The 67672-nt window shown below is 49.5% G+C and overlaps 2 protein-coding genes across 4 annotated transcripts in view; one reads left to right on the top strand and one right to left on the bottom strand.

Annotated features, from left to right (window-relative positions):
- Positions 1–7060: 7060 nt before the first annotated feature.
- Positions 7061–25451, top strand: ETV4 (ETS variant transcription factor 4). 3 transcript variants are annotated; one of them, XM_075580321.1, is made up of 8 exons: positions 7061–7181; positions 8059–8214; positions 9453–9703; positions 21791–21847; positions 22620–22688; positions 22987–23156; positions 23940–24041; positions 24694–25451. In XM_075580321.1, exons 2-8 carry the CDS (start codon positions 8114–8116, stop codon positions 24913–24915), a joined length of 972 nt encoding a protein of 323 aa, XP_075436436.1. In that variant the 5' UTR covers positions 7061–7181; positions 8059–8113; the 3' UTR covers positions 24916–25451. The 3 variants fall into 3 exon arrangements, with proteins under 3 accessions (XP_075436436.1, XP_075436435.1, XP_075436437.1); XM_075580320.1 differs by having other exon boundaries at positions 22984–23156; XM_075580322.1 differs by lacking the exons at positions 7061–7181; positions 8059–8214; positions 9453–9703 and adding an exon at positions 20342–20447 and having other exon boundaries at positions 22984–23156.
- A 36171-nt stretch (positions 25452–61622) lies between these two features.
- DHX8 (DEAH-box helicase 8) overlaps positions 61623–67672 on the bottom strand; it is a 17047-nt gene continuing 10997 nt past the window's right edge. The window contains exons 6-9 of the mRNA XM_075580423.1: positions 66608–66736; positions 65714–65910; positions 64906–65085; positions 61623–63374 (exon numbers count right to left, since the gene is read on the bottom strand). Of these exons, the coding sequence (XP_075436538.1) occupies positions 63155–63374; positions 64906–65085; positions 65714–65910; positions 66608–66736 (726 nt within the window). The 3' untranslated portion in view covers positions 61623–63154. The remainder of the gene's footprint in view (positions 63375–64905; positions 65086–65713; positions 65911–66607; positions 66737–67672) is intronic.

Raw genomic sequence — 67672 nt, 5'->3', positions numbered from 1 at the left:
TAATTCACCCAAATTTGGGCGTGACTTAAAGACCTTCAAAGCCGATTTTTTTTAATTTATTTTTTTGGCCGCAGTGACGTGACCTGCAAAAAACAAACAAAAAATAAAATAAAAACCCCACCTTTTTCTTAGAAATGTTTATATTTCCTCATTCTTCTTTAAACTATGTCTCTACTTGGGAGTCTTTAAATAGAAGCTGTAGTATAAGCTTTAAAGTGTATTTATAGGCTGTACCACCACCGCGTCTCTTAAGCTTTTATAGAGGTTGCCTCGGAGGTATGTAAGTGGATATTTTGGGCTTGTGGCCTTCTGGGTAATTATTACACTGTGTGTGTGTGTGTGTGTGTGTGTGTGTGTGTGTGTGTGTGTGTGTGTGTGTGTGTGTGTGTGCGCCAGCACACCTCGGCCTAGCTGTTGTACCTATGTTGCAACTCCTTGTGGGTTTCTTGGCTTCAGCCAGTTGCCTTGGCAACCCCTCTGCTTTTTTTTTTTTACCAGGCTGGATTGCACCAGCGTGCTGTCTCTTAGTACCAGCAGCCATCTTGAGCAGTCATGTCTCCTAGCCTGTTTTTTTACCTATCCCTATATCCTGCATTTAGCCCACTTCCCTCATAGCTCCCCCTCCCCCTCCATTGCTCTCGTGTTCCCTCAGTACTTCCCCCCCCCCACCCAACCCCTATTTTTATTTGTGTTGTTGCCCCAAATAAACACTTCGGCGAGTAAGGCCGTGCTTACAGTGCTGGCGACGGCGATGCAAATTCGCCCCAAAACAAAAGCGTTGCCGCCGCCGCCGCCGCGTGCGCTTATAGTGCAAGCGACGGAGCGATGTCGCGAAAACCCGCCGCCGGCAAAATTTAGATTTTTCAAGGGCCGTCACGTGACGAAATCAAATCAAATTGCGGGAATCCCGCGATGCGGCCGACCGGCGAAACATAACTTTCGCCGGTGGCGACGGGTGACGTCACCCATCGTGTCGCCGTCGTGCGGCACTATAGGCAAAGCCCAAGAAGGTTCCCTTGCTTGATTTATAAGGTTCTCGGTTTTCTAAAGGAACTCGTGATCTGGAGTGGCTCATTTGTAGTTCAAACTACTACTTAAGGCTCTGGCCAATGGTCCCATGTCATCACGAGACTTTGGTCCAGCCCTTGTCCTGCCAAGTCCGACCCCAATGCATTTTTTGGGGGGGTTAGTACCAGTTCTGTATGCCTACGGATATTTGGGGAAAACCATAACTGGCCGCCGGTCTCGGGATGACCCAACCAGTTTGACGATACAGCTCAACCCCGCTGTAACGCGATCCGCTACAACGCGAATCCGCTTATAACGCGATGTCCGCGTGGCTCCCAATTTATCGTATTTATGAATACTTTATGAATGCTTTACAACACGGTTATTGGTTTCATAAATACTTTACTGTACAATGCACACAACGGTACATTATTTCTAACGCGACCCGCTTATAACGCGGTGTGTGATTCTTTGGACCCCCAAGCACAGGCGTTATAAGGGGGTTGAGCTGTACCAAGGGGGCGAATGCATATACAGCCATTGTCGTACGTCAAGGAGCAACATGGCGGGTTCTCCAAAATCGGTTCTCCAAAACCTCATTTGCTGAGCTCCAATGGTCGATCAGTTTGTCCACATGTATGGTCAACTAGGACTTCAGCTAGCATTGAGTTGGTGCACTGGTAACTAGCAGCTGTGTAGAATGAAACTTCTAGCTGTCACTGTGTGTGTGTGTGTGTGTGTGTGTGTGTGTGTGTGTGTGTGTGTGTTCTATTATCTAATGGCTTCGGCAGCTGTTTTACATAGCGGCTTTAAAATCCCTTAAGAGTTGTAGATACAAGACTCTGGAGGGGATGTCCAGCTGTGGGTCGCCGGTCCTAGTAGGGATTGAGCCCTCAAGGAAGGACTTGCTAATGGCAGTGACCCCGTTTTTAAGGGTCACATCTGGGCGATTTTGCCTTTCTCAATAACTACAATCTAGCACCAACAAGTTAAAAAAAAAATCGCTTAAAGTTAGTTTATAAAACAAGATGGGTTTGAGTTTGATCCCCACCCCACGCCCCCCTTTTGTTGAACACTTCGACGCGCGTTCGCCTAGGCAACACCCCCTCCAGGTCTACTGGGTAAACACACAAAAATAGCTCTTCCCCCACCAGATGGCAAAGATGTGGAGGGTTTGACAGCGTAGCATGAAATCGGAAAGTGAAGGCTCGATTATGCTCACGCCACAAACCTATTTCTCCGTGTAATGTCCTAACGTGGTTAGACTCTGCGCCCTCCGAACATTAAACGTGTCTCTTTCCCCCCCACCCCCCACGGCCTTCCAGCGACGCTGCAGTCGTGGGTAGACTGGACCCTTTGGGAATGGGGGTGTCCCCCAGTGAGCATCCAACTGTTGCAGCTCTGTTACACCGTGAACCTGCCCCGGCGTCACAGGGCCTCGCGGGGACTGCTTAATGCGCGAGGGGGGGGGGTGCAGATGGGCCGTTGAAAGACGTCAGTGCCCTTATCTGTGTCTAATTAGTGTAAACACGCAGCACAAGGTAAAGGGCACAAACGCGCCCCATAAAACGTGTCGCAGGCTGGCGTTCAGTGGCTTAAGTGCCGGGTTTTCCATTTACAGGTTGTTTTGTGTGTGTGTGTGTGTGTGTGTGTCTGTGTGTCTGTGTGTGTCTGTGTGTCTGTGTGTCTGTGTGTCTGTGTGTCTGTGTGTGTGTCTGTGTGTGTCTGTGTGTGTCTGTGTGTGTCTGTGTGTGTCTGTGTGTTTATACACATATATATATATATATATATATATATATATATAAAATTTCATATATATATATCACACAGCAAATGGAAATATTACTGTATGCTCATCTGCATGTCTTAGGCTGAGTCCATGGTGACTCAGTCCGTGCGGAGGCGCGCTGTGGCTGAGGCAAAGCGGGTTCTTTCCCTGGCCTTTGTTAGCGCGCCGTCGGGGGGGGGGGAGGGGCGGGCCAGTGACGTCACGGAGCTGGTTCGCCCTCATTGGGCGAACCGCTCACGTGACCGGCCCTGCGCTCCCGTGAGCGCGCAAATTTCAAATTTTCCTAAGACCTAGGCGAGCCCCTACTAAAGCCGCTCTCATTGCGGCTGCAGTCGCTCACTGGTAAGTGAGAGCGCGCCTCAGCACGGGTCAGCGCACAAGGGCTGACCATGCCCGACGCCTTACAGGTGTGCAACCCCCGCCTTTCACCATTATTATCCAGCACTTCCACTGCAACAAGGGATTCTGGGAAATGACATGCAAATGAGCACACTGTCACCTTTTGCTTCAAAACCATTCAACATGGTCCCCTATAGGCTTAAGCTTGCTGCATGGTCACAGCTTTTGAGCACAGCCAGGGTTACGATGCAGAGCCAGCAAACCCACCCACAGACAGACCCATTAAGGTCGAAACAGCTGTGCTCAAAGCTGTGACCATGCAGCAAGCTTAAGCCTGTAGGGAACCATGTTAATGGTTTTGAAGCAAAAGGTGGCATGTCATTTCCCAGAATCCCTTGCTGCAGTGGAAGTGCTGTGTGCTTAGTGATAATGGTGAAATATTTCCATTTGGGGTGTATATTACACACACACACACACACACACACACACACACACACACTCTTGCACAAATACACTAAATGGTTTGGAGGATTTCATTATTGCAGTCGGCTTAAAATATTTTGGCTAAAGGATTGAACTAAGGGAGCCAGATTTACGAGGAAAGAAAATAGATCAAATACATAGCAATGTACTAACGAATTAGTCACGTTGCCTGTAGCACTGGAACTTGTCTTTTGTTGAATACATTAGGTCACTCTCCCAGTAGCACTCCTATTGCGAGAGATGTAGATACAGCTCAACCCCCTTATAACGCGGTGCTTGGGGTCCAAAGAATCACACCGCGTTATAAGCGGATGGCGTCAGAAATAATGTTCCAGTGTACGCATTGTACAACAAAGTATTTAAGACGCCAATAACCGTGTTGTGAAGTAGTCATACACGCGAAAAATTGGGAGCCACGCGTGCACCTCGATATAAGCGGATTCGCGTTGTAACGGATCGCGCTATAACGGGGTTGAGCTGTATACGTGTGCTAGTCCAACAGACTACATATAATTGTAATTACCCCCCAAAAAAACGACAAATCTGGCTTCCGCGGTCATCAGCCAATGACGTAGCGGGTTTCTACTGGTAACAGGTGGCCGCGTTGTTGTCTTGTACGTAACTACAAAGCATCCCTTCTTGGCGCCCCGAGGCACATCATGGTCACGTGACCGCTGCACGGTCGTGATCCTGACATCAACGTCTTCCCTAGAAAAAGGAGCAAGCCCACCCATGACATGGCTACTAGATCATGGAGGGGGGGGCCCTGGCGCGTGGTGCCTACCTCATGGGTGACCCAACGGGTGATCAGCAGCTAGGGCGTCCCTGCAGCTGGATGTGCCACTGGTGAGCTCCTCTGAACCTCCCAGGTCCTTTGGGGGGGGGGGGGTGGAGTTCTTGCTATTGGTTCTGGAGCAAAATTGGATTTCATTCTTCCCAAACATGTCAATCACAACCAAGCTCTGAAACAGTGGTCTTTTACACATCAATTTGAGCGTACCTTGCGTTGTCCTAAGGGCATCTGTGCTGTCAGGTGCAGGGTGCGGACTTCTAAGGATTCTCCCACAGGTAATTAGGGGTAATTATAGGAGACTTATATGAACTTGTCTCCTCTGAAAGGCAAGACTCCGGTTCCTCTAAGGTGACAACTAGAGTGCGAGAAACGGTCTAAAAGGCATTTGGCTACATATTTTTTAAGAGGTTCCTTTCCCCAAACTCTCTCTCCCTGCGAGATGATGATGGTTTCGCCGAGCCTCAAAGGGTTAATAATGTTGGCCACCCAGCAAAGCTTCCGGCGACCGTATCTCCACGGACGTTATGATTTTTAACGTTCGGCGAATCGTTTTTTATGAAGGTCGCTCTTGCTTGGTCGGGAACCTCGCGCAGAAAGGCTGGTCTCGTCTCCTTTGTTGCGGTAGGAAAACGCTTGGGTGGAAGAGGAGACATCTCTCTCTCTCTTACCGGCTTTGGACCCGTGTGACATGTTTAATAGGGTCAAGGGTCAGTCGGTCCTAGGACCAAAGTGACCTAACGGCATTGACCTGTTTAATTGGCCCGGGCAAGGGACTGATGACCCTTTAAACCATTACATGGGTCAATACCACTGGGTCACTTAGGAAGGGCTGACCCTTTAACCTAGGACCAAAGTGACCCAGTAGTATTGACACACTTAATGGGTTAAAGGGGTCCGTCTTTGCCAGGACCAATTAAACAGGTCAATGCCGTTAGGTCACTTAGGTTAAAGGGTCAGCCCTTCCTAGGACCAAAGTGACCTAACGGCCGTAGAGTGTAGCTAATTGCCACCTCCTTTTCTTGAAGGATTTGACCATTTTATTTTTTTTAAATTATTATTTATTTTTTAAGGTTGTAGCGAACAAATGTTTTGGAGCGTTTTTTTTAAATTAATTTAATCTCTTGATCGGAATACCCGGTCAGCACTTGTATACCGTAGTTCCAGGGCTGGTTTGTACCATGGCGGGGGGGGGGGGGGGGTGGGGGGCCGGTGCAGTGTACGTGTGGGGGCCTCTTATCCGCCCCTTGCGTCAGGTTCCTGGAGATGCCGGCTCAGGTGACTTGTAACCACCACCACATTTAAGGTGTGGTTACAGAAGTTGGGCCCGGGAGAGAGAGAGCTGGGCCCAGGGCAAACCCACCGCCAGCACCACCATTAAGCCCACCCGTAGTAGTTCCCAACTTTTTTGGGGGTTACATGTGAACCCCCTGCTAGAAAATGATTGTTCCACACGGACCCCTAACACAGCTTATTGCCTACTCACCCGGCTATCTCTAACAACCCTTCGACTTGTCCCAAGCAGTGTAGTGTCCTAAGCTCGTGGAGGTTGGCCCGTACTTCGGTGAACACCCAACCCACACCTTGGCGTGGTCATCACCACAGGAGCTTCCAAAATCTCACCCCACAATACCTTCCAGCGGCAGACACCAGGCATCATGGGACGCGACTTTGGAAGGTCACGGGCAAATTGTCCTCTGCACCAACCCACGCCAGGAAGGAACCCAGTATATACCGCCTTGGAACCGCCGATTTACCTAGACATTGGACATTGCTTTGTGGGCCAAGTCGTATTCATTTACGTTGACCGTTATTTTTAATCTGAAACTCGTGCTCGTGACGTTTGTTTGGCTAATTATACGTTGTACCGTGCATGGATTTTGGTTTCCCCCTGTGGGACTAGCTATGAAAAGACCTCGGGACTCCTTGGAACCCCCTTTTTTAGAATGAATTCGTACAATCAGTTGTGGAACCACCGACCACTGTACATGTTTGTAAATATACTAGTGTGTGGGTCGGGCTTGTATAATTTAAGGTCTCTTTCACTACTCTACGCCGCTCTACAACTCCCCCTCCTGTGTGTGTGTGTGTTTAATGTATGTGTACACATTTCTTTCTACTGGAACGTTGCTGTAGAGCATTCCTGAACATGTTGATTTAACCATTTTACAACAATCTAACAACGCTGTGCTTGGGGGTCCAAAGAATCACAACGCGTTATAAACGGATCGCGTTAGAAATACCATTGTGTGCATTGTACAACAAAGTATTTAAGACGCCAATAACCGTGTCGTAAAGTATTCAAACATACGATAAATTGGGAGCCACGTGCACATCGCGCTATAAGCGGATCCGCGTTGTAGCGGATCACGTTATAACGGGGTTGAGCTGTATATAGGTAACATTAAGTGAACAGGGCTATACATTATATATAAAGATGTTGCATGAACAGCAATGTTATTGGTGTAGAGGAACAGTTACAGAGTGAGACCTCTTTGGTCTTGAAAGAACTTGGAGGCATTGGAGAGTCTCCGGTAGACTGTTCCAGTTGGGCGGTGCACGGTAAGAGGAGCGGCCGGAAAGAGGGGGATTAGATGGGATCTTGATCTTTTTCATAGCCCATTCTGCTTCTTTTTTTTTCACAGTTGCCTTCCACAGCCCTCCAGTGAAAATCAAAAAGGAGCAGCACAGTTCTTGTTCCGACCCGTCCCTCTCCTGCAGCCAGAAGCGGCAGTTTCAGTACCACAATGGGGAACAGTGCCTTTATGCCAGGTGAGCGTCGGGTACCGTCCTACCCCCCCCGACTGTGCCGATTTTTAACCGGTACTGTTCCTGCTGGAACTTCAGCTAATTTAAAGCATTTGATGACTTCTCGTGTGTGTGTGTGTGTGTCTTTCCCCCCCGTTATCTCTTAGCATACGATACAGGCAAGGGATTCTGGGTAATGACATGCAAATGAGCACTGTGTCTCACTTTTTGCCCCTTACCATGGACCCTATATGGGGCAGGCGAAAGCTTTACAAGGGGGGGTCCATGTTAAAATGAACAAGAAGCAAAAGGTGTGTGTGCTCATTTCCATGTCATTACCCAGAATCCCTGGCTGCAGTGGAAGCCTTGTATGCCAAGAGATAACGGGGTAGGGCAGGGTGGCAGACCTGGCTGAGACATGTGACTGTGCTCACACCGTGGGGGATTCTTATTGGCTGTAGAAGAATACACAAATACATCCATAAATACACATTTTGTAGGTAGTAGATTCGCCTATAGTAAATTGTCCCTGTGGGGGTCCCCTGCCTAGAAGCTCCTCTCTCTCTCTCACATCGACAAACTGTAGCAAATACACTGCACCCATCTTTGTGCCAAATGTTCTAGAGTGTGGACAGTCCATCAGGATAGTTGCATTGGCCGTACGTCGATATTATTGCCCTTCCATAGAGACCGGTGAGCTGGCCAAGCTTCTGCTGACTTTTGTGGCAGACAAAGGGTTAGAGCATCAGTTACTTCGTTTTAACCTATTAAACATGTCCTATTTGTTCAATTTTGGTCCAACAATGGACCTTTTGCAATGTCTTGTAGGTCCACCCTCGCCGTGACGGGTTTATCTGGTGGTGGTACGAATTGTCTCATGTGTTTCCCCCCATCTTTTTAGTGCCTATGACCAAACGAGACAGGTTGGCATCAAGTCCCCGAATCAAGGTGCGCAGATGTCGCCAATCCAACACTTCTCCAGACAGGACAGGGGCTTTGTCAACCCGCAGAGCTCGTCCCAGTCTGTGTCAACCGGAGGATATCTCGTGGAACACGGGTAAGGCGATTTCGAACAAGCCAACTCAAGGACTCGTTGACCGAATATGCAACAGCTGCTGTATAGCTCCCCATTCAGTCTGTTGTAAACACCGCAGATAAAATCCTCATGCCCAAATTGCCCTTATGCTGGTTCCCTGTAAAAGAGTAGCGTGATCTAGAACCGTAAATTGTATGAAATTTTGCATTTTAATGTATCAATGTTTTGGTCTAGCGTGAAGCTCGGACATAAGACCACACCGTCGATGCATCGGCACTCCGGACTTGTACCCGTCTTGTATACTTGCCGTTAGTCCGATCTGTAGCCGATCAGATGCCACTGCTTTCAGTTTCCGATGTTCTGTATCAATTGGCACATTTTCCTTATTTACATGTTTGGATCTGCTCCCCAGTCCTGAGGAAAGCTCGTATGGATGGGACTAAAATATCTTCTAGCACAGGGAAACTGTAGCGCATGTTGACTTATGGACAGATTTCCCCAAGTGGGATTATGCTACAAGACACCTTCCAACAGGGAAGACCCCTTACTGCTATCTCAACCTTAAGGGTCATAAGTGGTCTTCCAGCATCTCATGGAGTAGAACAGTGTAGTACATTTGGGCCATAATATTTTAACCCTTTCTCCATGTACCCTCTGCTATACCCCAACCTGCCTCTTCTCCATTGCTCCTGTCTCTACACCACTGAGCCAACTTATGACATTCTCCCATGCTGCACTTTACCTTTTTGGAGGGGGGTGCTCCTTATCAACCTCTGATTCGTACCCACTTTCCCTGTGTTCAAAACGAAACTATCACTTCCTAGAGAAACTCTTTCAGTAGTCCACCCACTCTCGTATGTGTTCTATGTATACTGCACTGTGTCTCCTTTCATTCCAACGTATGAGTTGACCAGTGGACTTCCATCTTCTGGACTCCTTTGTTCTTAATATTGTCCCCTGACCATTGCCCATGAGCTAATCTTCCTGGCATGGGCCGAAAGGAACACTCCTTACAGTAAGGCATCCAGTATCAAGTCTTTCTGCCGTTGATTGGAAGTTCTCATCTGGTAATTTCGAGGGCATCATTATATTGGTATAAGACTAGTGAGATCCTACATAACCAGACGCTAGTTAGAGCAGTGTTCTCGTTTTGATCAGTGGAAGTGGTGGGAACGTACCTGGAGGCACGTACAGATGTTTTTTGCCTTAAAGCATATGGTTCGTGGTTACCCCTAAACTTGGTCTCCTCATCCTCTCAGCTCCCGGTACCAGCAACCCGTAGAGATGTGCCACTCCTTCCCATCGTCTCAGAACATGAACAGAGAGTCTCCTGCCACTTACCAGCGTCAGATGTCTGACCCATGTCTCCAGTACCCCCAGCAAGGCTTCAAACAGGAGTATCATGACCCGATGTACGAGCAAGCAAACCGCGCGGGTACCAGCAGGGCTCACAGATACCCATCCAATGTGGTCATCAAGCAGGAGCAGACCGACTATGCATATGACTCAGGTAGGACAACTGGGACCTCTAACCTGTTTACAGTACGTCCACCAGTGCATATGACGATGGCAAAACTCGAGTGGCCGGTGGATTGTATGAGGCCGAGATTAGCGGAGTAGAGTGTAAGGCCTAGGAGTTTCAAGGCGTAGTGCCCTGTAGGACCAATGTGAACAAATGGCGATTTTTATATTTATTGATTAAATATTGGCGATTTCGTACCGGTAAATGTCTCCTTGCTTTTGGAGGATCTTGTTGAGTCTTTTGTTGAATGTTCGCACGGTTTGTCAAAAGTCGAGATCGTTTTAGGAAGGGCTAACCCAGAGTGCTGTCTCCAGCTCTGGAGACCAGATCCCCCCCCCCCCCCAGTAGGAGTTGGCTTCCTTAAACTAATCCAACCACGATAAAAGCAAAGAATGTGTCGTTTTCAGAGAAACAGAAGGCAAAATGCATTTTTTATGGGCCTTTGAATGAAGGGGGAGAGGGATGGGATGTTAGTCAATAGTGTTTGTTTCTTTATTAGCCACCCTGTACTCCGAACTGAAGATGAGGGGGGGGGGGGTTGCTTGTGCAAACTCTTGTTGAACACTGTGACATCACCTCTCGCATTTGTTGGCTCCGTAACAAAACACGTGGTTGGTTGACAACCACGCCCCCCATTCAGAGGAAGAAACCCCCACTGTCCGACCAGAGGGGGAGGGGGGGGAGGCGTGCATGACAACCGGCCAGTTGTTGCACAGCGCTGGACGCGTGCCTGCTTATCAGCTGTTTGTGTAGTCGCCCTAGTCCAGCTCAGCGTGTTTGCTTTAAGTTGTAGCTGTTCCCACAATAGCTCCATTCATCGATAAGCGATCGTTTCCAGCGACCTTCTGACTCCGGTGGAACAATGGCATTCCGCACCCGACTGTGCCGTGGAAAGCTAGGGTGGTGCGTTCGCCAGGGTTGGTTCGTGCTCTGGCATCGGGCGGGCCTCTGCACCCAAGAACTGCTGCGTTCTCGGCTTAGAAAGCAGGGGGTCTCTGGAGCTGAACCCCAATCATTTCGGCTTCGGGACCCTCTGCTTCCGGAGATACAGACTAGACTAGCCGCTCGACTAGACTTTGGAAGCTGCCCGCAGTGAGGGACAGGGATCTCTTCCCAACCCTCCCCCCCCCCCCCCATGTTTGGGGGATTATTAAGCGTGTGTTCCCCCCACGCGCTCAGGACACTATATACTGCCTGGGATCGGGCACACAGTTTGGGGGATTATTAAGCGTGTGTTCCCCCCACGCGCTCAGGACACTATATACTGCCTGGGATCGGTCACACAGTTTGGGGGATTATTAATCGTGTGTACCCCCCACGTGCTCAGGACACTATATACTGCCTGGGATCGGTCACACAGTTTGGGGGATTATTAAGTGTGTGTTCCCCCCACGCGCTCAGGACACTATATACTGCCTGGGATCGGGCACACAGTTTGGGGGATTATTAAGCGTGTGTTCCCCCCACGTGCTCAGGACACTATATACTGCCTGGGATCGGTCACACAGTTTGGGGGATTATTAAGCGTGTGTTCCCTCCACGCGCTCAGGACACTGTATACTGCCTGGGATCGGTCACACAGTTTGGGGGATTATTAAGCGTGTGTTCCCCCCCACGCGCTCAGGACACTATATACAGCCTGGGATTGGGCACACAGTTTGGGGGATTATTAAGCGTGTGTTCCCCCCACGCGCTCAGGACACTATATACAGCCTGGGATTGGGCACACAGTTTGGGGGATTATTAAGCGTGTGTTCCCCCCACGTGCTCAGGACACTATTTACTGCCTGGGATCGGGCACACAGTTTGGGGGATTATTAAGCGTGTGTTCCCCCCACGCGCTCAGGACACTATATACTGCCTGGGATCGGTCACACAGTTTGGGGGATTATTAAGCGTGTGTTCCCCCCACGCGCTCAGGACACTATATACAGCCTGGGATTGGGCACACAGTTTGGGGGATTATTAAGCGTGTGTTTCCCCCACGCGGTCAGGACACTATATACTGCCAGGGATCGGTCACACAGTTTGGGGGATTATTAAGCGTGTGTTCCCCCCCCACGCGTTCAGGACACTATATACTGCCTGGGATCACTCACACAGTTTGGGGGATTATTAAGCGTGTGTTCCCCCCCCACACGCTCAGGACACTATATACTGCCTGGGATCGGTCACACAGTTTGGGGGATTATTAAGTGTGTGTTTCCCCCACGCGCTCAGGACACTATATACTGCCTGGGATCAGCACACAGTTTGGGGGATTATTAAGCGTGTGTTCCCCCCACGTTCTTAGGATACTATATACTGCCTGGGATCGGTCACACAGTTTGGGGGATTATTAAGCGTGTGTCCCCTTCACGAGCTCAGGACACTATATACTGCCTGGGATCGGTCACACAGTTTGGGGGATTATTAAGCGTGTGTTCCCCCCACGCGCTCAGGACACTATATACTGCCTGGGATCAGTCACACAGTTTGGGGGATTAGTAAGCGTGTGTTTCCCACACGCGCTCAGGACACTATATACTGCCTGGGATCGGTCACACAGTTTGGGGGATTATTAAGCGTGTGTTCCCCCCCACGCGCTCAGGACACTATATACTGCCTGGGATCGGTCACACAGTTTGGGGGGTTATTAAGCGTGTTACCCCCACGTGCTCAGGACACTATATACTGCCTGGGATCGGGCACACAGTTTGGGGGATTATTAAGCGTGTGTTCCCCCCACGCGCTGAGGACACTATATACTGCCTGGGATCGGGCACACAGTTTGGGGGATTATTAAGCGTGTGTCCCCCCCCACAAGCTCAGGACACTATATACTGCCTGGGATCAGGCACACAGTTTGGGGGATTATTAAGCGTGTGTTCCCCCCACGCGCTCAGGACACTATATACTGCCTGGGATCGGTCACACAGTTTGGGGGATTATTAAGCGTGTGTTCCCCCCACGCGCTGAGGACACTATATACTGCCTGGGATCGGGCACACAGTTTGGGGGATTATTAAGCGTGTGTCCCCCCCCACAAGCTCAGGACACTATATACTGCCTGGGATCAGGCACACAGTTTGGGGGATTATTAAGCGTGTGTTCCCCCCACGCGCTCAGGACACTATATACTGCCTGGGATCGGGCACACAGTTTGGTTAGCGATAGTCTGAGGAGTCGGAACAAGATTGACTCATTAGGGGCTCAAATATTGTCTAGCAGGGGGAGCACAGTGTGATTAAAGCTGGGAACCGCTGATCTAGATAGATGAATCGCATGTCTGCGGCTTCGAAATCAGGTGTTTGATTCGAACCTCCAGGAACATATTTTGAAATCGGATCAAAATAAGCGTCTCCAGCCCAAGAAACGGTTCCTCTCCGTATTTATTTCTTTTATTTACAAATGGTCAAATTTTATTATTCCACTTTTTTTTTTTTTTACATTTTTGGGATGGTTTTCGTGTTTTTTTTTTTTTTAAATTATTATTATTATTATTATTATTATGAAATGAATAACACAAAAAACAAAAAACCATGGAAAACGTGGGACCACAATGGCGAGTGAAAATGCATTCGCACGTATATACATTTGCGCGCAGCGGGAGAGATTTCCTGTGCCGCCGGCAGAGGCGTGACGTCGCGGAGCTGCTTCGCCCTCCTTGGGCGAAACCGCTCGCGTGACCCGGCGTCGCGCGGGAAAAGTACAAACTTGCGCCAAGCACCGGACTCCCCGTCGCGCTCGTGCCCGCGCGCTCTACATCGACACGTTGGCGTCCTAGTGCTTGCGTTCGCCGCTCGCGCCGTCTCCTGCACTGCGGACGCAGCCTTTTAAACCCAGCCGCGCCTACGTTCTCGCCGTTAAGAGGAGAAGCTAAACGGGCCCTTTTTAGAAGCTTTTACGTGGTAATGTCCCCGTGGGAATTGGATTGAGGAAGAAGGGTTGTTATGGTCATTTCTAAGTGTCTTGCCCACTTAGTCAATGACAGACTTGTGTATACTTGTGTATACGTGTGTGTAAGAGACGTGTGCAGAGGTACATATGATGGAGGCCGATTCGAGTGAAATTATATCTTGGCTTTATTGAGGCTGTTCCTTTATCCGGGCAAAACTTACAAAAAATAACAAACCCCCTGTCCCTGTGTAAGGGGTAACTTACTTCCCCAGACCCTATCTGCAGGACTGGAGGGATAGTCCCATTACCAGCCTATCACCCCAAAATCTCAGGAGGAACCTTAAAGCAGGTGGCCCTCCATGTCAGTCTCTGGCAGGTTTCTGCGTCCGGGAAATGTAGGTCTCTGGATCTCGGCCTTTGTGCTCAAGACAGTTGTCTGTGTGCAGGCTTCTCTGCTCTCCTTCTGTCAGCACAAATGTGAGCTAAAAAAAATAATCTCTCTCCTGTTTCTCACGTCAGGCTTTTTTTTTTTACAGAGCGCTCATTAGTCCAGGTGGAGGCCGGTTAATTGAGTGGCTGCAATTAACGCTCTCTCTCTGCTGGATGCTCCGAGGCTGCTTTATTTAGCCAGGGATATGTCCCTCTTATAGCGTGTATACGTATATATATATCTGTTCCTTTTCTGGCTTCCCTTAAGACTTAAAAAAACCTGATTTTAAACCGGCGAGGGAAATGTTTTAAAGCAGGAAAACATGTGAAATTTTGTATGGTTTTTTTATTATTATTATTATTTATTTTTAAACCGTTCTATAGTATTGGGACTGGTTTTATTTTTTATTTTTCCGTTTATTTTTATACTTCTTTTGATGGCATCATTGATGAGGTTTTAAAAGCATCTTTTGATGATTTCTGTAGAAGGCTTTAACCCACCTCCCCCAGCAGTGCCAGATCTTTGCCACACTTCTCTCCTTGTGATTAATTTGTTGCCAACGTTTCCCAGCAGTTTGAGCTGCAACCTGCAACAATAGATAATGTTCCCTTTTTGTAACGCGGCAGCTGCAATGTATCCTAATGCTACTCTGGCTACAGGATTGATAGAAAACTGAAAGGCGGCCATTATGTTGGGCATGTAGAAGAGCTGCATTAATTGGGGGTCAGTCCCTCCTAGGACCAAAGTGAATGAAGGTTTGTGGGGTCATATACAGGTTAATCCTTGGGGTTCCCCATGACCTAGCTGCCACGTCAAGAGGTCAAGTCGTCCACGGGCCTCCAGCCAATTTTGTAGGGTGAGGTGGCGTTCTCTGGAGCCAGCAGGGGAAGGGGGAAGGGGGAGGGAAGGTCTGACTTCCGAGGAGAGGCTAGCTAATTTAGATGTGTTTACATTCGAGAAGAGGAGCCTTAAGAGGGGATATGATCACTGTATACAAGGAAACGTCAAAGGAACTGTCCATCCCAAGGGCGCTACAAAGGACACGGGGTCATCCCTGAAGGTCGGAGGAAAGGAGATTTCACCATCAACGAAGGAGAGGGGTTCTTTGCAGTAAGGGTCAGTTACAGTGTGGGGATTCATTGCCCATGGAGAGACTGTGATGGCAGATACAGCGGATATGTTTAAGAAAAGGTTGGACATCTTGTTAGAAAGGAAAGGTACACAGGGATATACCAAATAAGTAAACACGGGAAGGACGCTGCTCCAGGGAGTAATCTGATTACTGGGGGGCAGGCAGGAATTAATTTTTCTCCTTATGAGATATCATTGGATGATATGACACTGAGGTTGTGCGTTTGCCTTCCTCTGAGATCAATTTACTGTAAGTATAGATGTAGGATAAAGTATCTGGCGTCTACATTTAGCATAGGGTGAACTCGATGGACTTGCTCTTTAAAAAAAAATTTAACGCTCGTCTACTATGTAATAGAATTTCTCTGCTGCGCACACTGTCGCCGATATCCCGATCACGTGACCGCGCGAAGCACGAGCTGCGTAACTGCTCTGGTGGCGTTGCTTTCAAAGGGTTCTAAAAAAAAAATGGAGTACGTAACCCTTCGAGTGCCCTAGCACGTAGCGACTACGCCATACTCTGACCCCTGCCCCCATCCCCCCCTGCGCTCACAGGGTCACAAGCAATATCCTACATGTGTTTTTTTTTAATACATCAGTTCTGTACTGTGAGAAAACACTTGTAGCATTTAAAAAATGAAGAAAATAAATGTTTTAAAGACATTTTTAATGTTTCTAATGTAGGAAGCATTTTCAAAGTCACACCCCCTTCCCCTTCTGACAGGCTCTGGCTCCTGAGCCCCGCCCCCTCTCTCTAGCAGTGCACCAATTGTATCTAGTAACTGCCCAGTCACTTATATTCCAGGACTACATTGCCCACAATGCTGTGCAAGAACTGACTTAAATAACCCTGTAGCAAGCGATCGATTTACAGGAGAACGGATCGATCTGCAGCTTGGCTAATCGCTTGTCAGTGTGCAGATTGTATTGATGCACATATTGAATAGGGGAAAATATATATATATATATTTTATTTTTTAAACGGCAGCTTTAATCAAACTGAATATTGGCATAATTGGCAGTGGTGGACGTTGGCTTAAAATTAGCTCTGCTGTGAGTGGGGGAGGAAAATCCGAATACAGCTCAACCCTGTTATAGCGCGATCCGTTACAACGCGGATCCGCTTATATCGCGATGTGCACGTGGCTCCCAATTTATCGTGTGTATGAATACTGTACAACAGGGGGGCGCAAACTTTTTTCCCTGCGCCCCCCTGACGGCTGTCCCCTCGCTCCCGCGCCCCCCCCAACCCCAACTTACCCGCGCTCCGGCGTAATGACGTGACGTTGCCATAGCAACGTGACGTCACATGACCTCGCAGCGTCATTTTGACGCCGCGTTGCCATGGCGCCGCAGGGAGGAAGCCACCGGAGCCACGGTAAGTTAGGTTTACAGAGGCCCTGCAGCTCCCCCGGCACTTAATTTAAGTGCCTTCGGGAAGCGCGCGGGGCCTCTGTAAACCCCGCGCCCCCCGTCGGCAGTGTCGCGCCCCCCCTGTGGGTCGCGACCCACAGTTTGCGCACCGCTGCTGTACAACACGGTTATCGGTGTCTTAAATACTTTATTGTACAACGCACACAATGGTACATTATTTCTAACGCCATCCGCTTATAACGCGGTGTGATTCTCTGGACCCCAAGCGCAGCGTTACAAGGGGGTTGGGCTGTATATTTATTATCGTTGGGTGGGTTGGGAGAAGCGATTTGGAACTAGAGATGGAAACAATATTTCTACTTTGAAGCTTCTTTACGGATCAATTTTTCTTTGACCATTAAGTGCAGCCATTATAGTGAACGCGATACCAAAATTAAAAGTAGCAGTACTGTGGGGGGGGGGGAATATTCACGATTGAAGCAGGGGGTCTCCGGAGCTGATCCGTGTTTGTTTTTTAGCTGCGGGTGAACCCCCTTCCCGAGACCACAGACCTCCGTAGGGGGTTTGCCGGTAGCAGCCCCGGCTGGGCGGAGTGTGTGTGTGGGGCTATCAAAATGGCGGATTCAAAGCTCCCAAATCGCATGGGCCAGTAGGACGCCGTGACGTCATCCCTCGCGGCTTCCTATTGGCCGGCGTGACCTGGGCATTTAAATCTGCAGGGCTGCTGTATCTCGGGGAGAGGGGAGGGGGGGGGGCGGGATCCATCTGCTACTTTTCGAGTAGGGCGCACTTTAACCCCTGCTGGTACGCAGTGAGCAAGTTTAAGGGGGGCTTAAAATGTAAGGAAGGCGATTACACCGACATCGTACTTTTATATAGTGCTGAACGCGTACGCCGCGCTGTACCTAGAATTTACCCCGCAGAGCTTGCAATCTAATTGTTTTAGTGCCTGCAGCACAGGATGATTTGGCAGCTTGTCAAAGGTCACAAGGTGGTTTGAAACAAGTTCACCCACTTCAAAGGCAGTGGCATTACCACGGTGTGGTATGTGGTAATGTCACTGTCTTGCAAGAGGGTAGATTGGTTTTAGACCTGCTCTGTGCAGCGGTCACTTTAAGGGGTCAGTCCCTCCTACGGTCAAAGTGTACTAATGGCAGTGACATGGTTAAGGGGTCAGTCCCTCCTAGGGGCAAAGTGTACTAATGGCAGTGACATGGTTAAGGGGTCAGTCCCTCCTAGAGCAAAGTGTACTAATGGCAGTGACATGGTTAAGGGGTCAGTCCCTCCTAGGGGCAAAGTGTACTAATGGCAGTGACATGGTTAAGGGGTCAGTCCCTCAGTGGGGCAAAGTGTACTAATGGCAGTGACATGGTTAAGGGGTCAGTCCCTCCTGGGGGCAAAGTGTACTAATGGCAGTGACATGGTTAAGGGGTCAGTCCCTCCTAGGGGCAAAGTGTACTAATGGCAGTGACATGGTTAAGGGGTCAGTCCCTCCTAGGGGCAAAGTGTACTAATGGCAGTGACATGGTTAAGGGGTCAGTCCCTCCTAGGGGCAAAGTGTACTAATGGCAGTGACATGGTTAAGGGGTCAGTCCCTCCTAGGGGCAAAGTGTACTAATGGCAGTGACATGGTTAAGGGGTCAGTCTCTCCTAGGGGCAAAGTGTACTAATGGTAGTGACATGGTTAAGGGGTCAGTCCCTCCTAGGGGCAAAGTGTACTAATGGCAGTGACATGGTTAAGGGGTCAGTCTCTCCTAGGGGCAAAGTGTACTAATGGCAGTGACATGGTTAAGGGATCAGTCTCTCCTAGGGACAAAGTGTACTAATGGCAGTGACATGGTTAAGGGGTCAGTCTCTCCTACGGTCAAAGTGTACTAATGGCAGTGACATGGTTAAGGGGTCAGTCCCTCTTAGGGACAAAGTGTACTAATGGCAGTGACATGGTTAAGGGGTCAGTCTCTCCTAGGGGCACAGTGTATAATGGCAGTGACATGGTTAATGGGTCAGTCTCACCTAGGGGCAAAGTGTACTAATGGCAGTGACATGGTTAAGGGGTCAGTCTCACCTAGGGACAAAGTGTACTAATGGCAGTGACATGGTTAAGGGGTCAGTCTCACCTAGGGGCAAAGTGTACTAATGGCAGTGACATGGTTAAGGGGTCAGTCTCACCTAGGGGCAAAGTGTACTAATGGCAGTGACATGGTTAAGGGGCCCGTCCCTCCTAGGGGCAAAGTGTACTAATGGCAGTGACATGGTTAAGGGGTCAGTCCCTCCTAGGGGCAAAGTGTACTAATGGCAGTGACATGGTTAAAGGGTCAGTCTCTCCTACGGTCAAAGTGTACTAATGGCAGTGACATGGTTAAGGGGTCAGTCCCTCTTAGGGACAAAGTGTACTAATGGCAGTGACATGGTTAAGGGGTCAGTCTCTCCTAGGGGCAAAGTGTACTAATGGCAGTGACATGGTTAAGGGGTCAGTCCCTCCTAGGGGCAAAGTGTACTAATGGCAGTGACATGGTTAAGGGGTCAGTCCCTCCTAGGGGCAAAGTGTACTAATGGCAGTGACATGGTTAAGGGGTCAGTCCCTCCTAGGGGCAAAGTGTACTAATGGCAGTGACATGGTTAAGGGGTCAGTCTCACATAGGGGCAAAGTGTACTAATGGCAGTGACATGGTTAAGGGGTCAGTCCCTCCTAGGAGCAAAGTGTACTAATGGCAGTGACAGGGTTAAGGGGTCAGTCTCTCCTAGGGGCACAGTGTATAATGGCAGTGACATGGTTAATGGGTCAGTCTCACCTAGGGGCAAAGTGTACTAATGGCAGTGACATGGTTAAGGGGTCAGTCTCACCATGGGGCAAAGTGTACTAATGGCAGTGACATGGTTAAGGGGTCAGTCTCACCTAGGGGCAAAGTGTACTAATGGCAGTGACATTGTTAAGGGGTCAGTCCCTCCTAGGGGCAAAGTGTACTAATGGCAGTGACATGGTTAAGGGGTCAGTCTCACCTAGGGGCAAAGTGTACTAATGGCAGTGACATGGTTAAGGGGTCAGTCCCTCCTAGTGGCAAAGTGTACTAATGGCAGTGACATGGTTAAGGGGTCAGTCTCTCCTAGGGGCAAAGTGTACTAATGGCAGTGACATGGTTAAGGGGTCAGTCCCTCCTAGTGGCAAAGTGTACTAATGGCAGTGACATGGTTAAGGGGTCAGTCTCTCCTAGGGGCAAAGTGTACTAATGGCAGTGACATGGTTAAGGGGTCAGCCCCTCCTGAGACTTGGCAGGCGTTTTTAATTCCTCGGTCTGCTCCCTTTTATCCAATTTCACTCTGTTGAACAAGAGTTTGCACAGACAAAGCCCCCTCCTCTCTTCCCCCCACCCCCCCCCCCGGCTCTCTGATGAGAACAGGGTGAACTAAAGAAGGAATGCAACCTGTAACAAATTTCAGAAAACCAAAAATGACAGCAGCCGGATCTTTGCTATTAGCGCGGTTAGGTTTAGGGGGAGGAAAAAAACACACACCAATAGCCGGTCACCTACACAATGTAGGAAAAACGGCGAAACGGATCTCTCTCCGGCCTTTTCCTCTCCGTGACCTTGGGGCCAGAGAGGCAGCGTTCTCTGCATCCTACCAAGCGATTGAGTTACAACCTTGAACTGCATATCCCCCCTCTGCCCCCCCCCCCCCCCCGCCTTCCAAGCTGCCTGGCAGTCTCTCTCGCGTGTGCGTGTGCGTGTGCGTGTGCGCGCTCACACACCGCCCCCCCCCCCCCCCTTTTTTTTTTTTTTTCTTTGAATGGAGTCAAAAGGAATTTCATTCACAAAATGGAGGGCGGGCGGAAGCGCTGCAGCTCCCTGTAGGGCCGGGGCTGTGGTGCCGGCTTACACGGGCGTCTGACATCATGCCCCAGAAATGGGCTGGCTGGCGGTAACATGATATGTTCCCTGGGATTCTGCCGCAGGCTGCTGGGGCACTGACTGAAACGCACACACGCTGTAAACACACACACACACATACTGTACACGCACACAGTTGCATAGTGTGTGAACACATACGCACACACAAACACACTGTGTGTGTGTGTGTGTGTGTGTGTATATATCTCTACACACACTCAAGCTTTTGTGTTTTTAACATCTGCATCATTTAAACAGTAGTTTAAAAGCAGTTCCCAGTAGCTGTGTGTGTGCGGTAACTTATGGATTGCAAGTTCCTTGGTTCAGCCTCCGCCTGTTTCTGTTTTTCTTAAGATGTATGTACTCAGTACTCTTGTCCTCCCTCCCACAGGGTACGACCGTTGTATATGTTGGCACCATACAAATAGTGTAATCATTAAAAATGTGTGTCTAACACACACACACACACACACACACACACACACACATATAGATCTATCCCACCCCACCACACATGCATACATACATATCTAGCTATATCCACACACCATACACACACCACACATACACACACATACTCACATACTCACACATGCATACACATACATACACACACACACCGTGCATACACACCACACCACAAATGCATACATACATATCTAGCTATATCCACACACCATACACACACACCACACATACACACATGCATACACATACACACACACACACACACACCGTGCATACACACCACACCACAAATGCATACATAAACATGACACATGCATTCACACCACGCATGCGTACATACACACACCACACATGCATACACACATACAGTCATACACACATACATACATACACACCACACATGCAGGCATACATGCATACACCCACACCACACATACATGCATACACCCACACCACACATACATGCATACACCCACACCACACATACATGCATACACCCACACCACACATTCATGCATACACCCACACCACACATACATGCATACACCCACACCACACATTCATGCATACACCCACACCACACATACATGCATACACCCACACCACACATACATGCATACACCCACACCACACATTCATGCATACACCCACACCACACATTCATGCATACACCCACACCACACATTCATGCATACACCCACACACACACACACACACACACACACACACATACAGACACACGTATTAGAAAATGACGTGTCTCCCACTCACAAGATGTAGCGCGTTGCTCTGTCCCGTTTTTCCAGGCTCTGTGTGTTTATCGCCCAGCGTCATTGTTGAAGGGAGATGTATTCATCAATAGCACTAAACCTATTAATGGCTCCACTTCCTCCTCTCACCAAACAGATGTTCCTGGCTGCCAATCAATGTACAGAAATGTTGAAGGTTACCCAAACGTTGACGGTAAGTCTCCGACATTCACGAAAAGCTTTTTGATCTAATTCTGATTATTTACCTTCTTGAATGGCGTTGTCATCCGAAACGAATAATGTATGTAGGCCTCGTTAACACCCCTCCCCCCCCCCCCCCACACCCTCCCTTGCCCCAACGTTGTGTGCGTGCATGGTCTCCGGAGCTGAACCGCTCCTCAATGCCGCTCAAGATGCACAAGTGTAAAGGCAGCGCCGGTACCATCCCTTCCAGGGGAAACAAAATGGCGGTTTAACCCCTCTAATCGGCCCCATCCTCGTGTTTTTGCGTCATCTGTCGCAGCTTACTGTTGTCCCACGTGACCGGGGGGGGGGGAATTTAAAACGTGCGCCCGTACCGGCGCTACCTTTAACCGGTATGTTTCTCGGGAACCAGGGCGGGCGCCAAATCTGAAAACTTAATATGGTTCCGGTGGGGTGGAGGGGGGGGGGGGGAGACTCCCTGCTTCCGGTCGTCGGTAAGGTGTGGGCGATTAAATTTTTTTTTTTAATATACTTGTTTAAATACCCTCAGAATTCAGAGATTGGCGGTAGATTGGCTCTGTAAGGGCTCATTTGCATGTCATTACCCAGAATCCCTGGCTGCAGTGGTAGTATTGTGCCTGAGACGTGAATGGGCTCACAAGTGGTGTTTTTATGTGCTGGGTTTTTGTCACCGTTTTACTCGCTGTAACTTACTTTTTGTGTGTAGTTTTTTTTTAATATATATTTTTGGACGTTGAATTTTTGTTTTTTTCTTCTGGCAGGCTACGGCTACGAGAAACCGTTGCGTGCCTTCCCCGACGACGCCTGCGTCGTACCAGAAAAGTTTGAAGGTCAGCGAGAACTGATTAAAACCATCTTTGTAACGGCCAACTATAAATGTGTGTTTAGTTCTACGGGGGGGGGGGGGTGGAAAAAAGCTTCCAACCCCAATTTCACAGCCACTTCACGCAATGTCAACAGGCGTGACCGATGCAGCCAAGCGCGTTCCAGAAGGGCCAGCGTCCTTGCTCTGCATATTATATTGCTCTGCAACATGATGACCCCCACCCACCCCAATCCCCCCCCCCCCCAAAATGGGTTACGTTTTGGAACGTCCTGAATATGGTGTTTTTGTTCCGTTCACAGCAGGAGACATCAAGCAGGAAGTCGGGACGTACAGAGATGGACCACCTTACCAGCGACGGGGGTCCCTGCAGCTGTGGCAGTTCCTGGTAGCTTTGCTCGACGACCCTACCAACGCCCACTTCATTGCGTGGACGGGCAGGGGCATGGAGTTCAAACTGATTGAGCCGGAAGAGGTAAGAATGACTTGGTTGACGTGTTGCATCCCGGATACTCCGTCACCGGTCAGATCCCAAATACAGCTCAAACCCCCTTTATAACGCTGAGCTTGGGGGTTCAAAGAATCACATTGCGCGGATGGCGTTAGAAATAATGTACCCTCAATAGCCGTGTTGTAAAGTATTCATAATTACGAAAAATTGGGAGCCACGCGTTCACCGCGTTATAAGCGGATCCGCGTTGTAACGGATTCGCGCTATAACGGGGTTGAGCTGTATTGGCATTTGGCATATAAACGTCTAAAACGTTGACTTGGAAACAGAGTTTGACAGCCCCATCGGAACCACTTGGCCCAACTTGCCTGACCCCGTTCCTGTTCTGCGGTTAAACCGTAAACCCTAGTTAATATTTGGCTTTCTTTCGTGTTTTGAGTAGCCTTATCTCTATCCCAAGCATTTTGTGAATTAATTTACGGTATTGGGCTCTGTTGCAAATATTGTCGAAAAAGTTTCGGAGGGGGGGGGGGGGGGATATGCCATTTTGGCGACCATGTTGGCTCATCTCTGGTCCGGATTTAATTGCTAGCTGTTGGGTTTACGCCAGCCTATGTTCCTGTTCTATATTTATTTCCTTTTCCAGCCCCCTCCCATTACCAATCCCTAGCTGGGCTGTAGCAAGAGTCTCCGTCCCCCCTCGGTACGCCGTAGCCCGGGATGCAGACTGGCCCATAAGGGTTTGTGTCATGGACCAGTTGGAACCCACGTGGACGGTCTTGACATTGGCGTCTTCTCTCTTTTCAGGTTGCCCGACTCTGGGGCATGCAGAAAAACCGGCCGGCCATGAACTACGACAAGTTGAGCCGGTCTCTCCGCTACTACTACGAGAAGGGCATCATGCAGAAGGTAACGTTGTCTCGTTTGGCAAATGCCGATTTGCCGTTGACCCAATTGGGGTTGGGTGGGGGGTGAAGAGGGACTTTTGCCCACGGCCGGCTTTAGGGCAGAACGATTGGCGTGGTCGATCAGCGCACCAAGCAATTGAGGGATCACTGAAGGACCGCGCCCATCTAAAAAAAAAAGTATCTCACCGGGCGCCGACATGTTTAAAGGCGGCCTTGCTTGTGCCTTGAGATGTCACGGGCACACCATGGTGTGTGTATATGTAGATCGTTGGGACACTCTTCATCCAACAGTGGATCGACGAGTGTGGAAGATGTGTATGCGCATATAATAGGAATGCATGTATGTTGGCGCGTCATGTTTGACTCGTTACTCGTGTAGACCAGGACCGGGGACAAAAATAATTGTAGGAGATGGCCACTTGCGAACGATGTAGATGTTACCTAGTTCTTCATCTACATATTAGTACAGGGGTTCTCCACTCCAGTCCACCATCCTTAAAAAATGACCTGCTAAGGGGATCTTGAGGACTGGAGTTGAGAACCACTGGATTAGCAGATGAACCTCTTTTTGGAATGGTCTGGAAAGCTTCCACCACCACCCATCGATCAGTGGCCCGAACAACGTTCACCGTGACTCTGCGTTCTTTTCCTAGGTTGCCGGAGAGCGCTACGTCTACAAGTTCGTGTGTGAACCCGAAGCCCTCTTCTCTCTCGCCTTCCCCGACAATCAGCGCCCGGCCTTGAAGTCGGAGTTCGACCGCCAGATCAGCGAAGAAGACACCGTCCCGTTGTCCCACCTGGACGAAGCCGGCGTCTACCTCCCGGACGCCGGGACGGTTCCGTCCCAAAGCTACAAAGGCGGCTACAATTACTAGCACCTTTTTTTTCCGACCGTGTAATCGTGTATATATTGGGTACATTTTTTTGTTAGCAATCATATGAATGTAGATGCTTTTCTTGGCGAGAGCCCGGTGTTTAAAACAAAGTGGACTTTTTAGCGTGTAGTTGGCGGTTGGAAAAGATCGAGGGCTTGTTTTTACCGACCCCCCCCCCCGAGGTTGTAATATGATCTTTTTCACGGTGCGCCGCTCGGCTGAAATGTATTTGGATACCAGATTATAGATTCTCCTATAATGGCAAAAGCTTAAAGAACGACGATTTCAGGGACATGCATGTGTGATATTCAACAGCACCCAGGAACAACGGCCAACCCTTTCCTTCCAGAATTTTTTTTTATTTTTTATTTTTTAAACCTTTACAACGGCGTACGTTTTTATTTTATTTTTTTAGGAAAGGATTGTATGGATTTCAACTGATGCAGCATATCATCCCAGTGCAATAATCTTTGAAGCTACCAATGCAATTGTTTCATTGCCTTTTTAAAATTAAAACTCCTTTTTGAAGGAACCTTTTTTTTTTTTTTTGCCTTTTTTTCTTTTTGCACTTTCTCAACCCGAAAGTCCATAAGGATTACCGTGTGTGTGTGTGTGTGTGTGTGTGTGTGTGTGTGTGTGTGTGTGTGTGTGTGTGTGTGTGTGTGTGATCGATCCCGTTGGCAGAACATCCCAACGATTTATCAAAGTACATTAGAGGCCTTCTACAACTGTCAGTAAGGGCAGTTACAAGGTGGGATTTAATCACCCATGGAGACTGGGATGGCAGATACAATAGATTTGTTCAAAAAAAGGTTGGGTCTACTTTTTTTTTTTTTTAGAAAGGGAAAGTATACAGGGATATACCAAATAAGTAAACATGGGAAGGATGTTGATCCATGGAGTAATCTGATTACTGGGGTCAGGAAGGAATTTATTTTTCCTATTATGAGATATCATTGGATGATGTGTCACTGGGGTTTTTTTTTGTTTTGCATTCCTCTGGATCAACATACAAATATAGGATAAGTATCTGTCGTCTAAATTTGAACATAAATTGAACTTGATGGACGGTATGTCTTTTCAACCTCATCAACTATGTAACTGTGTGTAACTGACTTACATTCGCCAGGTGACAAATGCAGGCCGACCAGAAGACCCGATTTAACCAATAACTGACATGTTTAGGGGTTCCTGTTTTGTCAATTAACTGTGTGTGTGTGTGTGTGTGTGTGTGTGTGTGTATACACACACACACATACTCTGCACTTACACTGGGACTGAAATACAATCCGCAATATATTGATATCAAAGGGTAATGAGGATTATGCTTGGAAGAGCTTACAATTCTCGAGGGAGAGAATAGGAGCACAGAATGAAAGCGGGATTGAGGAGGGAAAATGAAGACTTGAGGATAGTGGTCAACCATGTCTGGTTTCTTTCATTAGGATTTTTTTTTCAAGCCTATAGAAGCCTACTTTTGAAACAAGCCACCTTAATTGGCTTACTTTTTTTTTTCAGTATTTGACACCTTTTCAGAGGACCAACATTTGGGGATTTCCACGAATTAGTGTATAGAGCTTTCGAAACATAAGGAACTATGTAGGCATCACACCCACCACCCACATTTTTCTTCAGGACCAATCCAGCTACTAGAACTTTGAATTGTAGGGGGGCGGGGGGTTTAAAAGGGTCTCGGAGAGCGGACAAGAGCATTTATTTGGTAATGTGCGTCAGACCGTGAAAGTATGAATGGTAGTTCCAGGTTAAGAGATGGTTTGGGGGCAGATGGGGGCATCGTGAAATAAGGAAGAATGAAAAATATCGTTTCTCTGTCCAACTAGAAAGTGCAGATCTACTGGAAGGAGGTGTTTGGAGAAAAAAATTCCCACCATGAACCCCCAACTTGTTCCGATTTGATTTATTAACAGAATTCCCACAACGCTTTGTCGGCATCTCTTTAACATGAGAAATACATATGCAAACTTCTGCAAATAAATCCATCCTAGAAGGACCAGTCCATTGCTGGTAAAAAAAAAAAAATTATAATAATAATAAAATTAAGTAGTGTAATTGGATTTCTTAGAAATAGTTTCAGGATGATGGAAATCTTTCAACCTTAATTTTAACTCATTTGTGTCCTGTGATAAATGTAGGTTGTCCTTCATTAGGTCTGCTGAAATCCATGCTAATGATGTTTGTTTGACTAACGAAGGCCTAATTACTTTACAAAAATTACTTATACTACTGTAATAATATATATATATGTATAATATATTTGTTTCGTGCCGTCCTCTACCATTGGGGAAGAGAAGAAAACATATTGTAGTTAAGAACATAAAATAAAACTAGAACAGGATGTGATCTTGCAAAAATAAGGTGGTCATGTGTGGTACATGAAGTTCCAGGTACTATAAAGGAGTGCTTCCCAACTCCAGAAATCAAGAACCCCCTCCCAACCGGTCCGGCTTGAAGGATATCCCTGTTTAAGGCGCAGGAACAACTGCTGTAGACGGGATCATTTCACGGAACGTTCCTCTCTCCATGGATGATAAGATACAACGTAACCAAACGAGGAGATACTTCTAACGAAATTCTGGAATGAAGACTTCGTTAACATCTCACTCTTCTCTTCAGCCCGCCCTCTCGCGGTCGCCACATGGTCCCTGAGCCATACAGTTGGGCAGATGTATCCCAATGTCCCTGTCCACACCCATGTAATTTGCTCCCTCCCAGGGCACCATCTCGCCCTAACCCCCCACCCCCCCCAGGTCACGTTAGATGGTGACCTGGGAGGGAGTTACATGGGTGGGGAGAGTGACATTGGGTGCTGTACCTTGGCGCGCTCACCCTTGTACGCACTCACCTTGGAGCAACGAGTAGGAGCACTTCTCTGGTCTGTTGCTTGATGCGCTAATGCTCCTCTTGCCCTCGGTAGTAATGTTGAGCAGAGAAGATGAGGAGGACAGCATTCATGAGCGGGTTGTCCTACTTAGGGTTGCCAGATGTCCAATATTGAACTGTCCTGTATTTGGACACTGTCCAGTAAAAAAAAAATGAGAGGTAATACTGGACATGTATGTGTATACCGGTATTACCTCTCTGGGCGTGTATGTGTATACCGGTATTATCTCCCTGGGCGTGTATGTGTATACCGGTATTACCTCTCTGGGCGTGTATGTGTATACCGGTATTACCTCTGGGCGTGTATACCGGTATTACCTCTCTGCACATGTATGTGTATACCGGTATTACCTCTCTGGGCGTGTATGTGTATACCGGTATTACCTCTCTGGGCGTGTATGTGTATACCGGTATTACCTCTCTGGGCGTGTATGTGTATACCGGTATTACCTCTCTGGGCGTGTATGTGTATACCGGTATTACCTCTCTGGGCGTGTATGTGTATACCGGTATTACCTCTCTGGGCGTGTATGTGTATACCGGTATTACCTCTCTGATCGTGTATGTGTATACCGGTATTACCTCTCTGGTCGTGTATGTGTATACCGGTATTACCTCTCTGGGCGTGTATGTGTATACCGGTATTACCTCTCTGGGCGTGTATGTGTATACCGGTATTACCTCTCTGGGCGTGTATGTGTATACCGGTATTACCTCTCTGGGCGTGTATGTGTATACCGGTATTACCTCTCTGGGCGTGTATGTGTATACCGGTATTACCTCTCTGGGCGTGTATGTGTATACCGGTATTACCTCTCTGGGCGTGTATGTGTATACAGGTATTACCTCTCTGGGCGTGTATGTGTATACAGGTATTACCTCTCTGGGCGTGTATGTGTATACCGGTATTACCTCTCTGGGCGTGTATGTGTATACCGGTATTACCTCTCTGGTCGTGTATGTGTATACCGGTATTACCTCTCTGGTCGTGTATGTGTATACCGGTATTACCTCTCTGGGCGTGTATGTGTATACCGGTATTACCTCTCTGGGCGTGTATGTGTATACCGGTATTACCTCTCTGGGCGTGTATGTGTATATCGGTATTACCTCTCTGGGCGTGTATGTGTATACAGGTATTACCTCTCTGGGCGTGTATGTGTATACCGGTATTACCTCTCTGGGCGTGTATGTGTATACCGGTATTACCTCTCTGGGCGTGTATGTGTATACCGGTATTACCTCTCTGGGCGTGTATGTGTATACCGGTATTACCTCTCTGGGCGTGTATGTGTATACCGGTATTACCTCTCTGGGCGTGTATGTGTATACCGGTATTACCTCTCTGGGCGTGTATGTGTATACCGGTATTACCTCTCTGGGCGTGTTTGTGTATACCGGTATTACCTCTCTGGGCGTGTATGTGTATACCGGTATTACCTCTCTGGGCGTGTGTGTGTATACCGGTATTACCTCTCTGGGCGTGTGTGTGTATACCGGTATTACCTCTCTAGGCGTGTATGTGTATACCGGTATTACCTCTCTGGGCGTGTATGTGTATACCGGTATTACCTCTCTGGGCGTGTATGTGTATACCGGTATTGCCTCTCTGGGCGTGTATGTGTATACCGGTATTACCTCTCTGGGCGTGTATGTGTATACCGGTATTACCTCTCTGGGCGTGTATGTGTATACCGGTATTACCTCTCTGGGCGTGTATGTGTATACCGGTATTACCTCTCTGGGCGTGTTTGTGTATACCGGTATTACCTCTCTGGGCGTGTATGTGTATACCGGTATTACCTCTCTGGGCGTGTATGTGTATACCGGTATTACCTCTCTGGGCGTGTATGTGTATACCGGTATTACCTCTCTGGGCGTGTATGTGTATACCGGTATTACCTCTCTGGGCGTGTATGTGTATACCGGTATTACCTCTCTGGGCGTGTATGTGTATACCGGTATTACCTCTCTGGGCGTGTATGTGTATACCGGTATTACCTCTCTGGGCGTGTATGTGTATACCGGTATTACCTCTCTGGGCGTGTATGTGTATACCGGTATTACCTCTCTGGGCGTGTATGTGTATACCGGTATTACCTCTCTGGTCGTGTATGTGTATACCGGTATTACCTCTCTGGGCGTGTATGTGTATACCGGTATTACCTCTCTGGGCGTGTATGTGTATACCGGTATTACCTCTCTGGGCGTGTATGTGTATACCGGTATTACCTCTCTGGGCGTGTATGTGTATACAGGTATTACCTCTCTGGGCGTGTATGTGTATACCGGTATTACCTCTCTGGGCGTGTATGTGTATACCGGTATTACCTCTCTGGTCGTGTATGTGTATACCGGTATTACCTCTCTGGTCGTGTATGTGTATACCGGTATTACCTCTCTGGGCGTGTAAGTGTATACCGGTATTACCTCTCTGGGCGTGTATGTGTATACCGGTGTTACCTCTCTGGGCGTGTATGTGTATACCGGTATTACCTCTCTGGGCGTGTATGTGTATACCGCTATTACCTCTCTGAGTGTGTATGTGTATACCGCTATTACCTCTCTGAGTGTGTATGTGTATACCGTTACCTCTCTGGGCGTGTATGTGTATACCGGTATTACCGCTCTGGGCGTGTATGTGTATACCGGTATTACCTCTCTGGTCGTGTATGTGTATACCGGTATTACCTCTCTGGGCGTGTATGTGTATACCGGTATTACCTCTCTGGGCGTGTATGTGTATACCGGTATTACCTCTCTGGGCGTGTATGTGTATACCGGTATTACCTCTCTGGGCGTGTATGTGTATACAGGTATTACCTCTCTGGGCGTGTATGTGTATACAGGTATTACCTCTCTGGGCGTGTATGTGTATACCGGTATTACCTCTCTGGGCGTGTATGTGTATACCGGTATTACCTCTCTGGTCGTGTATGTGTATACCGGTATTACCTCTCTGGTCGTGTATGTGTATACCGGTATTACCTCTCTGGGTGTGTAAGTGTATACCGGTATTACCTCTCTGGGCGTGTATGTGTATACCGGTGTTACCTCTCTGGGCGTGTATGTGTATACCGGTATTACCTCTCTGGGCGTGTATGTGTATACCGGTATTACCTCTCTGGGCGTGTATGTGTATACCGGTGTTACCTCTCTGGGCGTGTATGTGTATACCGGTATTACCTCTCTGGGTGTGTAAGTGTATACCGGTATTACCTCTCTGGGCGTGTATGTGTATACCGGTGTTACCTCTCTGGGCGTGTATGTGTATACCGGTATTACCTCTCTGGGCGTGTATGTGTATACCGGTATTACCTCTCTGGGCGTGTATGTGTATACCGGTATTGCCTCTCTGGACGTGTATGTGTATACCGGTATTACCTCTCTGGGCGTGTATGTGTATACCGGTATTACCTCTCTGGTCGTGTATGTGTATACCGGTATTACCTCTCTGGTCGTGTATGTGTATACCGGTATTACCTCTCTGGGTGTGTAAGTGTATACCGGTATTACCTCTCTGGGCGTGTATGTGTATACCGGTGTTACCTCTCTGGGCGTGTATGTGTATACCGGTGTTACCTCTCTGGGCGTGTATGTGTATACCGGTATTACCTCTCTGGGCGTGTATGTGTATACCGGTATTGCCTCTCTGGGCGTGTATGTGTATACCGGTATTACCTCTCTGGGCGTGTATGTGTATACCGGTATTACCTCTCTGGGCGTGTCTGTGTATACCGGTATTACCTCTCTGGTCATAGAGACCTGACCGGCTAGAGGGGGGCTGCAGGATTTCCCCAAGCAGGGCTGCTGCTTGGAGGCTGAGCAGCTTCTTCCACCCTGATTGCCTGTATTACTCATCAGCAGCCAATGTCAAGAGCCTGGGGGTGGGGCCAAGGAGAGGAGGAAACCGCATAGTGAGGTGTGTGTCTCCCTCTCAAGCACGTCACAAGAGGAGAGCGGACGGACGGACGGCCCCATAGGATGTCCCTGGTGGGTGCCACCTCAACCCTGCGAAGGATGATTGTGTTGACATTCCGTTCATTCTTCATATTAGACAATGTACTTTATTATGACAGCATGCAGGTTGTTTTATTTCTCTTTAATAGGGGTATTTGTACCTGGCGTTAAAGAGGCGGTCTTGCGTAGCCCACCTTCAAACCGCATCATTTGGCTTTTCCGTGTACCGTGTTTTAGAGCGATTATCGGCTTGCGTTGGTTTCTTTTGGAAATTCAGGACAAATGTTATTTTCCTGAAGGTCCTCTACCTGGGGAAGTGTTTGGCAATCCATGTTTCCTTTACACTGCCCGGGTCAGCGCGCCAATAAAGGCAAGGCGAGGAGGAGTCTGCCGGAGCACTCTTTGTTGAGAGAGCGTGGGTTATCTTACCAGACATCCGGTGTCAACCTAGATCAGGGGCGGGCCACCTGAGGACCACAAGGGACACCAACAGGTCAGGTTTGAAGGATCTGCCAGGTGGCTCAATCGGTAGCTCAGCAGAAGCAAGGACTGATTGAGATACCAGTGTTGAAGCATGGATATCCCTTATACCTTGCTCCTTGGTGGCCCTTGAAGAGTTGGCCACCCCTGACTTAGATTGGTCAACATCTGTGGCACTATTGGGGTCCGAGTCTTTACACCGTGTTTGTCATTATCTCGGCAGTGACGAAATCGCCACCGGCGCTCTGCCACCAGGACAACTGGCCACCGGTAACCTCGCCACAGTCCGCCATTTTTAAAGGTCCTCTTGCTCGGGGGGATCTCCCCAGCCGCCATTGGCCTTGGCGGGCGCGCCCATGCGTGCCCCCCCAGGCCAGGACACATTGTAACATTTCCCGTGTGCGCTTGGGAAGATCCCCCCCGTGTCTGTGGACATTTAAATATGGCGGATGGTGGCGTGGCAACCCGGAGGCGAGTTGTCCTGGTGGCGAAGCGCCGGTGACGATTTTGTCATGGCCAAGTCACCGGGGCCCAAATGTCCCCAAGTTTCCGTATCTGTGTGTCAATATGTATTTATTTGTGTGTTGGGGTCTGTCCGTGTCTGTGTATCTGTGTGTTTCTGCCACTGATTGACTTGTCATGACATCAGTATGTGTATCAGTGTGTGTTGGTCATTGTGTCTATATCCCTGTGTTGGTCATTGACTGTGTATCACTGTGTCTTAGTGATACAGTGTCAAACACTGATGCACAGCGAGAGACAGATGTGGACCCTATGACAATCGCAGCCACACAGGGATGATACAACATGACACTATGGCAAACCATGAGAGATAGATACACAATGAGACAGATACGGACACCATGACAATCACACAGTGTAGATACACAATGACAAACACACTGGTTCACATATACAGTGACACAAATACAGACACAATGACAAACATACACAGATTGATAGACTGATACAGACGCAATGAGTGTCTGTGTGTGTTGTTATTGTGTCTGTATCTGTCTATCACTGTGTGTCTTGTTTCATGGTGTGTCTGCGTTCGTCATCATGTCTGTATCACGGTGTTTGTCATTGTATCTGTATATCTTTCTATTGTCCCTATCTGTGTGTATCATTGTGTCTAGATCGGTCCATCATTCTGTTGCTGTGTTTGTCATTGTATATGTCTGTATCACTGTGTGTCTGTTTCGTTGTGTGTCTGCGTTTGTCATCATGTCTCTATCACGGTGTTTGTCATTGTATCTGTGTATCATTGTGTCTAGATCTGGCCATCACTGTGTTGTTGTGTTTGTTGTCGTATATGTCTGTATCACTGTGTGACTGTTTATCATTGTGTCTGTGTATCTGTTTCACACAATGACGAACAGAGACACCGTAAGACAGATACACAGACACAATTACAGACACACACAGTAACTATCTATATCATTGTTTCTGTGACCAAGCACAAGGTGGCAGAGTGGGTGGCAGAGTGAGATGAGGTGAACGAGTGTGCAACCGGTTTCACACGCCCGTGATTAGGCATTCACAAAATTGTGTGGTTGTGAGGTGACAGGTGACATCGTTTCGTCCATGTGGCTCGGTGCCCACCCCCCTTCATATATGGGGTAAAATATGATGACGCAAGTGACCGCATTCAACTGGGGAGCATCTAGAAGTCAACCCCACCCCAAGTCTCGGCTGCACAGCTCCAGAAAAACCACCAGTTTCAATACTATTAAAAAAAAAAATCAAGTTCAAAATGGCGGCCATCTTTTTTTTTTTTTTTTTTTAAAGACCACTCATTACTTAAAATAATACAATATAATTTTCATTCACAAAATGTAGAGGGAAGGGAAGGGACCATGGCTTTTCCGCCCCAGTATATATCCTTAGTAAGATCACATCCTAAATATATGGAGTACCGTTTTGCAGAGAAGAGACACCAAATTAATAAAGGGGATGCAAGGTCTGACTTAAAAGAAAAGACCATTCAAATTAGGATGGTTGAAATTAGGTGCCCAAGGGGAGGTGGGGGGGGGGGGAGGGGTGGGGTGGAGGAGATATGATACTGTTTACAAGTATATTCAAGGTCTGTGCTTGGAACCGTGGAGGGAACATTCCGTCCCAATGACAGGGCGCACGTCACAGGGGGGGGGGGGGGGGGGGGTCATCTCTTGAAAATTAGATTTCACCAGCACCAAAGGAAAGGGATATATTTACAGCAAGGGCGGTGACGACGTCGGATGAACTACCCATGGAGACTGTGATGGCTGATACAGTAGATATGTTTAAGAAAAAGTTGGACCTCTTTCAGAAAGGGAGCTTATACAGGGATATACCTATAAGTTAAACATAGAGAGAAATCTGATGATTTTTTTTTTTGCTTCTTCTGGATCAATAGAACCATGAATGTACGATGAGTATCTCACCCAGTTAGACCTTCGCCATGGTGGAACTCCATGGACCGATGTCTTAGTTTCAATGTAATCTACCTGTGGAGACCCTTTTCCAACGCTTTAATTCCTCTGTCAATATGGGACACGGGAGATTACACTCAGGTGAGCACCGTCTATGAAGGCTCCATAACACCAACAGTGTATTATATAGGTGAAGATCGTGTTACAAACGATAACACTTGTATTTCTGGGGGGGGGGGGGGGGGGAATTGTATACACCAATATATACATAAAATAAAAGTAGTGATGAATACCACCTATAAACCACTGATCGTTTATCAAATCAGTCATTGATCTTCGAGCTGTAATTTATTTATTTATCAAACATGTTACCAGGAAGTAATACACTGAGAGTTACCTCTCGTTTTCACGTGTGTCCTGGGCACAGAGTGATGATGACAAATACAGGTTTACAAATACAGTTACATTACGTGAGGCAGGTTATACATTATATACAAGACATTGCATGGACAGTTACAGATAATATATGTTATAGGCGTATGTAACGGTTACAGATAATATATATTATAGGCGTATGTAACAGTTACAGATAATATATATTATAGGCGTATGTAACAGTTACAGATAATATATGTTATAGGCGTATGTAACAGTTACAGATAATATATGTTATAGGCGTATGTAACGGTTACAGATAATATATGTTATAGGCGTATGCAACGGTTACAGATAATATATATTATAGGCGTATGTAACGGTTACAGATAATATATATTATAGGCGTATGTAACGGTTAGAGATAATATATGTTATAGGCGTATGTAACAGTTACAGATAATATATGTTATAGGCGTATGTAACAGTTACAGATAATATATATTATAGGCGTATGTAACAGTTACAGATAATATATATTATAGGCGTATGTAACAGTTACAGATAATATATATTATAGGCGTATGTAACAGTTACAGATAACATATATTATAGGCGTATGTAACAGTTACAGATAATATATATTATAGGTGTATGTAACAGTTACAGATAATATATATTATAGGCGTATGTAACAGTTACAGATAATATATATTATAGGCGTATGTAACAGTTACAGATAATATATGTTATAGGCGTATGTAACAGTTACAGATAATATATATTATAGGCGTATGTAACAGTTACAGATAATATATGTTATAGGCGTATGTAACAGTTACAGATAATATATATTATAGGCGTATGTAACAGTTACAGATAATATATGTTATAGGCGTATGTAACAGTTATAGATAATATATATTATAGGCGTATGTAACAGTTACAGATAATATATATTATAGGCGTATGTAACAGTTACAGATAATATATGTTATAGGCGTATGTAACAGTTACAGATAATATATATTATAGGCGTATGTAACAGTTACAGATAATATATGTTATCGGCGTATGTAACAGTTATAGATAATATATATTATAGGCGTATGTAACAGTTACAGATAATATATGTTATAGGCGTATGTAACAGTTACAGGTAATATATGCTATAGGCGTATGTAACAGTTACAGATAATATATGTTATAGGCGTATGTAACAGTTACAGATGATATATATTATAGGCGTATGTAACAGTTACAGATAATATATATTATAGGCGTATGTAACAGTTACAGATAATATATATTATAGGCGTATGTAACAGTTACAGATAATATATATTATAGGCGTATGTAACAGTTACAGATAATATATATTATAGGCGTATGTAACAGTTACAGATAATATATATTATAGGCGTATGTAACAGTGACAGACCAGGTTAAAATATGAGACAGCTTTAGTTATGAAAGAACGTAGCCTGGTGGCGGCTGTGAGAGTCTCCGGCAGACTGTTCCAGTTGTGGGGTGCCCGGTAAGAGACGGAGGAGCGGCCGGATACTTTGTTGAACCTTGGGACCATGAACAGTAATGAGCTGAAGGCTCCGAGCATCAACCAATGGGGGCCCAGTAGTGTACGTTTCTTTGGTCTGACACTCAGACAGAAATGGGTACACCTGGTTTTAACCAGTACAAGACATACAAAATGGGTAGAGTACCGCCAGGGTGAAAAAAAAGGCAGAAATTGCCCTATTTTAACGTGGGGGGAAATTAAAATATTTTCAGCTGTGTAAAAGGGATAATGGGACGTGATCCTGGGTAGATCTGGTGATCACAAGGATAAGGGACATAGCCAGATCCTTCGTATAAATGGCACCATGTCGATGTCCAGCGTTCGCTTGGTTAAATGACCAACAAGTAAACACTGAGGCTTGCGCGCAGATGATGGCGCCTGCCTGGAATATTGCCAACAATCAGGAATATTGCCAATAATCAATATTGTCACATTTCATCAATAACTATACATGCGGGTCCACTTATGACCTGAGCGAAGATATCCAGGTACCTAATATTTAGAACCTTGTTCCTGGTCCATGTTGCTGGGCAGGGAAAGAGAAGGTCTTACTACTAAGTCATCTCCCAAAAGGGCTGACCTTTCCAGTGCCTTCTGGAAACAAACAAACTAGCCAATCACCGTCCTACGTGACTTACAACGTGAAATAAGTTACGTCCCATGGCTTACTAGGAATTGGTTACAAACTAGAGCCTGTAAGAGGAAGTATAACCCCTTACCTCCCCGTAGGGACCAGGACGTACTAAGAAAAATCCAGCATACCCCCCCCCCCCCCAAGGGTGCTACATGAGAAACGGTACCCTCGCATGCACGGGAATCTTGTCGCCCGCGCTGTGCGTCATAGGGAAGACTGCGGTGTGCTATTACAGGAACAGGAAGACAGGTTGGAAAGTGTGGCGCGCTGCTACAAAGGAGAAAAATACTACGAGAGGTGAGCTCTGGTCCAAAAGAAAATGAAGCTTTATTGAGTCGTGGTAAAAAAAAAAACGGAGCTAAAGCAAACACCTACGCATTTTGCGCCATAGCACTCATCACCTTTAGTATCTTGATAAAGAGCGCCGTTTTTTTTTACCACGACTCAAATCTAACTCCTACGCGTTTCACGCCGTAGTGCTCAGCACCTTGATAAAGTGCTATGTGCGAAACGCGTAGGTGTTTTCTTTACCTCCGTATTTTTTTTACCATGACTCAAATCTAACACTAATGCGTTTCACACCGTAGCGCTTGCCACCTTTGATAAAGTGATACCTCGTTAAAGTGCTATGGTGCGAAATGCGTAGGTGTTTTCTTTGCCACCGTATTTTTTTTTTACCATGACTTAATAAATCTTAATTTTTTTACTGGAGTTCAACTCATAGCATTTTTTTTCTTTCTAGTAGCCGACCGCACACTTAAGACTTTCTTCCTGAGAGGGATTATGGTTTTAATCTTCTCGTTAAAGACTAATCAGGCAGTTAATCTCTAATTAACATAATCATCTTATCGCAATGAACTTATTTATTTTTCATGTTGGACAAACGAGAATTATTCATTTGTTCTTTATTTCTGAGTCTTACACCAAAAGCAGAGAACCAAAAAAATAAAGGGTCAAAATGAACCATAGAGTTTAAAAGGCAAGTTAACCCCAAAAGGGGCAGGTCTTTATAGTGGGCAAATATATATATATATATATATATATATTTTTTTTTTAAACATTTTATCAAAGAAAGATTGTCACCCATAAAGTGAAAATATGACTTATTTGTCCCTCAAAAAATAAGAATACTTTTATTTTTTAGCTACGCTACAAAAAAATATATTGAAAATATGTGTTTGCCAAAGAGTGCCCCTTTACTTGTATTTAACCTGGCGAATATCGGTGTGATTATTAAAAAAAAAAATAAATACTTTCTACTTTTCTGAGTTAAGAAAAAGTGTCAGCTGCCTACATACCTTTCTGAGCATCCCACGGCCGTCTTATCATAGAGGAAAGACCCCTTTATGCAGAACGTCACCAATAAAGCTGCCGTTTAAAGCTGCAGTTCAGTCAATATCCTGCATGTGTGTTTTTTTTTAATAAATCAGTTCTGTAGTAAGAAAAAATACTTTTAGCATTTTCTGTTTTTAAAAAAACAACTTTGAAAGACCAATTTTCTTGTATTCTATTTTAACAGCCATTTGCCCCTTCATGTCCTGTCACAAGCCCTGGCACACCCCTTTGTCAGCCCTGCCCTCCCTCTAGCACATGTCAGTGCAGGAGTGCTCATGAATATTCATGAGCTTCCACTGACTGACAGAAGCAGAAGAAAAACAGATCCCTTCACCAATTATGTCACCAAATTTCGCCGATCAATACATGGAGAACGAATTGACCTGCAGCTATACAGTTCTTTAGGTAATTAGAGATTGCACACATGAAACTATTGAAGTAAAAAAATAAATGAAAAAAAAAAGACTGAACTGCAGCTTTAAGAAAATAAAATTAAAAATTCCATTCAATATGAGCATCAACACATTCTGCACACTGACGATCGATTAGCTCAGCTGCCGATCGATCCGTTCTTCTGTAATCGATCGCTGAAGATTCGGCTCCGGGAGGGGGGTGGGGGGGAGGGGTTGTTCTTAATATCACTGTTAGGGCTGCAGAAGATTACCCAAGATGCAAAGTTCTGCGGTGGAAGATCATGTGACCAGGCAGGCACTAGATACAGTTGGTGCGCTGCTGGAGAGAGGGCGGGGCTCAAAAAAAAAAAAGGGGCGTGTGCCAGAGCCTGTTTCAGAAGGGGAAGGGGGATGTGACCTTGTAAATGGTTGCTATAGAAACAGAAATGCTTGTTACATTAGAATACATTAAGCTATTAGTTTAACTTTTTTACGATGTGCTGCTTTGTTCCTCTTGACTCCGCCTACGTTGAACGCCATGTTTAGCGTTCCTCGCTTTTCGGTTCTGCTTTAGTGTGTGGCCGTTCAAGGTAAAAAGACAAGATGTGAATATATATATATATATATATATGAAAAAGTTTGTAGCCACTTCCGGCTTCGCACTGCAAGGCCAGTAACTGCTGTCTGTTAGTTGGTTGGCGGGCTCTGCACTTCTGCAACCCCCGGGCTGTGCTGAAAAAACCTGTGTCGTGCGGCAGGCAGAAGCTTACAGGGGGGATCCCATGTTACAATGGGCAAGAAGTCAAGTGATGCACTGTGTGAGCTAATTTGCATGCTATTACCCAGAATCCCTGGCTGCGCCGGAAACAGTATACGCTCAGATATAACGGGGAAGGGCAGGGACGCTGACCTGGCTGAGACATGTGAAAGTGCTTCACGGTGCAGGGTTTTTATTGGCTATATATCCTGATTTCACCCGCTTTATTGCTTTACGTCCCCGACATAAGTTCTGAGGAAGGCGTAGCATGCCCCCCGAAACATTGACCCTCGAGGGACCCTAACGATGTGCACTGTCCGTCATTTTCCCCCCCCCCCCATGCTCTTTTTGTACTGGGGGGCTGCAGAAGTCTCGCCGTGTCGTCGCTAAACAAAGCCTTCCCGCGACGCGGAAACGCTCTTGGGTCCCCCCCAGATTCGGAGGTGGCATAACCCTTCCGGCACTGATGGGGTTAAATAAAGTCACGCTTTAATATGAATGAGACCCAGTGTGACGCTCACCATTGGCGAATTCAATAACGTTCAGGGAACAACACCACCGCAAAATTCCTGCCACTCGCCCCCTACCTTCCCCCCCCCTCCCCCACACACATTCACACAGTCACACATCTCAGACTGGCCTGCGACCCTGCCCTTCCCCATTATCTCTTAGTATCCACTGCTTCCAGTGCAGCCAGGGATTCTGGGTAACGTCATGCAAATGAGGCCCTCACAGCGCGCGACCCTTTTTTCCTTCAAATCCATTTCAACGCGGGAATCCCCCTACAAGCTTACGCCTGCACTATTACGCGGCCTCTCGGCACGGCCTTGGGGTTACAGAAGCGCCGAGCGGGCCAACCTACTCAGAGACAGACGTTTCAACCTTTTTTTGCGTCTCGTCAGCGGGAGGCAGGTGGTATTCATTCAACGTAGTGACACGTTTTGGGACCGACCCACTGCTTCCCGATACAGCCCTCCATAAGGGGACGCCGGTAGCAGGGATGACATAACGGGCGCTTTACAAAGCTCCCGCGCCCTGTCACCAGCGCCTCTTGTATCTCCGGAAGCAGGGTGTGTCCCCAGAGCTGAAATGAACGGGGGTTCTGTTTTTCGGGGGGACCCCCTCTCTGCTTCAATCTTGTGTTAAAAAATGAAACGGGGGGAAAAAAAATAAATAAATAAAACGTCCTGAATTATTCCTTAACTTGTACTTTAACCACTTTCAGTCCCGAAGAAGCCAACGGTTTGGGCTTAAAAAACCCGAGTCTGAGTATCCCATTAAATGCGTCCCCAAGAACATCACAATATTTTATATCCTGCAATAAAAATGAAGTTTGATAAGCTCTGGATCGTTTCCAAGTTCCGAAAAGAGCTCGGCCCTGCAGACTATTCAATCAAGAATGAAATGGACGTTAATGTTAGGGGGACTTTCTCAGGTCAATGAGAATAGCCCTTTATTTTATTTTTTTAGTGTTCCTTAATATAAAGCTCTCATAAAGATCATTAACTAGTTCCTTAATGATGAGCAGTTAAAATCTGGCAGGTGTGAGATCAGAACTGAGGCTGCCTCCAACATCTGAGACGCTCACAACACGGAAAAGAAAGTTACATCGTGAAAAAAAGATGGTTACGCCTGTCGAAGGCGTAGGGTGGTAAGTGATGCATCTGGACCCCCATGAATTTCAGCTCTGGGGATCCCCTGCTTCCGGAGATACAAGTGAAAGGATGGAGGTGGGGTTGGGTAAGGATGGCGGGACCACCTCGGTTTTCTCCAGTTGAAGGTTTGAGGATGTCCCCAGTTTGGGGGGTAGCGCCCCAAAAAAGGAGGGGGATCATTTTGACTCATTCGTGACTTTCTGGAAGGAAGGTCGGGGAATGACGAAATCGAGAAGGATTTCTGTAGACCCATCGGGAGTTTGATCAGGGACGCAGAGGGTGGAGGCATCGTTAGCGAAAGCAGGCACAGAGTCGGCTTTCTGGTTGCTTCCTGTGCACCCGGAGGACTTCCTGTGGATTGCAGGATAGAGGGTCAGATTTTCATGGGTTGGTGTCTCCTGATGGGGTGTGCAATTTCGATTTCGAGACTTTCAGTTCATTTTTGGTGTGGGCTTAGCATGATGTGACTAGGTTGCATAGTTATCTGCACTATTTGAACGATATTTTGGGTTGGTAGGAAAGGTCGGTTCAGGAGGTTTGTGCAAGGTCGTTGCTCGAGTTTCAGGAGTTGATGGCGTATTTTGGGGTGCCGTTGGCTTGGGGGGGAAAAACAGAGGGTTCCGTCACCTGTCTATCTTTCTTGGGCATTGGGGTGGAGATGATGGAAACGGTGTTCAGGCTGCCACAGAAGAAGCTGAGGGAGAACGGTGTGGAATTTTGTAGGACCAGAGGAAGGCGTAGCATGACCCCGAAACATTGACCATGTTTGGCGCCCCTCCAGGGACCCTTGCGCTGTACATTGTCCGTCAGTTCCCCCCACGCTCGTGGGGCTGTACGCGACCACGTACAACACTCAAGGGGTCCCCGTCACACCCAGCCCGACGGCCGGAGCAGAAGTCACGTCGTGTCGTCGCTAACAAAGCGTTCGTGCGTTCGTGCGACGCAGAAACGCTGTTGGGTGCCCCCGATTCGGAGGTGGCATAACCCTCTGGCTGATGGGGTTAAATAAAGTCATGTTTTAATATGAACGAGACCCCAGTGTGCCGCTCTCCATTGGCGAATTCAATGACATTTTGTGGAACTAAAGAAGGCCACACTGGGGCATTTAAATGTTGCCACACGGTGTTACCCATGGGGCTGTTTTGTTTGCAGGCAGCTGGCACTCGCCATGGCATGGGTGAAAGCGAATGACCATTTCATTAAGGTTTTGGAAGGGATTAGGAAGGACTTAATGGTGTGGGATGAGTTTTTGGAGGGGAGAACATTAGCACTCAGGGAGCTGGTGGACAGTCATCAGATAGACTTCTTCATGGATGCGGCATGGCCACTCAGCTTTGGGCCTTCTTTGGCGGGGCGGTGGTGTGCTGGGAAATGGACGGTAGAATGGGGAGAGCTCGGTTTCCTGTGAAACCTGACGTTCCTGGAGCTGTTCCCCTTGTTCTCCTGGAGTCGGCGGGTTTAGCTTTGCTCTTTAGGTTGTTGGGGCTTCACGATGGGTCCAAGGATTTTCTAGTATGTAAGGTGGTTGTGGAATGGAGGCGGAAGAGGCTAACAAGGTGCCAATATCGGCAGAGATGTTGCAGGGTTGGTGGCAGAAACGGGGGGTTGGCTTGCACCAATGGGTTTTAGGCGACGTAATCTTCTGCTGCTTCTGGCTTTCTTGGGGGGCATTGAGGGTGAGTGAATTGGTCAGTGCTTCCGGACGAGGGGAAAGGGGCTTAAGGTAGGAGGATATCGGTGTGGGTGTGGGGTGTGCACGTTTTTTTTTTTTAAAAGGCGGTCCAAGATGGAGCAGCAAACCAGCAAGGTAAAGGTTGGAGGGTCTTGCTATGTCAGCAGAGTGGGTGTCTCTTGATGGTTGGATAAAGATGGGTCTGCTCTATCACAACTTCAATTCCCCTAGGAGGGACTGACCACTTAAACATGTCCCTGCCATTAGTACACTTTGTCCCTAGGAGGGACTGACCCCTTAACCATGTAACTGCCATTAGTACACTTTGCTCCTAGGAGGGACTGACCCCTTAACCATGTCACTGCCATTAGTACACTTTACCCCTAGGAGACTGACCCCTTAACCATGTCACTGCCATTAGTACACTTTGCTCCTAGGAGGGACTGACCCCTTAACCATGTCACTGCCATTAGTACACTTTACCCCTAGGAGACTGACCCCTTAACCATGTCACTGCCATTAGTACACTTTGCCCCTAGGAGGGACTGACCCCTTAACCATGTAACTGCCATTAGTACACTTTGCTCCTAGGAGGGACTGACCCCTTAACCATGTCACTGCCATTAGTACACTTTACCCCTAGGAGACTGACCCCTTAACCATGTCACTGCCATTAGTACACTTTGCTCCTAGGAGGGACTGACCCCTTAACCATGTCACTGCCATTAGTACACTTTGCTCCTAGGAGGGACTGACCCCTTAACCATGTCACTGCCATTAGTACACTTTGCTCCTAGGAGGAACTGACCCCTTAACCCTGTCACTGCCATTAGTACACTTTGCCCCTAGGAGAGACTGACCCCTTAACCATGTCACTGCCATTAGTACACTTTACCCCTAGGAGAGACTGACCCCTTAACCATGTCACTGCCATTAGTACACTTTGCCCCTAGGAGAGACTGACCCCTTAAACATGTCACTGCCATTAGTACACTTTGCCCCTAGGAGGGACTGACCCCTTAACCCTGTCACTGCCATTAGTGCGTTTTGCCCCTAGCAGAGACTGACCCCTTAACCACGTCACTGCCATTAGTACACTTTGCTCCTAGGTGGGACTGACCCCTTATCCACGTCACTGCCATTAGTACACTTTGCTCCTAGGTGGGACTGACCCCTTAACCACGTCACTGCCATTAGTACACTTTGCCCCTAGGAGAGACTGACCCCTTAACCACGTCACTGCCATTAGTACACTTTGCCCCTAGGAGAGACTGACCCCTTAACCATGTCACTGACATTATCACACTTTGCCCCTAGGAGAGACTGACCCCTTAACCATGTCACTGACATTAGTACACTTTGCCCCTAGGAGAGACTGACCCCTTAACCATGTCACTGACATTAGTACATTTTGCCCCTAGGAGAGACTGACCCCTTAACCATGTCACTGACATTAGTACACTTTGCCCCTAGGAGAGATTGACCCCTTAACCATGTCACTGCCATTAGTACACTTTGCCCCTAGGAGAGACTGACCCCTTAACCATGTCAAAGCCATTAGTACACTTTGCCCCTAGGAGGGACTGACCCCTTAACCATGTCACTGCCATTAGTACACTTTGTCCCTAGGAGGGACTGACCCCTTAACCATGTCACTGCCATTAATACACTTTGCCCCTAGGAGAGACTGACCCCTTAACCATGTCACTGCCATTAGTACACTTTGCCCCTAGGAGGGACTGACCCCTTAACCATGTCACTGCCATTAGTGCACTTTGCCCCTAGGAGGGACTGACCCCTTAACCATGTCACTGCCATTAGTACACTTTGCCCCTAGGAGGGACTGACCCCTTAACCATGTCACTGCCATTAGTACACTTTGTCCCTAGGAGGGACTGACCCCTTAACCATGTCACTGCCATTAGTACACTTTGCCCCTAGGAGGGACTGACCCCTTAACCATGTCACTGCCATTAGTACACTTTGCCCCTAGGAGAGACTGACCCCTTAACCATGTCACTGCCATTAGTACACTTTGCCCCTAGGAGGGACTGACCCCTTAACCATGTCACTGCCATTAGTACACTTTGCCCCTAGGAGAGACTGACCCCTTAACCCTGTCACTGCCATTAGAACACTTTGCCCCTAGGAGGGACTGACCCCTTAACCCTGTCACTGTCATTAGTACACTTTGTCCCTAGGAGAGACTGATCCCTTAACCATGTCACTGCCATTAGTACACTTTGCCCCTAGGAGAGACTGATCCCTTAACCATGTCACTGGAATTAGTACACTTTGCCCCTAGGAGAGACTGACCCCTTAACCATGTCACTGCCATTAGCACACTTTGCCCCTAGGAGAGACTGACCCCTTAACCATGTCACTGCCATTAGTACACTTTGCCCCCAGGAGAGACTGACCCCTTAACCATGTCACTGCCATTAGTACACTTTGCCCCTAGGAGGGACTGACCCCTTAACCATGTCACTGCCATTAATACACTTTGCCCCTAGGAGAGACTGACCCCTTAACCATGTCACTGCCATTAGTACACTTTGCCCCTAGGAGAGACTGAGCCCTTTAAGCTGCATTTAAACTGAAGCACAGCTTTTCACGCCTGCACAGAGTCAGGAGGCTGTCAGCCAGTTACATCCTATTATTGACCAGGGCAATACTGCGTAATCCTTCAGAAGCCGCAAAGGAATCCGATGCCACAGCGCCCCCCCCCCCCCCCCAGGGGGGACACCTTTTGCCCAATGGACGGGCGTTAATGACAGATACGCGCAGTTACCCCCTCCCCCCCCCCACCCCCTCTCTCTCTCCCAATCACTCTTATAAAGAGATGTATTATACGTCCCGGTCATCTCTCGATAGAATTAACATTGATTTCTTTATACCTCGCCTTCGCTGCGTTGACGGGAGGTGAGTGATATCAATCACATTAAAAATTAATAGACGAGGAGATAAACTGTAAAAATGTAGGGAAAAAAAAAAGATCTCGTCGACTTTGAAACGTAAAGTGAATTATTTCCTCAAGGTTATGGTAAAAAAAAAAGTAGATATTTTTTTTTTTTTTAGAATAAGGTTGAATTATTAAAGGTGATTATTTTTAAAGGTAAACCAGCCCAGCTATAAGAGAAAATGTGATTTGCCGTTCAGAGACATTGCTTTGTGGGATCTTTACAAGACAATTCCTGCTGATGGGATAGTGTGTGTGTGTGTCTGTGTGTGTGTGTGTCTGTGTAAGAATATGAGTGTGGGGTGTGTGAGTGTATGTGTGTTTGTGTGTGTGTTTGTGTGTGTGTGTGTGGTTGTGTGAGTGAGTGTGTGTGAGAGTGTGAGTATAAGGGTGTGTGGGGGTGTGTGAGAGTGTGTGAGTTAGGTAGGTAGCTGTGCTTTAGGTAGGTTGTGGAGTATGTCTGACTGCAGATAGGGGTGTGTGTGTTGTGTGTTTGTGTGAGTGTGTGAGAGTGTGTGGGTTAGGTAGGTAGCTGTGCTTTAGGTAGGTTGAGGAGTGTGTCTGACTGCAGATATGGGTGAGTGTGTTGTGTGTTTGTGTGTGTGTGAGCGTGTGTGGGTTAGGTAGGTAGCTGGGCTTTAGGTAGGTTGTGGAGTGTGTCCAACTGCAGATAGGGGTGGGTGTTTGGGGGTGTGAGTGTGAGGGCAGGTAGGGGTGTGTGTATGTGTAGGTAGGGATGTGTGTAAGTAGAGGTGTGTTTGTGTATGTAGGTATGTGTATTTGGGGTGTGTGTCCCCGTAGTCATTGGAAGCTATAGAAATGTCGCCTTTGTCCCAAATACCATCGTTACTGTTTTGTCGGTGTTTAAAAACAGTTTGTTTTGGGGAATCCAGTATTCAAGTCTTGAAAACTCAGATTGAAGGACGTGTCCGAGGGCTGTGCGTATATAAGCAGGGCCGCCAACAGGGGGGGAAAGCCGGGACTACTGTCCTGGGCCCAGAGGCTGTGTGTATATAAGCAGGGCCGCCAACAGGGGGGGAAAGCCGGGACTACTGTCCCGGGCCCAGAGGCTGTGTGTATATACACGGGGCCGCCAACAGGGGGGGAGAGCCGCGACTACTGTCTCGGGCCCAGAGGCTGTGTGTATATAAGCAGGGCCGCCAACAGGGGGGGAGAGCCGGGACTACTGTCCCGGGCCCAGAGGCTGTGTGTATATACACGGGGCCGCCAACAGGGGGGGGGGGAGCCGGGACTACTGTCCCGGGCCCAGAGGCTGTGCGTATATAAGCAGGGCCGCCAACAGGGGGGGAGAGCCGGGACTACTGTCCCGGGCCCAGAAGCTGTGTGTATATACACGGGGCCGCCAACAGGGGGGAAGAGCCGGGACTACTGTCCCAGGCCCAGAGGCTGTGTGTATATAAGCAGGGCCGCCAACACGGGGGGAGAGCCGGGACTACTGTCCCGGGCCCAGAGGCTGTGTGTATATAAGCAGGGCCGCCAACAAGGGGGGAGAGCCGGGACTACTGTCCCGGGCCCAGAGGCTGTGTGTATATAAGCAGGGCCGCCAACAGGGGGGGAGAGCCGGGACTACTGTCCCGGGCCCAGAAGCTGTGTGTATATAAGCAGGGCCGCCAACAGGGGGGGAGAGCCGGGACTACTGTCCCGGGCCCAGAAGCTGTGTGTATATAAGCAGGGCCGCCAACAGGGGGGGAGAGGGCCCAGAGGCTGTGTAAGGCCTAGCCGGCCGGCACTGGAGGTTAGGCCGGCCGGAGGCCTCTTCTCCCTCCCCCCTAACCCCCCACTGCTGCCCGGCCTCCAGTTCAGGCTCCGGCCCTGCAATGACAGTCAACTGTTCGGCTCATCCCTGGAGGTCTCCCCCTAAGGTGAAGGGGTCTGTGTGTGTTTTGAATGGGGGGGAGGGGAGATTGTGTGTAAATGTGGGAGGGGTTATTATGTGTATTGGGGGTGGGGGAGATAGAGGTGGGTTAGATAGAGGTGGAGGGAGAGGAGGGGGCGAGATGGAGAGAAAGGGGGAGGGGGAGGGGGAGGAGAGATGGAGTGAGAGAGAGAGAGAAAGGGGGGGGGAGAGAATGAGAGGGAGAGGAGTGGGTCTGAGAGAGAGAGAGAAAGAGAGAGAGAGAGGTGGGGGTGTGGGAGAGAGGATGGGAGGGAGAGGAGGGATGGGGGTATGAGGGAGAGAGAGAAGCAGAGAGGGAGGGAGAGGGAGGGAGAGAGAGAGAGGTGGGGGTGTGGGAGAGAGGATGAGAGGGAGAGGAGGGATGGGGGTATGAGGGAGAGAGAGAAGCGGAGAGGGAGGGAGAGGGGGGAGAGAGAGAGAGAGGTGGCGGTGTGGGAGCGAGAAGATGAGAGAGAGGGAGAGGTGGGATGTGGGAGCGAGAAGATGAGAGAGAGGGAGAGGTTGGGGTGTGGGAGAGGATGAGAGGGAGACGAGAGGTGGGGGTATGAGGTAGAGAGAAGAGAGAGAGGTGTGGGTGTGGGAGAGAGAATGAGAGGGAGGGTGAGGAGAGATAGGGGTATGAGGGAGAGAGACAGGTGGGGGTGTGGGAGAGGGAGGTGAGAGATAGGGGTATGAGGGAGAGAGACAGGTGGGGGTGTGGGAGAGGGAAGTGAGACATGGGGGTATGAGGGAGAGAGACAGGTGGGGGTGTGGGAGAGGAGGTGAGCGATGGGGGTATGAGGGAGAGAGAGAGGTGGGGGTGTGGGAGAGGGAGATGAGAGATGGGTGTATGAGGGAGAGAGACAGGTGGGGGTGAGGGAGAGGGAGGTGAGAGGTGGGGGTATGAGGGAGAGAGACAGGTGGGGGTGTGGGAGAGGGAGGTGAGAGATGGGGGTATGAGGGAGAGAGACAGGTGGGGTGTGGGAGAGGGAGGTGAAAGATGGGGGTATGAGGGAGAGAGACAGGTGGGGTGTGGGAGAGGGAGGTGAGAGGTGGGGGTATGAGGGAGAGAGACAGGTGGGGGTGTGGGAGAGGGAGGTGAGAAATGGGGGTATGAGGGAGAGAGACAGGTGGGGGTGTGGTAGTGGGAGGTGAGAGATGGGGGTATGAGGGAGAGAGACAGGTGGGGGTGTGGGAGAGGGAGGTGAGAGATGGGGGTATGAGGGAGAGAGACAGGTGGGGGTGTGGGAGAGGGAGGTGAGAGATGGGGGTATGAGGGTGAGAGACAGGTGAGGGTGTGGGAGAGGGAGGTGAGAGATGGGGGTATGAGGGAGAGAGACAGGTGGGGGTGTGGGAGAGGAGGTGAGAGATGGGGGTATGAGGGAGAGACAGGTGGGGGTGTGGGAGAGGGAGGTGAGAGATGGGGGTATGAGAGACAGGTGGGGGTGTGGGAGAGGGAGGTGAGAGATGGGGGTATGAGGGAGAGAGACAGGTGAGGGTGTGGGAGAGGGAGGTGAGAGATGGGGGTATGAGGGAGAGAGACAGGTGGGGGTGTGGGAGAGGGAGGTGAGAGATGGGGGTATGAGAGACAGGTGGGGGTGTGGGAGAGGGAGGTGAGAGATGTGGGTATGAGGGAGAGAGACAGGTGAGGGTGTGGGAGAGGGAGGTGAGAGATGGGGTATGAGGGAGAGAGACAGGTGGGGGTGTGGGAGGGGGAGGTGAGAGATGGGGGTATGAGGGAGAGAGACAGGTGGGGTGTGGGAGAGGGAGGTGAGAGATGGGGGTATGAGGGAGAGAGACAGGTGGGGTGTGGGAGAGGGAGGTGAGAGATGGGGGTATGAGGAAGAGAGACAGGTGGGGGTGTGGGAGAGGGAGGTGAGAGATGGGGGTATGAGGGAGAGAGACAGGTGGGGGTGTGGTAGTGGGAGGTGAGAGATGGGGGTATGAGGGAGAGAGACAGGTGGGGGTGTGGGAGAGGGAGGTGAGAGAGGGGGGTATGAGAGACAGGTGGGGGTGTGGGAGAGGGAGGTGAGAGATGGGGGTATGAGGGAGAGAGACAGGTGAGGGTGTGGGAGAGGGAGGTGAGAGATGGGGTATGAGGGAGAGAGACAGGTGGGGGTGTGGGAGAGGGAGGTGAGAGATGGGGGTATGAGGGAGAGAGACAGTTGGGGTGTGGGAGAGGGAGGTGAGAGATGGGGGTATGAGGGAGAGAGACATGTGGGGTGTGGGAGAGGGAGGTGAGAGATGGGGGTATGAGGGAGAGAGACAGGTGGGGGTGTGGGAGAGGGAGGTGAGAGATGGGGGTATGAGGGAGAGAGACATGTGGGGTGTGGGAGAGGGAGGTGAGAGATGGGGGTATGAGGGAGAGAGACAGGTGGGGGTGTGGGAGAGGGAGGTGAGAGATGGGGGTATGAGGGAGAGAGACAGGTGGGGATGTGGTAGTGGGAGGTGAGAGATGGGGTATGAGGGAGAGAGACAGGTGGGGGTGTGGGAGAGGGAGGTGAGAGATGGGGGTATGAGGGAGAGAGACAGGTGGGGGTGTGGGAGAGGGAGGTGAGAGATGGGGGTAGGAGGGAGAGAAACAGGTGAGGGTGTGGGAGAGGGAGGTGAGAGATGGGGGTATGAGGGAGAGAGACAGGTGGGGGTGTGGGAGAGGGAGGTGAGAGATGGGGGTATGAGCGAGAGAGACAGGTGGGGTTGTGGGAGAGGGAGGTGAGAGATTGGGGTATGAGGGAGAGAGACAGGTGGGGGTGTGGGAGAGGGAGGTGAGAGATGGGGGTATGAGGGAGAGAGACATGTGGGGTGTGGGAGAGGGAGGTGAGAGATGGGGGTATGAGGGAGAGAGACAGGTGGGGGTGTGGGAGAGGGAGGTGAGAGATGGGGGTATGAGGGAGAGAGACAGGTGAGGGTGTGGGAGAGGGAGTTGAGAGATGGGGGTATGAGGGAGAGAGACAGGTGAGGGTGTGGGAGAGGGAGTTGAGAGATGGGGGTATGAGGGAGAGAGACAGGTGGGGGTGTGGGAGAGGGAGTTGAGAGATGGGGGTATGAGGGAGAGAGACAGGTGAGGGTGTGGGAGAGGGAGTTGAGAGATGGGGGTATGAGGGAGAGAGACAGGTGGGGGTGTGGGAGAGGGAGGTGAGAGATGGGGGTATGAGGGAGAGAGACAGGTGAGGGTGTGGGAGAGGGAGTTGAGAGATGGGGGTATGAGGGAGAGAGACAGGTGAGGGTGTGGGAGAGGGAGTTGAGAGATGGGGGTATGAGGGAGAGAGACAGGTGAGGGTGTGGGAGAGGGAGGTGAGAGATGGGGGTATGAGGGAGAGAGACAGGTGGCGGTGTGGGAGAGGGAGGTGAGAGATGGGGGTATGAGGGAGAGAGACAGGTGAGGGTGTGGGAGAGGGAGGTGAGAGATGGGGGTATGAGGGAGAGAGACAGGTGGGGGTGTGGGAGAGGGAGTTGAGAGATGGGGTTATGAGGGAGAGAGACAGGTGGGGGTGTGGGAGAGGGAGGTGAGAGATGGGGGTATGAGAGACAGGTGGGGGTGTGGGAGAGGGAGGTGAGAGATGGGGGTATGAGGGAGAGAGACAGGTGAGGGTGTGGGAGAGGGAGGTGAGAGATGGGGTATGAGGGAGAGAGACAGGTGGGGGTGTGGGAGAGGGAGGTGAGAGATGGGGGTATGAGGGAGAGAGACAGGTGGGGGTGTGGTAGTGGGAGGTGAGAGATGGGGGTATGAGGGAGAGAGACAGGTGGGGGTGTGGGAGAGGGAGGTGAGAGAGGGGGGTATAAGAGACAGGTGGGGGTGTGGGAGAGGGAGGTGAGAGATGGGGGTATGAGGGAGAGAGACAGGTGAGGGTGTGGGAGAGGGAGGTGAGAGATGGGGTATGAGGGAGAGAGACAGGTGGGGGTGTGGGAGAGGGAGGTGAGAGATGGGGGTATGAGGGAGAGAGACAGGTGGGGTGTGGGAGAGGGAGGTGAGAGATGGGGGTATGAGGGAGAGAGACATGTGGGGTGTGGGAGAGGGAGGTGAGAGATGGCGTATGAGGGAGAGAGACAGGTGGGGGTGTGGGAGAGGGAGGTGAGAGATGGGGGTATGAGGGAGAGAGACAGGTGGGGATGTGGTAGTGGGAGGTGAGAGATGGGGTATGAGGGAGAGAGACAGGTGGGGGTGTGGGAGAGGGAGGTGAGAGATGGGGGTATGAGGGAGAGAGACAGGTGGGGGTGTGGGAGAGGGAGGTGAGAGATGGGGGTAGGAGGGAGAGAAACAGGTGAGGGTGTGGGAGAGGGAAGTGAGAGATGGGGGTATGAGGGAGAGAGACAGGTGGGGGGGTGGGAGAGGGAGGTGAGAGATGGGGGTATGAGCGAGAGAGACAGGTGGGGTTGTGGGAGAGGGAGGTGAGAGATTGGGGTATGAGGGAGAGAGACAGGTGGGGGTGTGGGAGAGGGAGGTGAGAGATGGGGGTATGAGGGAGAGAGACATGTGGGGTGTGGGAGAGGGAGGTGAGAGATGGGGGTATGAGGGAGAGAGACAGGTGGGGGTGTGGGAGAGGGAGGTGAGAGATGGGGGTATGAGGGAGAGAGACAGGTGAGGGTGTGGGAGAGGGAGTTGAGAGATGGGGGTATGAGGGAGAGAGACAGGTGAGGGTGTGGGAGAGGGCGTTGAGAGATGGGGGTATGAGGGAGAGAGACAGGTGGGGGTGTGGGAGAGGGAGTTGAGAGATGGGGGTATGAGGGAGAGAGACAGGTGAGGGTGTGGGAGAGGGAGTTGAGAGATGGGGGTATGAGGGAGAGAGACAGGTGGGGGTGTGGGAGAGGGAGGTGAGAGATGGGGGTATGAGGGAGAGAGACAGGTGAGGGTGTGGGAGAGGGAGTTGAGAGATGGGGGTATGAGGGAGAGAGACAGGTGAGGGTGTGGGAAAGGGAGGTGAGAGATGGGGGTATGAGGGAGAGAGACGGGTAAGGGTGTGGGAGAGGGAGGTGAGAGATGGGGGTATGAGGGAGAGAGACAGGTGGCGGTGTGGGAGAGGGAGGTGAGAGATGGGGGTATGAGGGAGAGAGACAGGTGGCGGTGTGGGAGAGGGAGGTGAGAGATGGGGGTATGAGGGAGAGAGACAGGTGAGGGTGTGGGAGAGGGAGGTGAGAGATGGGGGTATGAGGGAGAGAGACAGGTGGGGGTGTGGGAGAAGGAGTTGAGAGATGGGGGTATGAGGGAGAGAGACAGGTGAGGGTGTGGGAGAGGGAGGTGAGAGATGGGGGTATGAGGGAGAGAGACAGGTGGGGGTGTGGGAGAGGGAGGTGAGACATGGGGGTATGAGGGAGAGAGACAGGTGAGCGTCTGGGAGAGGGAGGTGAGAGATGGGGGTATGAGCGAGAGAGACAGGTGGGTGTGTGGGAGAGGGAGTTGAGAGATGGGGGTATGAGGGAGAGAGACAGGTGAGGGTGTGGGAGAGGGAGGTGAGAGATGGGGGTATGAGGGAGAGAGACAGGTGAGCGTCTGGGAGAGGGAGGTGAGAGATGGGGGTATGAGGGAGAGAGACAGGTGGGTGTGTGGGAGAGGGAGGTGAGAGATGGGGGTATGAGGGAGAGAGACAGGTGGGTGTGTGGGAGAGGGAGGTGAGAGATGGGGGTATGAGGGAGAGAGACAGGTGGGTGTGTGGGAGAGGGAGGTGAGAGATGGGGGTATGAGGGAGAGAGACAGGTGGGTGTGGGAGAGGGAGGTGAGAGATGGGGGTATGAGGGAGAGAGACAGGTGAGCGTCTGGGAGAGGGAGGTGAGAGATGGGGGTATGAGAGAGAGAGGGAGGTGGGTGTGTGGGAGAGGGAGGTGAGAGATGGGGGTATGAGGGAGAGAGACAGGTGGGTGTGTGGGAGAGGGAGGTGAGAGATGGGGGTATGAGGGAGAGAGACAGGTGGGTGTGTGGGAGAGGGAGGTGAGAGATGGGGGTATGAGAGACAGGTGGGTGTGTGGGAGAGGGAGGTGAGAGATGGTGGTATGAGGGAGAGAGACAGGTGGGTGTGTGGGAGAGGGAGGTGAGAGATGGGGGTATGAGGGAGAGAGACAGGTGGGTGTGTGGGCGAGGGAGGTGAGAGATGGGGGTATGAGAGATCATTAATGAAGGCTGAACAGAGTTGGGGACCCAGAACAGAACCCGCAGGTGACATCCAAGGGGGGGGTGGGACTCACATCCCGATATAGACACATATTGGGACCTACCCGATAGCTACGGCCAGAAGTGCCTTCCAGCCAAAGGGGTATTACCAAATTTGCCCCACGTAGCCGATTTTGCCCTAAAACCTAAGGGAGCGAAGGTTCAACCCCACTTGGACTACGTAGTATAAAAAAAAAATGTCTTCCCGGGTTACATGCTGAATTGCGAAACGCGCTTTAGGTTCCGAGTCGCGGAAACCCCGTTCGCTCCGCTGATGACCCCCGACGCGTTTCAAACCAACATAAAAAAAACGGCAGAATTGGTTATTTTACTATGGAATATGAGGAATACTAATAGGATAAAGGAGTCTGGTATATAGGGGGAGTTTTTTTTGTGCCCATAACCTTAATTAACACTTTAACTACCCGCTGGTAATTAACCCTTTCCCTGTTGAAATCGACAGCTTGGCGCGTTTAATGGAAGAACCAATCGGCGTTTTTGACCTCATTGTGGGGTCAACATCGGGGGGGGGGGGAGGGGGGCGGGGATGGGGGATTTTTAATAAAACCCTTTGTTATCACAACAATATATCGTTTTGTATGGCACCAACGTGTTCCACGGCGCAGTACGGCGAGGGCGGGGGGCGAGAACGTCGTACCGCTGAGCGAAGACAAACGGGAAACTTTAGGAGACCCAGGTCCCTGCGCCCAAGGAGCTGACAATCTAGAAAGTGGGGGGGGGGTGAGACGCGAGAAATAGGGCGCGCGCGAGTTGCTGAGCGCATGGGGGGGGGGGTTTGCGCGGTTCGACGTCATTGCATCCATATGTGCGTGCAACGTGCTGCGGGGGGCTCTTTGGCACTGAAGGGGTTAACCGTGTAAGGGGGGGGTGTGGGGGGTGGGGTATAAGCGCAGCTGAACCTATTTTCTGCATAAGGGGCACTGAAAATGATATATATGGGTTCCGGGCTCCCTCTAGTGGTCTTTTTCGGTAATACGTCCCTATAATATTCAGCAAATAAAAAAATATCACATTGTGAGCGCATTCCCCCGTCTCAGCCAGGTCTGCCGCCCTGCCCTTCCCCATTATCTCTTAGCATGCACCGCTTCCACTCCAGCTATGGATTCTGGGTAATGACATGCAAACGAGCACACAGGGTCACCTTTTTTCTTCTTGTCCATTGTAACATGCCCCCCCCCCCGCCCCCCCTTATAAGGTTCGGCCTGCCGCATCACACAACTTTCCCAGCAACGGCCTGGGAGAAAGAAGCGCAGAGCCGACCAACCCACTCACAGACAGTCGTTGGACTGGCAGACCTGCCTGAGACACGGGAATGTGCGCACACGTGATATATCTTTGTTTGCTGCACACTGCGGGGCGGAAGGGGTTGTGTCACTTATTGTCACCCACCATCAGTTACTTTGTGTCTAGTATAAGGACTGGATTGGAGCCTAATGCTAATAGTGACCGGTTGGAATTTCTACGGCAGGGAAGATATCTTTGGATTTTCAACCATCGTTCTTTTCCCAGTTCGGGTTTCGGGGGTCTGAACTTGCTGAGTTACAGCAGCCCACGGGGGTTCTCAGAGGTGGGAAGTCGCCCTATTTCAACTCCCGAAAGACCCTCCCTCCACTTCCCAATGATCCCAGATGACCTGCTGCTTTCGTTGTAATCAGAGGCGTCGCGTGGCTGAGTGCTTTCGCATCGAAGGCACTTCCTTTCCTATGCGTGCCCTAGTGAGTCCACCGATCCCACGGTGGTGTTGTGAGTCCAGTGAATTTTCACCGTGCAGGTCACAACGGTTCGTGGTTGCTCTTCCACAGCCACCTTTTCAACTCACATCTCCAGCGTCTTCTAGTGCTGGGAGGTGCCATGGGGTAGCACTGCTTAGTAAACATGGCTTTCCATCTTCTGAAGGAAGCCCGTTATATTGGTAAGCTGAGCGAGGACCCCCCCCCCGTTCAGAATCGGCGTCAACGTTCCAAACTCAAGTGAAGGCGCCCTGCACGTTGAGTGGAGTTGCACCAGTGTCTGGCAGGCGGCGGTATAAGGGTTAAGCATACGAGCTGGCCATCTCTCAGAACACCTCGGGGGGCGGAAACGTCTTCCACCGCACTCGCGGATTATTCCAGAGTCGGTGGGTGGCCCGGGGTCCGCTCTCGCACGGCCCCTTAACGAGCTGCCAAGTACCGTAGCCCGCTCTTAAAGCAATCAATGCTGTCCACACCACGGATGTCCTGGAGAGGACTTCCCAACTCAACGTTCATCCAGCCACCTTCGTTAGCACTTAGTTAGAGTCGTCGGAGATGGACCAACTCCATAAATTCAACGCTCCTTAATGTTCAAGTCTGTTGTCTTGGGCGATTAACTCAACATGGTGCCATTAACTGGTTGAAGAACGGATCAGGAACCCTGCCGTTTTTTTCCCCCTAAGCCGCCGTGAAACCTAAGACCCCACTGATTCCCCCGGACTTATTTTCATATTTAGGATTCCCTTGCGTCCTTCTTAAGCAAAGTTTTATGATTTCTTGTCGACTGGGCGCCGGGCCATTTGCACGCTCGCCAAAACAAGCTATCCGGCAATCTTCTACTGCTTCTTAGCCAGACGTGTACGGTTAATGTGTTTATGTGCTGGGTACGTATGTAAAAGAGAGAAAATACCAGGCCTGCAAAATGTCTCCAAGCCTCTGTAAAAACCAGCAGTGAAGAGGCCTGCAGTAGCAAGTCCACATGGAGACACTGACGCTTATTTGCACTTGCTGAATCACAGCAAGTAGCAGGGTATATTATGTGTGTGGGTATATGTACAGTATATACTGTATATATATATGTCTCTATCTCTCTGTCTCTATTTGCATCTCTCTCCATCAATTCCATCTCTCTCCATCAATTCCATCTCACCAATCTCACTCCCATCTCACTCCTGTCTCTCTCCCATTAATTCCATCTCTTCGTCTCTTTCCCCTCTCTCTCCCATCAATTTGATCTCTTCCGTCTCTCACCTCTTATCTCCATTATCTCTATCATCTCTCTCATTGCAGCCTTACCAGAGAACCACTTCTATCCTCAGCTTCTCTGACAAAGCTCGTTGAACTTCAGTAATGTCACGAAGAGAGAGTGGCTCTGCAGCCATTATCATTTTGTTTTGGGGCCCAATTGTAGGACTAATAAACACAATTTAGAAGTGAATGAGCTAGAAACTAGAAATGCCAAAAACGGACACTCTAACATGATGATACACGTACATAACATACTCTGAACTTTGACATACCTGGAACACCATTGTCCCTTAAGACGTTCTAGGTACGTCATAGGAACTTGCTTGTTTTTCTAGAGCGTGAACGGGCAGACCGCTCTGAGGGAGAAGCGAGCCCAATAGAAATAGAAGTGGAGTCCCCCTCCGTCCCCGTTTCTGGCATCCGTTGCCTGGTCGTGGCCATGCCACCGTTCCTGGAGTGACCCCCGTGACCCGTAAGTGCCGGAGGTCCCAATGGAGCACCGCGGGGAATCCGGACTCCCAGCCCTCTTAGGGACTTATCTTATATCCGCCGAAGCAGCCGATCGAATAATTTTAGGGCCACATTCCCCGTTAGTCAATTAGCCAACGGAGAATCTTGACCGAACATTGCTTCCCCCCCCGCCCCCCACATTGGAGCATCATTACCCAGAATCCCTGCCTACAGTGGAAGCAGTGTATGCTAAGAGATAATGGGGAAAGGCAGGGGTTGCAGAACTGCCTGAGACATCTGAATATACCAAGAAGTGGTGTTTTTTTTTTTATTATTGGTGGAGGGGTTTTGTCTCTCGGCACGCAGCGCTTCCACTGCAGCAAGGGATTCTGGGTAATGCCATGCAAACGAGCACGGCGAGTCACCTTTGGCTTCTTGTCCGTTTTAACGCGGAACCCCCTCCCTCCCCCCTCCGTATCACAACTAGCTCGTCGCGCTTCTCACCGTGTAAAAGGGTCACTGTGTTGACACGCACGTAAGCTCCGAGGAGACGTTTCCCTCGCGCCGTCCTGTTCCCAGTTACGGGACGGGAGTCTTGCGCGCGCCGGGCGGAGCCGCGTCTGGAAAATATCCTCACTTCGCCGTATTTCTGTTTTCCCCCCGGGGATAGCGGTTTTGTACTCAAACCTTTGCCGGAAAAAGTACGCCCCTGTGCGCAGAATACAGCGATTTATATCTTCCGTCAGACCTGCCCTGGACATAATCCTGAATGCGTGCGCTGAGTTTTAACCCCCTCTTGTACGCCCCGGGACCCACTCGCTGCATTCCCCGGGGGTCTCCAGGATCAAAGGTTTGAACGGGGGGGGTTTCCCGGCGGTTTAGGACGATTAGCTCGCCACTGGTCTTCTCGCCGTCAAGGTAAACCCCCCCCTAACCCCAAAAGTCCCCAACGTCAAGTCCATAGCCTGACCTGTTGACCCCTTACCCTAAACTTGCCCCCCCCCCCCTAGTGCTAAGGCTAATCTGCACCCCAAAATCTTGAACCCTTTACCCTAAGACCCCTAATGCTAAGGGTAATCTAAACCGCCATATCAGGGTCTGGGTGTGAGTGAGCTAATCATTTTGAGTTTATTTTGAATAACAAGACGTTTCTTGTTGTTTTTTTTTTTTTACTCAGCCGAGCAGCCATTTTTTTTTATCCCCACAGAGAATATCGAGTGTTGTATTAAAAAAACAAAACAAAACCAACAACGTTGATGTCACCTGACGTCCGAAGAGGAAATAAAAAGCTGTGTATCGACACACATCTGTAACCATTTAAGCCTCTCCGGCTGCTCCATCACCAGAGTGGATGTGGTTAGTTTATGGTAGGCTACGCTGATATTTGCTGCCAGGACAGTGAAACGGGAGAACCGCCGCGGGTTTCGTTGTTTTTTGCTCCAAATCGTACCCCCCCCCCCCCCCCCGACTTGAACCGTTTCCAAAGACAACACGTGCGTCGAATTGAAGAGTGATGTCTTCCGAGTCTTCGAGCCACACAAACTCCGGGCCTCTTTCCGACAGCTGCCAATTGGTATTTCCATCGCAACGGAAACGTTCGTTGGTAGACGGAGGCGTTTCCTTTTTTTGGGCTGTGGCAGGGCGATGGTGAATTTTGTCAGGTTCAACCCCCACCCCCCCCCCCCCCCCCCGAGAGATAACACATTACATTTTGTGATACACACACAAAAAAAGAGAATTCTAACACCTCGTGCCTGTAAACATGTCCAATAAGTGTTAGGGTAACACACAGTCCCAGCTGATAATCCATTTCTGACTGGTAACAGTTGTTTGGAGGTAGGTGGCACCTTCCCCCCAAGAGCTCACTCCTCCTCACCTTTTTAACTTGGGAGGTCTTTTCACTTTGCTGCAAGAACAGGACTTACTATGGTTCTTTCCCCTCATACAGAGGTAAAAGGGGAGGGCTCACAGTGTAGTGTAGGACCTGCATTAATGTTGGTTATACCTTGACGTTTGGTATGCCTGCTTACGACGCTTTGGCCAAAGGGTTTAACTTAATAACCAAGCAAATATTATTATTATTGAAGTATTTAAACTTTATACTTATCACTTTATATGTTTTGTCAATTGGATGTAGCATTGGGCACCCCCTGTCTTTTTTTTATTTTTAAGTGTTAGGGTAGTTTGCAGCTGAGCAGTCGAAAGGTGGCTCTTCCGGACGAGCAGGGTGGGATCGTAAACACGTAAGCGACAGTCACCGTAGGGTTAACAAAACACACAGAAAACCCCAGCAAGCTCTTTTTGGGAACCCCCACAATACTCGTCGTGGGTGAGGCGTGTGCAGTGGGTTATAGAGAGGTGATGAGTGCGCAAGGTGAGGAGAGACGGTTTGAGAAAAAGGAGTGTTCTCTGGGACGGAAGTAGAGTGTGAGGATAAGGGTGAGTATGGAGTGTCACAGGGGGGATAGGGAGTGTGTGAGGATAAGGGTGAGTATGGAGTGTGACACGGGGGGATAGGGAGTGTGTGAGAATAAGGGTGAGTATGGAGTGTGACACAGGGGATAGGGAGTGTGTGAGGATAAGGGTGAGTATGGAGTGTGACATGGGGGGATATGGCGTGTGTAAGGATAAGGGTGAGAATGGAGTGTGACATGGGGGGATATGGAGTGTGTGAGGATAAGGGTGAGTATGGAGTGTGACAGGGGATATGGAGTGTAAGGATAAGGGTGCGTATGGAGTGTGACACGGGGGGGATAGGGAGTGTGTGAGGATAAGGGTGAGTATGGAGTGTGACACGGGGGGATAGGGAGTGTGTGAGGATAAGGGTGAGTATGGAGTGTGACACGGGGGGGATAGGGAGTGTGTGAGGATAAGGGTGAGTATGGAGTGTGACACGGGGGGGATAGGGAGTGTGTGAGGATAAGGGTGAGTATGGAGTTTGACACGGGGGGGATAGGGAGTGTGTGAGGATAAGGGTGAGTATGGAGTGTGACACGAGGGGGATAGGGAGTGTGTGAGGATAAGGGTGAGTATGGAGTGTGACACGGGTAATATGGAGTGTGTGAGGATAAGGGTGATTATGGAGTGTCACAGGGGGGATATGGAGTGTGTGAGGATAAGGGTGAGTATGGAGTGTGACACGGGGGATATGGAGTGTGAGGATAAGGGTGAGTATGGAGTGTCACAGGGGGGATATGGAGTGTGTGAGGATAAGGGTGAGTATGGAGTGTGACCCTGGGGGATATGGAGTGTGTGAGGATAAGGGTGAGTATGGAGTGTGACACGGGGGGATATGGAGTGTGTGAGGATAAGGGTGAGTATGGAGTGTGACACTGGGGGATATGGAGTGTGTGAGGATAAGGGTGAGTATGGAGTGTGACACGGGGGATATGGAGAGTGAGGATAAGGGTGAGTATGGAGTGTCACAGGGGGGATATGGAGTGTGTGAGGATAAGGGTGAGTATGGAGTGTGACACAGGGGGGATAGGGAGTGTGTGAGGATAAGGGTGAGTATGGAGTGTGACACAGGGGGGATAGGGAGTGTGTGAGGATAAGGGTGAGTATGGAGTGTGACACGGGGGGATAGGGAGTGTGTGAGAATAAGGGTGAGTATGGAGTGTGACACAGGGGATAGGGAGTGTGTGAGGATAAGGGTGAGTATGGAGTGTGACATGGGGGGATAGGGAGTGTGTGAGGATAAGGGTGAGAATGGAGTGTGACATGGGGGGATATGGAGTGTGTGAGGATAAGGGTGAGTATGGAGTGTGACACAGGGGGGATAGGGAGTGTGTGAGGATAAGGGTGAGTATGGAGTGTGACACTGGGGGATATGGAGTGTGTGAGGATAAGGGTGAGTATGGAGTGTGACATGGGGGGATATGGAGTGTGTGAGGATAAGGGTGAGAATGGAGTGTGACACGGGGGGATAGGGAGTGTGTCAGGATAAGGGTGAGAATGAAGGGGACGTGTGGTGGGTGTGCGAGCCTGAGTGCGAGTGTGTACGTGTGAGCATTCTGATGAGTAGGGGTGTCCGTGCTCCACAAAGTCGGAGGCCTACTGCCTGAGACACACACGGGTCCCCTGAACGGATTTACACTGGCAGGCAGCAATTACGTATACACAACAAACAATGGAAGACTTTATTCATAAAGAACAATATACAATGTACACAAATGCAGCTATACGTAAAAAGCATGTTTATGGTACACAGCAGGAGTTAGGTTACCAAAGGAACTGGTCCCATAGGGAGAAACCCGTGTGTAAAGCAGCACTCTCCACCCAATTATTATTTTAAAGCAGCATTACCTAGATAATACTTACCGCACCCTCGCTCCACTCTTTGCCATTGTTTAAAAAAATAAAAATAAAATGAGTTTTAAAGTTTCAAGCTTCCTTGGGTCCACTATGGCAACCATTTCGGAAGCCACTGCACTTCCGCTATTGAAATAGGCGGCCATCTTGGGTGCCCTGGGAAGGGAGAACGGGCGGCCATCTTGGGTGCCCTTGGAAGGGAGAACGGGCGGCCATCTTGGGTGCCCTGGCATGGGACAACGGGCGGCCATATTGGGTGCCCTGGGATGGGAGAAAAGGCGGCCATCTTGGGTGCCCTGGGATGGGAGAACGGGCGGCCATCTTGGGTGCCCTGGGAAGGGAGAACGGGCGGCCATCTTGGGTGCCCTGGGAAGGGAGAACGGGCGGCCATCTTGGGTGCCCTGGGATGGGAGAAAGGGCGGCCATCTTGGGTGCCCCTGGGATGGGAGAACGGGCAGCCATCTTGGGTGCTCTGGGAAGGGAGAACGGGCGGCCATCTTTGGTGCCCTGGGATGGGAGAAAGGGCGGCCATCTTGGGTGCCCCTGGGATGGGAGAACGGGCAGCCATCTTGGGTGCCCTGGGATGGGAGAACGGGTCGATCGGCAGCTTAGATAATGACATTGCCTAAAAGGCAAAGAGCTTCTGCATTTATTAACGCAAGAGCCGACCCCACTTCAAAGGTTACCTGAACCGAGGGGTTCCCCGGAGCGGATCTGTGGTCCTCCAACCCCCAGTGGCCCAGAGATTTGGGGTGGGGGGAGATTGGGGTGTTTGTCCCAGGTTTCACACAAAAAGACTACAATGGCCAGAGGGTCCCCCGAATAGCATAGGAGCTCACACCTCGGGGGAAACAAACACAGCCACCGTCACAAAGATGCGTAGATCAGGGTTATGACAACTTGGCGCGTAAACGTTTTTCCGCCGGTCTGAATATTAAAAAAATCGCCGATACGGGAGAAAACTACCGAGGGATTTCACGCCAGCGATTCAGGGTAAGAACGGACATTTTTTATTATCCGGATTGAGGCGGGGAAAAAAATCGGGACTTTCCTGGAAGGTTTCCCCCAACAGCGACGCAACTTCTGTAGATTCCCCCATGGCGTGACGATGGCGAACGCCCAACAGTTCCTCTCGCTGGCAGGAAGTGAGGTTACCCCCACACGTTACAAACACGTTCACAAATCACACCACTTGAGTCAACTCCATCCACGGTACTCCTATAAAAAGACCGTTCTCTGGACTTTAGAGTTATTTCCCGTGGCCGGCACCAGCGTAAAAAGTACTTGGAAGACCCAAGACGAGGAGTTTGTTTTAAAATGTGCGGACGCATCACCGGCGCCTGAACGCCCGGGAGATCCTCCAGGCGTTGGGCTCCTCGTAGCGGTTGTACAGCGGTTCCAGCCGCTGCTGCTTCTTCTGCTTGCTGAGCTTGGTCGGGTCGGAGACCTTGAAGAAGGCCGGGGCGAACTCCACCAGCCAACGGGGGTCGATGGTGGTCACTTCTCGCATGTACTCCTTGGTGGTCAGGACGAGCTCGTGGTACACCACCCTTTTTGGGGGAAGAGAAGAGGGAAATTCATATTTACGGTGCTTTACGGACACCCCCTGGACATCCCAAGGGCCCGCGCGCTGTTCAGCCCGTGAGAAGTACAGTGGACGCCATCACTTTTGTGCCGTGTTTCTACGGGAGATCATATGGAATGGGATGTTTGTGCAAATTACTGCTAATTTGAAGAAGAATTTATAATATATCTGATCTCAGACGCGCTATTAGAGAGGGTCGGGGTTCCTTACAAGGCATCTGATCTCAGACGCGCTATAAGAGAGGGTCGGGGTTCCTTACAATGCATCTAACCTCAGACGCGCTATTAGAGAGGGTCGGGGTTCCTTACAATGCATCTGATCTCAGACGCGCTATTAGAGAGGGTCGGGGTTCCTTACAATGCATCTGATCTCAGACGCGCTATTAGAGAGGGTCGGGGTTCCTTACAATGCATCTGATCTCAGACGCGCTATTAGAGAGGGTCGGGGTTCCTTACAATGCATCGGATCTCAGACGCGCTATTAGAGAGGGTCGGGGTTCCTTACAATGCATCTGATCTCAGACGCACTATTAGAGAGGGTCGGGGTTCCTTACAATGCATCTGATGATCTCAGACGCGCTATTAGAGAGGGTCGGGGTTCCTTACAATGCATCGGATATCAGACGCGCTATTAGAGAGGGTCGGGGTTCCTTACAATGCATCTGATCTCAGACGCGCTATTAGAGAGGGTCGGGGTTCCTTACAATGCACCTGATCTCAGACGCGCTATTAGAGAGGGTCGGGGTTCCTCACAATGCATCTGATCTCAGGCGCGCTATTAGAGAGGGTCGGGGTTCCTTACAATGCATCTGATCTCAGATGCGCTATTAGAGAGGGTTGGGGGTTCCTCACAATGCATCTGATCTCAGGCGCGCTATTAGAGAGGGTTTGGGGTTCCTTACAATGCATCTGATCTCAGACGCGCTATTAGAGAGGGTAGGGGTTCCTCACAATGCATCTGATCTCAGACGCGCTATTAGAGAGGGTCGGGGTTCCTTACAATGCATCTGATCTCAGACGCGCTATTAGAGAGGGTCGGGGTTCCTTACAATGCATCTGATCTCAGACGCGCTATTAGAGAGGGTTGGGGTTCCTTACAATGCATCTGATCTCAGACGCGCTATTAGAGAGGGTCGGGGTTCCTTACAATGCATCTGATCTCAGACGCGCTATTAGAGAGGGTTGGGGTTCCTTACAATGCACCTGATCTCAGACGCGCGATTAGAATTTCACAATATGACAGGATGCAGCTATATGACAAGTTCCCTTTCTGCTTACAAAGTTGCGACGCTGGAAGACCCATCGCACTGTGGACATGCAGACCGCCCAGCACAGTTTAAACGGAATATTCTAGACCCTTCCCCCCACCCCCCAGTATAGAAACAACTATCAACACGGACATCCCACGTTACCGAAACAGCAGCATCCACCAAGTTAACCATCTGCCAAATTTCTCAGAAGATCAAGAAAAATTCACACGCTTTTTTTTCTTCTTACCACTCTGGTTGTCGGTTGAAGAGAGCACTGGACGGGTGGATGTAGACCACCTGCTGGTCTATGAGGGTGCGGTAACCCTCCTGAGGGTCCTTCTTGGCAGCGTTTCGGAAGAAACCGCTGCATATCGCCTTCTGCACCCTCACGGTTGCCTTTCCACAGGAGACAACATCCAGCTTGTGCCTGGAAAGATCGATATAAAAGAAAATCACCACGAGACAAAACGGTGCACGGAAGCACCTTATGCTTCAACAGAAGGTAGAACTTCCACCCGACACCACCTCAAACTCCCGACATTGTGAAAACCCTTGGTGCCTCGAAAACAGCCACTGAAGTGACGAGCGGATGGAAACCAAAGTTAGGATTTGGCTTGAGAAAGGGGTAGTTTCGAAGTGTTAGTAGCTGTATTGGTCCCCGAGTGTAGAACTCGTGCAGGTTGTGATAACTTTTAAATGGACCGAACACGACAGCTGTTCATGCAGGACATTGTAGTTTAGAGAGCTTTCGAAAACCGCAGGCACAATTGCCCCCTTGTACACCACTTTATCTTGACAAAGGTCAGTGTATTTGACCGAAACGTCGATCGGGGTGGACTAAAATCTATTTTTTAGTATGAAGATATCTGGGGCGCCGGTTCTTTCTTGGATGCGTCCAGCATTATAGGTCTCCCCTACGGGGGATGATTTCTGTGCACCCCAAGCAGTTATAAAGACCCAGTAAGTGGCTTATTAATGTATTCATTTAATCTACTACACTGCAGAATAAACGAGTGCCTTATAATACAGATGTGTATGTCCTCCCCACCCCATACCTGTCCATAATGCCCAACATCTGCTTCCGGATATCCTGAGCACGGCGCAAGGAACGAGCCTGGATGAAGTTCTCGTAGCACCAAGGGTTGGAAAACTTGTTGTTTTTCCAGGAGTTGTACACGGCAAGGAGCGTCAAGTGGTCCCCCTCTGTCTGGTGGAACTTGGCCTTCTTCTGGTCGGCAAGAGCTTGCTTGTCCTACAGGAGGCAAACCCACCTTACTGACCATAAAAAAAACAGTTTCCTTTCTATTAAGTCGTCCTACTAGTCGTTGGCTAGGTCCCTACTTAAATTCTGTAGTTGCATTCTGGAGACTCAACCGTCTGGTGGAACTTGGCCTTCTTCTGGTCGGCAAGAGCTTGCTTGTCCTACAGGTGGCAAACCCTTCTTACTGACCATAAAAACCCAACAGTTTCCTTGCTATTAAGTCGTCCAACTAGTCTTTGGCTAGGTCTCTACTTAAATTCTGTAGTTGCATTCTGGAGACTCAACAACGTACAAAACGGCACCCATTTTTTCCGAAGACTGGTAGACGACCGGTGAAACTCGGCGATAATATTCTGAGGAATGTACTGGCTCGTGACCGAAATGTTGGTTCGACTTTTCCCATCATGCTTCGGATTCTAGATATTCTAATAATATTCTAGAATAGAAACGTACCTCCTCCCTGGATAAGCTACATTTATTGGAAGCTCTTCCATAGAAGAAGTAGACGTGGCTGTATTAACCTACTATATACAGTGTTCCTTGCATGTCTTTGTGCTGTATATAACTACGCAGTCCTAAATAATAGAAGTCCTGCGGGACAAGGGGATGTTGGGAAACATCCGACGCCCCAGATGGTGAAGCAAGGGAAAGATATGGTTAGCAGGTTGTTGGCTTCGCCGATCTTTACCTTGGGCCTGTAGAAGACGTTCTGAACGGACAGCATAGACACGATGGTCAACATCTCCTCACTGCAGCCGAGATGTACGGACATGATGAGCATCTTACAGAGCATGGGCTCCAGGGGAAATTCTGCCATCTGCATGGGGACACAACGAGTGGTCATGGGCCAACATTCGACTAACTAGCCACGAATTCACACTTTTTGGCATTGTTAATCGCATTCCTCTGCATTTCAGACCACCAAGTAGCCCGTGTTGTACACTTTTGGGTGACCATTGGCCCCACAACCAATATAAACGTCCCCGCTTTTTCCAATGAACTGGCAAAGGTTTATTTAAAACATTTGATGAAGGTCTAACCCATGTGCTCTTCAGCCAGCGGGCCCAAGGACAAACATCCCCCGTCCTCGAATGGCCCTTGGAACACCCAACCCTGCTAATTTCATTACAACTGCTCAAGGATTTTCGTGCAATTTTTTGCAGTTCAACCTACTTTTAAAGCCAATCCAAGGCTGCAGCCATAGTGCGGGCCCACTACCCTACAAATAGATTGGCGCGGCCTTTCCTGACCTCCGTTGACGCGCGTGACGGAGAGAGGCGCGGCCGCGACGTTTGGCAGGTTGAACGAATGAGGGTTCACCCTCATAGGTCCAACGGCTCACGTGACGCGAGTCTCCTCCGAATCCTGCCGCCCCGTCGTTCGCGTCGCATAGGGCCTCTGCAACGGGGCCTCTGCAACTTCAAGTACCATGATCCAGTCGTCTTCGTTGACGCGCCGTCAAATGACGCCGCGGGGGTCACGTGACGTCACATGACCACGTGGCGTCATTTGACGCTTCAGACCAGTTGAGGGAGGCACGAGCAAATGGGGGGGGTGGGGGAGAGCCAGCAGGAGCGGCGCAAGGCTAAAAGTTAGCGCACCACCGTTCTACAGTTCTTCAGTACACCCATAGTCATCGAGGTTGAAAATAAAAGGACCCAGTGGTAAACTGGATCCGATATCTATATTAATGCAGGGGAAGGCAACCACCACCCACCAGTGCAGCGTTTTCCATTGCCGTTTCGCTAGGGGG

The sequence above is a fragment of the Ascaphus truei genome, chromosome 23, assembly GCF_040206685.1.
Source record: "Ascaphus truei isolate aAscTru1 chromosome 23, aAscTru1.hap1, whole genome shotgun sequence".
In the NCBI taxonomy this organism is placed as follows: domain Eukaryota; kingdom Metazoa; phylum Chordata; class Amphibia; order Anura; family Ascaphidae; genus Ascaphus; species Ascaphus truei.
Note: the sequence above shows the minus strand (reverse complement) of the source record. Positions and strands in the feature narration are given on the sequence as shown.

Coding starts and splice junctions, on each gene's coding strand:
- ETV4 (XM_075580320.1), top strand. CDS start 8,114: ATGTCGCCAATCCAACACTTCTCCAGACAGGACAGGGGCTTTGTCAAC. Junction 21,848..22,619: donor AGGTTACCCAAACGTTGACG/GTAAGTCTCCGA, acceptor TTCTTCTGGCAG/GCTACGGCTACGAGAAACCG. Junction 24,042..24,693: donor AGAAGGGCATCATGCAGAAG/GTAACGTTGTCT, acceptor TTCTTTTCCTAG/GTTGCCGGAGAGCGCTACGT.